Source organism: Hordeum vulgare, chromosome 6H (assembly GCF_904849725.1).
Source record: "Hordeum vulgare subsp. vulgare chromosome 6H, MorexV3_pseudomolecules_assembly, whole genome shotgun sequence".
NCBI classification, from domain to species: domain Eukaryota; kingdom Viridiplantae; phylum Streptophyta; class Magnoliopsida; order Poales; family Poaceae; genus Hordeum; species Hordeum vulgare.
Genome location: NC_058523.1, coordinates 209,826,888 through 209,898,976, shown reverse-complemented (window position 1 = coordinate 209,898,976; position 72,089 = coordinate 209,826,888).

Sequence of the window (72,089 nt, the reverse complement as noted above, 5' to 3'; positions counted from 1 at the left end):
CACTTGTGCTTCATAATAGCACCATGTTCTTCATGATTGAGAGTCTCTTGTTTTGTCACCACTATATACTAGTGGGAATCTTCATTATATAACCTGGCTTGTATATTCCAATGATGGGCTTCCTCAAAATTGCCCTAGGTCTTCGTGAGCAAGCAAGTTGGATGCACACCCACTAGTTTTACTTTTGAGCTTTCACATACTTATAGCTCTAAGTGCATCCATTGCATGGTAATCCCTACTCTTTCACATTGATATCCATTGATGGGCATCTCCATAGCCCTTTGATACGCCGAGTGAATGTGACCATCTCCTCCTTTTTGCCTCACAACCTCCACCACACTCTATTCCACCTATAGTGCTATATCCATGGCTCACGTTCATGTATTGCGTGAGAGTTGAAAAAGGTTTGAGAAAGTAAGAGTGCGAAAACAATTACTTGGCCAATACCGGGGTGGTGCATGATTTAAATTCGTTGTGTGGGGATGATGGAGCATAGCCAGACTATATGATTTTGTAGGGATAACTTTCCTTGGCCTTGTTATTTCGAAAGTTCATGATTACCTTGCTAGTTTGCTTGAAGTATTATTGTTTTCACGTCAATAGAAAACTATTGTTTTGAATCTTACGGATCTGAACATTCATGTCACATGAAAGAAGTTACAAAGGACAATTATGCTAGGTAGCATTCCACATCAAAAATTCAGTCTTTATCACTTCCCTACTCAAGGACGAGGAGGAGTTAAGCTTGGGGATGCTTGATACGTCACCAACGTATCTATAATTTTTGATGGTTCCATGCTATTATCTTGTCAAACATTGGATGTTTTGTATGCCTTTTATATCTTTTTGGGACTAACTTATTAACTTAGTGCCAAGTGCCAGTCCGTGTTTTTTCCGTGTTTTTGACCCTTTTCAGAGGAGAATATTAAACGGAGTCCAAACGGAATAAAACCTCTGAAAAGATTTTTCCGGAACAGAAGATACGCAGGAAGCCTGAGAACCAAGGCAGAGGGCACCAGGGGAGGCCACAAGCCCCCTAGCCGCAGCCTGGGGGGGGGGGGGGGGGCGCCTAGCAGGCTTGTGGGCCCCCTGTGGCTCCTCTGCCCTACTTCTTCCGCCTATAAATCCTCAAAAAATCCAAAACCACGGGAGAGAGCTACAAAAATACTTTCCGCCGCCGCAAGCTTCTCTCTCCGCAAGATCCCATCCGGGGCACGTTCTGGTGCCCTGCCGGAGGGGCGGTTCGGACACGGAGTGCTTCTTCATCAACACCATTGCCTCTCCGATGATGCGTGAGTAGTTCACCATAGACCTTCGGGTACATAGCTAGTAGATAGATGGCTTATTCTATCTCTTGGATCTTCAATACAAAGTTCTCCATGATCTTCATGGAGATCTATCTGATGTAATCTTCTTTTGCGGTGTGTTTGTCGAGATCCGATGAATTGTGGATTTATGATCAGATTATCTATGAATCTTATTTGAGTTTGTTCTGATCTCTTATATGCATGATTTCATATCCTTGTAATTCTCTTCGAGTTGTGGGTTTTGTTTGGCCAACTTGATCTATGATTCTTGCAATGATAGAAGTGCTTGGTTTTGGGTTCATACCGTGCGGTGATCTCACCCAGTGACAGAAGGGGTAGCGAGGCACGCATCGTCTTGTTGCCATCAAGGGTAAAAAAATGGGGGTTATATCTATTGCATGAATTTATCCCTCTACATCATGTCATCTTGCTTAAGGCGTTAGTCTGTTTGTCATGAACTCAATACACTAGATGCATGCTGGATAGCGGTCGATGTGTGGAGTAATAGTAGTAGATGTATAAAGTATCGGTCTACTTGTCTTGGACGTGATGCCTATATGTATGATCATTGCCTTAGATATCGTAATGACTTTGTGCGGTTCTATCAATTGCTCGACAGTAATTCGTTCGCCCACCGTAATATTTGCTATCATGAGAGAAGCCTCTAGTGAACACTGTGGCCCCCGGGTCTACTTCACATCATATTTTCAGCCCTGCACTTTTACTTGTTGCACTTTCCGCCTTTAGATCTCACCTTGCAATCAATCGTGAAGGGATTGACAACCCCTTTGTAGCGTAGGGTGCAAGTTTGCTGTTTTTGCGCAGGTACAGTGGAGATTTGGCTTGATACTCCTACTAGATTGATACCTTGGTTCTCAAAATGAGGGAAATACTTTCTCCTACTGTGCTTCATCACCGTTTCCTCTTCAAGGGAAAAACCAACGCAAGCTCAAGAGGTAGAAGCGCCTGTGTTTTATAACCCAAACGACATTGTGTTGAAGTAGAATGGTCCGTAGGGTGTCATAAAGCCGGTTGCGACATGATCAGATTCCTTCATTCTGATCTGACGGTATCCGGAGTAGGCATCGAGGAAACAGAAGGGGTTGTCTCCGTCTATCGCATCGATAATTTGGTCTATCTGAGGTAACGAGAAAGGATCCTTAGTGCAGGCTTTGTTTAAGTCCTTGAAATCGACACATAGCCGCCAAGATTGGTCCTTCTTTGGTACCATGACCAGGTTTGCCAACCAGTCGGGAGGTTTAATGTCTCTGATGAACCCGGCTTCCAGGAGCTTGGCTAGTTCTTCACCCAGAGCTTGACACTTTGGTTCGAAAAATTGATGCAGGGCCCGCTTGAAAGGCTTGAAGCCTTCAATTTATGTTTAGGTTGTGTTTCGCCAGCCCCCGAGGGATTCCTGGCATATCTGAGGGGTGCCTGGTAAATATGTCCCAATTTTCGCGCAAAAAGGCACGTAGTGCTTCGTGGATTGCGGGCTCCAGTTGTGCTCTGGTGGACGCTATCTTATTAGGGTCCGTTGGGTGTACCTAGAACTTGACGATCTTGTCCACAAATTTGAAGGATGTGGACTTGGGATGCTTGCCGAGGATCACGTCGTCTTTGTCCACTATGGCATGTAGTGCCGTGAGTTCCTCTGCGGCGAGGGTCTCGGCTAGTACCTCCAAGGCTAGGGATGCCGTTTTGTTTTCACCTCGGCGGGCTCTGTTGGGGCCACTGATCAGTGTGATCACGTCGTTTGGCCCTAGGATTTTGAGCTTCATGTACCATAGTGCGGTATGGCTTGGAATCTTGTGAAGGCTTCACGTCCCAACAGGGCATGGTAACCACTCTGAAGTGGGACGATTGGAAGAGGAGCTCTTCGGATCGGCAGTTCTCATGTGTACCAAATACTACGTCGAACGTGACCCGTCAGTGCAGCGGGCTTCTCTCCCGGGGACAATACCCGGAAGGTTGTTGTGCTTAGCTTGATTTGAGAGTGGTCGAACTGCATTTTTCAAGTGTGTCATCATAGATGAGGTTGAGGTCGCTGCCCCCGTCAATTAGCACCTTGCTGAGTCTAAAGCCATCGACTATGGGGTTTAGGACTAAGGCGGTAGGGGTCCGACCTATGCTAGCCATCGACTCGTCGCCCTATGGGTGTGTTCGACCATGGATTTGCCGCCATGACATGGTGGGTTTGATGGAGCTCCGAAAAGGCTCTCTTTCTCTGATTCTTTGAGGTAAATGTCTTGTAGATCGTTAAGATTTCTGTGCAGTTATCTAGCAGCACTATTGACCGGACCTCTGCGGGTGTTGCCTTGAGGATGCACTCCTCGCTTTTTGTGACCTGCCTGACGACCCAACATGCTCGAAGGCTATGGGTGGAGCTTGATTCAGGTGGGGCAGAGTTTATGGGGCATGGCTTGTCCAGCAGTACGTCGAGGACTGACCTGGTCCTTGTCCGTGTTCTCTTTGTTGAGTGTCCGGACATGACTCGCCCCGTGAGTGGGGGTGTGCGTTTTGTCCGGATTTATTTGGTTTGTTCCATAAGGCTGGTGAAAGAATCGATATGGTTGACTAGAGGAGGGGGGGGTGAATAGGCAACTACCAATTTTTAGCTTGTCTTAACAAATTAGTGTTAGCAACAAAAGGTTCTCTATGTGAACAACCAGGTGAGCAACCTATATGATGCTAACCACAAGTATAACAAGTGCAAGCAAGGAATACACCACAACAATAACAAGTACAAAGTAAAGGTAAGAGATAACCGCAAGTGGAACCGGTGGAGACGAGGATATGTTATCGAAGTTCCTTCCCTTTGACACGAAGTACGTCTCCGTTGGAGCGGTGTGGAGGCACAATAATGCTCCCCAAGAAGCCACTAGGGCCACCGTAATCTCCTCATGCCCTCACACAATGCGAGATGCCGTGATTCCACTATTGGTGCCCTTGAAGGCGGCGACCGGACCTTTACAAACAAGGTTGGGGCTATCTTCACACAAAGCTTGGAGGCTCCCAACAAGACCACGAAGCTTCACCACAATGGAATGTGGCTCCGAGGTTACCTCAACTGTCTAGGGTTCTCAAACACCCAAGAGTAACAAGATCAACATGGGATTAGTGGGGGGAATCAAATATCTCTTGGTGGAAGTGTAGATCAAGGCCCTCTCAAACAATCCCTAGGAAGTCAACAAGTTTGATTGGCTAGGGAGAGAGATCGAGCAAGAATAAGCTTTTGGAGAAACAATGGAGCTTGGGGAGGGGAGAGGTAAGCTTATCACGGAAGAAGACACCTATATATAGTAGGGGGGGGGGTACAATCCAACCATTACCCCCCACACACACCAATTGCAATAGCCAAGCGGTACTACTGCTCTAGGAGCGGTACTACCGCCATGCACCTCACCAACCACGGTAGTAAGAAAATACTACCATGCCTACTACCGTGGGGGACAAAAGGATGTGCAAAAAGTCTAACGGAGCGGTAGTAAAAAACTACTACCACCAAGGGTGGTAGCACCGCTCATGGAGCGGTAGTAAAAAATTACTACCGCCCCTAGAGCGGTACTACCGTTGTGTCAGCGGTACTACCGCTGGCCCTTTTGCATATGCATAAAATACAAGGTTGGAGCTCCATTGTAGCAAGGGAAAGGTGGTGCACTATAAATGTGTACGTGATGATTCCACCCAAACATGTCCGACGCGGACCCCCTCTTAATAGTACGGCTTCCCTATGACTCAAATCCAACAAAGAGAAATGTAAAAAGCAACCGTCTTCGAGAGACTCCGAGGGGCATCGAATCGTCTGGTGCCTAGACATGGTTTATTTGAAATGCTCAATGCACACGATTAGTCCACACATACATTGTCATCAATCACTAAAACCACTTAGGGAGAAATATGCCCTAACAATCTCCACCTTTTTGGTGGATTGATGACAATACATGATTTGCACAAAATGGATATAGAGAAAGCATATGCAAACCCAAAATCTACAAACTAGAGACATGCTCCCCCTGGATGTGTGCATACATACACACAACCAAAGAAAAGCACCCCCTATATTTTATAGACGAGGCAATCCTTGCAACAATATAGAATAAACATTATGCATGGAAGCAAGGCATGGCATGTGAGCATGAAGATAAGGGCACAAGATAATAAGATTCACAAGCTACTAATAAACTAGATAATAATGAGACAATGAAGATAGAGAAGAGATATCATATGTCTCACACCATACGATAAAGTATGACGTCTCATAGTCTCACTCACAAAGCAAAGACAACCAGCGAAGCAACTAAACTTCAACAAATAAAGCAACAACGAAAATGAGGAAACTCACAAATCCTACACTCTCTCTCCCTTTGGCATCGGGACACCAAAAAGGCAGAAAGGATACCTATGACACAGGTGGTAGCTCGAACTGGGTAGAACTCAGCCATCAGACTCCTGAACATACTCCTCATGTGTCTCATCTTTGGTCTCCTCATCAGAGTCCTTGTCAGACACATCCCACTGCAGATTGTTCTTTTGCATCCACTCAGCCTCAGGGGCGATGTCTTGCTCATACCCACTGGAGATGTGCACGTCGAGCTTCCTCATAATCAGCTTGTCATGCCGACGGCTCTCCTTCTGAGCGACATGCGCCCTGTACTGCCCCTTCGCATGCATGCAGAATAAGGTCTTCATCGTGTCTGTGAGCTTCTTGGCCCACGATGGCTCAACAGAGGAAGGCACACGTGACTCTGGAACAACCTCATCCTCAGCAGCAGCCTCATCCTCATCAGAATCCGTGGTGGCAGCAGCACGCATAGTTGTGGTGTTGTCCCATTTGTCCTTCTGTATTAGCTTGATTAGCTCATGGAGAATCCACATAGGAGCATGCAACTCAATAGGTGGAAAGGCATTAGCCCACTTCGTCTTGATTAGGTAAAACAGATAAGGGCCGTAGATTGGAACCTTATGGATGAAGACCGGTGAGTGAAGCTCGCTCCACATGACGTGAGAGACATCCAGAGGTCCAGAGGAGCGAGTCCGCCCCTTCTTAGACATGATAAGCATATCTACCAGGTATGAGTGGACCTGGTCCTTGTTGCCAACTCGTGGAAATAGTGTGTTGCAAAATATGCGGTGCATGACATCCAGTTAAGGGTTCATAACATGGGAGACCTTACCAGTTGGGGATTCTTTCACAATATAGTACGACAACTACTTCTCCTTAGCGAGAGCAATAGACTTGGTGTGTGGGCGCAAGCCAATTGGGTGCTGATACGTCTCCGTCGTATCTATAATTTTTGATTGTTTCATGCCAATATTCTACAACTTTCATATACTTTTGGCAAGTTTTTATACTATTTTTGGGACTAACATATTGATCCAGTGCCAGTGCCAGTTCCTGTTTGTTGCATGTTTTTTGTTTCACAGAATATCCATACCAAACGAAGTCTAAACGCAATAAAAGTTTACGGGGATTTTTTCTGGAATATTTATGATTTTTGGGAAGAAGAATCAACACGAGACGGTGCACGGAGTGCCCACAAGCCCACCAGCCGTGGCCAGGGGGTGGGCCCGCGGCTGGCAGGCTTGTGGCCACTCCTTAAGGCGGTTGGTGCCCTTCTTTCTCCGCAAGAAAGATAATATCCGGAAGAAAATCGTGTTAACATTTCAGCCCAATCAGAGTTACAAATCTCTAGGAATTTAAGAAACGATGAAATGCAGAATCTGGGAGCGCAGAAACAGAAGGACACAGAGAGAGAGATCCAATCTCGGAGGGGCTCTCGACCCTCCGCCGCCATGGAGACCATGGACCAGAGGGGAAACCCTTCTCCCATCTAGGGAGGAGGTCAAGGAAGAAGAAGAAGAAGTAGGGGGGCTCTCTCCCCCTCTCTCCCGGCGGCGTCGGAACGCCGCCCGGGACATCATCGTGTGACAACGATCTACACCAACACCTCCGTCATCTTCACCAACATCTCCATCATATTCCCCCATCTATATTCAGCGGTTCACTCTCCCGCAATCCGCTGTACCCTCTACTTGAACATGGTGCTTTATGCTACATATTATTATCCAATGATGTGTTGCTATCCTATGATGTCTGAGTAGATTATCGTTGTCCTATCGGTGATTGATGAATTGCTAGGATTGGTTTAATTTGCTTGTGGTTATGTTGCTGTCCTTTGGTGCCCATCATATGATCGCGCACGTGGATCACACCATAGGGTTAGTTGTATGTTGATAGGACTATGTATTGGCAGGCTAGAGTGATGGCAGGCTAGAGTGACAGAAGCTTCAAACCTAGCATAGAAATTGATGCATATGGGATTGAAGGGGGACCAATATATCTTATTGCTATGGTTGGGTTTTACCTTAATGAACGTTAGTAGTTGCGGACGCTTGCTAATAGTTCCAATCATAAGTGCATAGAATTCCAAGTAAGGGATGCCATGCTAGCAGAGGCCTCTCCCACATGATACTTTCTATCGATCTAGTAACGTAGTCAATTGCTTAGGGACAATTCCGCAACTCCTACCACCACTTTTCCACACTTGTTAGACACTCGTAGTTGTTTCCTTATCTAAGCAGCCCCTAGTTTTATTTACGTTCTCTTTACTTTCTTGCAAGCCTATCCTATCACTCCTACAAAGTACTTGTAGTTTCATACTTGTTCTAGGTAAAGCGAACGTAAAGTGTGCGTAGAGTCGTATCGGTGGTCGATAGAACTTGAGGGAATATTTGTCCTACCTTTAGCTCCTCGTTGGGTTCGACACTATTACTTATCGAGAAAGGCTACAATTGATCCTCTATACTTGTGGGTTATAAGGTGCTCAAGCCCTTCATCCTGAACATGCAGAAGGTCCATGAACTCCTTCCACGTAGCAGACAATATCTCCCCATTTGTCATCCAGGTCATCGTGCGGTCGTCATTAGGGTGAAAGTTTATAGTAGCAAAGAAATGGGCCACTACCTCAGGATCAAAATCATGATGAAAAGTGTTGAGCTCCTCAATCTGAAGCTATTCCACCATGGCCAGAGCATCACCAAAATATGCAGGGTCTTTCTTTAGATGGCTCATATCAATCCACTGCACAGGAACATACATATTCTTCTTCATTTTGATGACGTCTTCATAAATAAGAAATTGATCCTTAGTCCAGAACATATCACCTTTGGGGAACTGAACGCTATTGCTGACATAGGGGTTGACCCTTCGGCAAAGCTGAAACACTGCAAGCAGCATGGCATCCCAATCAACACTGTTCTTGTTCTTCTGAGCAGTCTTCTTAAAATTGCGCTTTGGAGCTTGAGAACTCTCGGGGACATCGGCAGAGCGAGGTCGCTTGGAACAGGCATCTCGAGGTGGGTTAGAGCGCCTGGAGCCACCACCCATGACACGCAAAAGCAAACACAACGCAAAGACACAAGAAGTCAAGGCAAAGATCAACACGCACGAGAAAATTCCAGATAAAAGATAGCTGGAAGGGTAAGACAAGAGTGCTTAGGGGACGGCGGTAGTACCGATATATGAGCGGTAGTAAAAATTTACTATCGCTCTGACAACGGTAGTACCGCTCCAGGAGGAGCAGTAGTACTGCACGGGGGATAGAGTACCAGATCTGACCATGGAACTATCAGATCCGATACTACCGGAGACCCCAAACACACATATGTCACCCTACACATGAAAGATCTACTAACCAAGAACTCCCCAATCCTCCTAGCATGAGGATATGGTGCCATGATATAAAGAACGAACACAAATGACCCTAACCCTAGACTCAACAAAAATGAGGCAAAAACAAAGGGAACGAGGGGCAGTACCGAGGTCCATGGCACGAGGGAGAGGATCCCACCAAACGGAATCGGAGAAGGGTGGCCGGAGAAGGAGATCCGACGAGTCCCTTGGGCAGCAGCTTTTCAGAGTAGAGAGAGGAAAAGAAGAGGGACACGAGATGAATGGGTAGGGGGACAAAAGAATTGCCCCTGCCCTAAAATAACCCCCCGCGGTCCTGGCGGCGCTGTAGTACCATAGTCATCACGGTAGTACCGCTTGCTCAGCGGTAGTACCGCTGGCTCAGCGGTAGTACCACTCGCCCATCGGCAGTAAAAATTTACTACCGTGCTAGGGGCGGTAGTACCGTGCCCCTGTTGACAAAAAAAGACTCGAACTTTGCTCTACTCTCCTCGACAATAAAGAGACTTTGAACTTTGCCAGTGACCAAGGAAAAACACAGAAAACCCAAAAGAAGTTAAGAAGAGACACGTATGCACTGGAACATAGAACCGAATCTTCTGACGAAGAGAGGGCAGTGGCCGAAGCCACCAATGTTTGAGACAAATGGTATGACACCGCGAAGAATTATCTTTGGGTTCATGACCACAACTGGTCTTTGAAGCACAAGTGCCATCAACAATGGCTAATGTGAAAGACTTGATAAATTTATGCATAATGGGGGAAGGGGAAGTTCATTGAGAGAACAACACTCCCCCTACGTCCATGCCTACACCTAGAGCCAAATATAATGATGAGTGAGGTGTGGTGTGCCTAGTTTCGATCTACATTACTTGAATCAAGGATATTTAGCTCATGGCTTAACTCGCGAAACCTTGCTTCATCTAGAGGTTTGGTGAAAATATCTACAAGTTGCTCTTGAAAGTTGATGAAGAGGACGTCAATATCTCCTTGCTTGATATGATCTCGAATAAAATGATGACATATATCAATATGCTTGTTCTTGCTATGTTGCACCGGATTAAGAGATATCTTGATGGCACTCTCATTGTCACACAGAAGAGGCACTTTGTCACAAGTAACACCGCAATCCTTTAAAGTTTGCCTCATCCATAATAATTGAGCACAACAACTTGCAGAAGCTACATACTCAGCCTTGGTGGAAGAAAGTGACACACAATTTTGCTTCTTCGAGGACCAACTTACCAAAGAACGACCAAGAAGCTAGCATCCTCCAGAGGTTGACTTCCTTCCGACACAGTCTCTAGCCCAGTCGGAGTCAGAGTAACCTACTAAAGTAAAGCTTGCTCCTTTGGGGTACCATAAGCCAAAGTTTGGGGTATGAGCCAAATATCGAAAGATTCATTTGACTGCCGCATAGTGGTTTTCCTTTGGTGCGGATTGAAACCGTGCACAAATTCCCACACTTAGCATGATATCGGGTCTAGATGCACAAAGGTAAAGCAAGGATCCAATCATGGAGCGATATACCTTTTGATCCATGACTTTACCATTGGGATCACTGTCGAGCTTGCATTTGGTTGGCATGGGAAATTTGACCGGCTTGACGTCCTCGAGCTCGAACCTCTTGGGCATGTCTTGAGTGTACTTGGCTTGTTTGATGAAGGTTCCTTCTCTTCCTTGTTTGGTTTCAAACCCGAGAAAGAACTTCAACTCTCCCATCATCGAGATCTCAAACTTCTCGGTCATTAGTGCAGCAAACTCTTCATTGAAAGATTCGTTAGGAGAATCAAAAATAATATCATCAACATATAGTTGGCATATGAACTAATCCCCTTTGACCTTCTTGGTAAAAAGAGTGGGATCAATTTTCCCAATCTCAAACCCATGATATTGCAACAACTCAGTAAGGTACTCATACCACACACGTGGGGCTTGTTTAAGACCGTAGAGTGCCTTCTTGAGTTTGTATACACGAGTGGGGAACTTGGGATCCTCGAATCCCCCAGGTTGTTTAACATATACCAACACATGTAATGGACCATTAAGAAAAGCACTCTTCACATCCATCAGTTGCAATTTAAAGTCATGATGAGAAGCAAAAGCAAGTAACATGCGAATAGATCCAAGACGAGTGATAGGAGCAAAGGTTTCACCGTAGTAGATACCTCGACTTGGGAGTAGCCTTGCGCCACCACTCTTACCTTATTTCGAATGACAACACCATTTGCATCCTGCTTGTTCTTGAAGATCCATTTGGTTCCAATGACATTATGTTCCTCCGTTGGACTTGGCACTAATTCCCAAACTTGATTGCGCTCGAAGTTGTTAAGTTCATCATGCATAGATTCAAGCCAATCCTCATCATCGAGCACATCATGTACCTTTTGCGGTTCAATACACGAAACAAACGCGTGATGCATACAAAAGTTTGATAATTGTTGACGAGTGGTTACCCCTTTATTGAAGCTACCAAGCACATTCTTGAAGATATGTTGTCGAACTTGGAGCCTGTTGGCTATCCTGGTAGCACGACGCTTCAAGACTTCCCTACTTGATAATTTAGGGGTTTCTTCTTGAACACTTTGAGCACCGTCTTGAGCTTGCTCACTAGATTGCCCTTGATCTTGTGGTTGCACTTCATCTTGAACAGGCTCGAAATCTGGAGCATGATCTTGGACATCATTTGGTGCGACACCATCTTCATGAGGTTGATCTTGTCCTTGATCAGGTTCGTCGGGTTGAGGGCCTTCACTTTGTTCTTCGGAAGCGTGTGGGTCTAGCGAGGGTGATGGCTCCACTTGAGTAGAGCATTGTCCTTCTCCTTCGGCCACAAGGGGTTCCTCAATGGGGAGTATTTGATCAATCCCCATTCTTCTTATGGTTTGAGGACGAATTTCATCATCTACGTCACAAAGACCACTTTGCTCCACTTGGGAGGCATTATTTTCATCAAACTCCATGTTACACGTCTCCTCAATGAGTCTGGTGGACTTGTTGAGAAGACGGTAAGCATGAGAGTTTGTAGCATAACCAATAAATATGCCCTCTTGAGCTCTAGCTTCAAATTTAGACAAACGAACACTTTTCTTAAGTATGAAACACTTACAACCAAACACCCGGAAGTACTTGAGATTGGGCTTGTTCCTGGTAAGAATCTCATACGGAGTCTTGTTCAAGCCTTTGCAGAGGTAGAGCCGATTGGATGCATGATATGCGGTGCTAATGGCTTCAACCCAAAAGTTGTACGGAGATTTGAATTCCGCCATCATGGTTCTTGCCGCATCCATCAATATCCGTTTCTTCCTTTCTGCCATAGGGTGCTAAATATTGATGCTTGATCCCCTCGTCACTAAGGAACTCATTTAAGTTGTAGTTCTTAAACTCAGTGCCGTTGTCACTTCTAATCATCAATATCTTTGCTTCATGTTGAAGTTGAGCTTCATTAGCAAAGTCGATGACAGTTTGTTGAGTCTCACTCTTCCTCTTGAAGAAATATACCCAAGTGTATCTTGAGTAGTCATCCACAATCACCAAGCAATACCTTCTTCCCCCAAGACTATAAAAAGAAGGAGGACCAAAGAGATCCATGTGAAGGAGCTCCAAAGGCCTTTTAGAGTAGATGATAGTTGTGGGACCGTGAGCTGTTTCATGAAGCTTTCCTTCAATACAACCACTGCAAGCACGGTCTCTGGCAAAACTCACATTTGTTAGTCCACGAACATGGTCCCCTTTGAGGAGACTTTGCAAAGATCTCATATTGACATGAGCTAGCCGGTGATGCCATAGCCAACCCACATCAACTTTAGCCATTAGACAAGTCGCGATCTTAGTAGGTCGCTCCGAAAAGTTAACTACATAGAGACCGTTCTCGAAATGTCAAACAAAAGCTACTTTAAGAGTCTTGCTCCACAAAAGGGTCACGGTGTCAAGATTAAAGAATGTGGCAAAGCCCATAATTGCAAGCTGATGAACGAAAAGGAAATTTTATGCAAGGGACTCAACAAGCATGACCGTCTCTATAAATAAATCTTGAGAGATGACCACCTTAAGAAATCCCATTAACTTAGATGTTGAAGCATCAACAAATTGTACATGGGTGGGCATAGATGGTATTAGATGCACATCCACCACCAAGTCCTTGCTCCCGGTCATATGATTTGTTGCTCCACTATCAAGCAACCATGACACTCCACCGGAAGCAAACTCCTACAAGAGATCAATGCTTGGATTTAGGTACCCATTTTGGATGGGTCCTTTGATGTTAGAAACAAGTGTCTTAGGAAACCAAATAGCCCACCCAATGTACTCATAATAGGAACCAACAAATTTGGCATAAACATGCCCATCACTAGCACGACATAAAACATAAGAGGGGTTAAAATGCCGACAGTTTTGGTGCAGGTGGTTTTGCCCTTCTTGGTATTGTCACCCCCTTCCTTGTTCTTCATCTTCTTATGAGTACTCTCACCCTCTTTGACAAAGATGTCCTTGAGAGAGGAAGATAGCTTGGTCTTGTTTTTCTTTTTCTTCTTAGACTTGGGGTGCAAACACAAGTCCTTTATTTCCTGCAACTTCCTGTTGATTACTCAAAAGATCATTTAGATTCTTCTCACCTTGGATGCACGTCACAAGGCCCTTTTCAAGTTGTTCTTTCAACTTGTCATTCTCCTCGACAAGATGCACATGCTCACAACAAGGGTTAGTAGCACAAGCATTATCAATTAAAACAAAAGGAGGACAAGTAGAAATCTCCTTGGTTAGTTTTACTTGGAGTTGATCATGAGACTCCTTAAGAGAGAAATGAACACTTTTCAAGACCTTGTGGGCCTTGTCAAGTATGTCGAATTCTTCCTTGAGTCTATGATGGCCAACCCCAAGTGCAACCTTCTCATATTTAAGCACATGAGTAAGAACACTAGCATGGTAAAGATCTTTTTGTACTTTAGCATGATCAATGTTGTGTGACTCCTCAAGAGCCAAACAAAGACCACACACTTCTTTTATAGTAATGGATAATTCTGCGATCTAATTGGCGTAGTCACGACTATATTCTCGCAACTTGGAGATAGTATCCTCATGATTCTCAATGAGATCATTGGCTTCACCAAGTTGTTCCAAAAGAGCAACAAAGTGTGTTTTGGTTTCAACTTTGATCTTACACACGAATTAATCAAACTCATTTCCATCAAGTTCCACTACCTCGCTATTATCAAAATAGTCTAACAAAGAAGGAGAGGTAGTGAGAGTGGTCTTGATGCTGGGGGTTACCTTATAGATACCTTTGTCCATGAGGCACTTGGCGATACGGTTCTCATTGGTGGCGCCGAAGAGAGATACCTTGGGGGAGGAAGTGGCAATGGCCACGGTAGCTGTTGCCATCCCCTCACGGCCTGTATCGTCTTCATCATCATCGAAGGTGTACTCTTCATGGGACACCAAGCCCCTTGGATGAGTCTTCTTGGTGAAGGTGTTCTTGCTAGGGAAATACTTGGGCCTGTCCTTGCGAATGAGCTTGCCCCCGTTGTCTTCCCTCTTCTCATAAGGACAATTTGCCACAAAGTGACTCACATTGTTGCAGCTGTAGCATGTCCGTACTCGTTGCTTGTTCTTGGACCCACTTGAGTTGTGCTTGTCAAAGTTGGGCCTTGGGTTTCTCTTGTTTCCCCAAAACTGCCTTGAAGCAAGAGCCATGTGCTCATGATAAGTGTATTTTGTGTCTTCGGGGCAGCCATCTTCTTCCTCTTCTTCTTCATCAACAATGGACTTGATTCTTACGGCAAGATTGGGTGATGCTGTCTCTGACCGGATGATACGTCTCAAACGTATCTATAATTTTTGATGGTTTCATGCTGTTATCTTGTCATCTTTGGATGTTTTATGTACCTTTTATATCTTTTTTGGGACTAACTTATTAATTCAGTGCCAAGTGTGAGTTCCTGTTTTTTTCTGTGTTTTTGGCTCTTTTCAGATCTGATTTTGGAACGGAGTCCAAACGGAATAAAATCCCCGAAATGATTTTTTCCCGAACGGAAGAAGATCAGGGGGCCTATGGGCCAAGCCAGGAGGGCTCCAAGGAGCCCACAAGCCCCCACTCCGCCACTAGGGGGGAGGTGGCAGTGGGCAGGCTTGTGGCCTCCCTGGCGCCCCCTGACCTAGATCTTGCGCCTATATATTCCCTAAAAATCAGAAAAAATCAAGGGAGCCTCGAAAATACTTTTCCGCCGCCGCAAGCTTCCGTTTCCGCGAGATCTCATCTGGAGACCCTTCCCGGTGCCCTGCCGGAGGGGACTTTGGAGTTGGAGGGCTTCTTCTTCATCATCATCGCCCCTCCAATGACTCGTGAGTAGTTCACTTCAGACCTACGTGTCCATAGTTAGTAGCTAGATGTCTTCTTCTCTCTCTTGGATCTTCAATACAAAGTTCTCCATGATCTTCATGGAGATCTATCCGATGTAATCTTCTTTGACGGTGTGTTTGTCGAGATCCGATGAATTGTGGATTTGTGATCACATTATCTATGATATATATTTGAGTCTTTGTTGATTTCTTATATGCATGATTTGATATCCTTGTAAGTCTCTCCGAGTCTTGGGTTTTGTTTGGCCAACTAGATCTATGATTCTTGCAATGGGATAAGTGCTTGGTTTTGGGTTCTTACCATGTGGTGACCTTTCCCAGTGATAGTAGGGGCAGCAAGGCAAACATTGAGTAGTTTCCATCAAGGGTAACAAGGTGGGCTCTGTCGTTGATATGAGATTGTCCATCTACATCATGTCATCTTGCTTAAGGCGTTACTCTGTTTTCTTTTGGACTTAATACACTAGACGCATGCTGGATAGCGGTCGGCGTGTGGAGTAATAGTAGTAGATGCAGAAAGTATTGGTCTACTTGTTTTGGACGTGATGCCTATAGATATAATCATTGCCATAGATGACGTCACAACTTTGCGCGGTTCTATCAATTGCTCGACAGTGATTTGTTCACCCACCGTCTACTTGCTTTCTTGAGAGAAGCCACTAGTAAACACTACGGTCCCCGGGTCTATTCACATCTATCGTTTACACCTCCGCTTTTACTTTGCTTTGTTACTTTGTTGCTCCCAGTTCTCACTTTGCGAACAATCTATAAGGGATTGACAACCCCTTCATAGCGTTGGGAGCAGGTTCTTTGTGTTTGTGCACGCACTTGTGATACTCCTTCACTGGATCGATACCTTGGTTCTCAAAACTGAGGGAAATACTTACCACCGCTGCGCTACATCACCCTTTCCGCTTCGAGGGAACACCAACGCAAGGCTCCAAGGCCACGGGGAAATCCTTTGCATATTTTCCTAGGAAGTCCCTAAAGGCGTAGCCGTAGCAGAAGGATTCATGGTGCCATTGCTGAGGAGAATCAAGACAAGAACAGTCTCCTGTCAGCACGTGTTTCTGGCGCCGTTGGAAGGTCTTTTGTTGCAGTAGCACCGGACACGAGCAATAGCATTGTCGGCGGTCTTGTTCATAATATCCATAGCAATGAACTCATCTAACACTTTGCCTGAGGTCGAGGAGTGGAAATCTGGTCTTTGCCGAATGATGGAAGACGTGGCTTTGTTGAAAGGCATGATGGCCTTGAGAAACTTGCGCTTGATCCAAGTGTCATCCGTATCTTTGCTCCCATGGTCTTGGAGAGGAACAACAAGGGCAGCCACCCTTCGATAGAGATCACGGGGGTCTTCATCTTCTAGCATCACAAACTCATCGGCCTAATCAAGGACCACTTCAAAGTTAGACCGTTGAATGCTGGAGCTCCCCTTGTACAACACCATGATCTGCTCCCAACAATCCTTTGCACGAGTGAAGGGGCGCAGGTGTGGGAGATCTTCTCGAGGAACCGCGGATTGAAGGATGAACAACGCGGAATGATTGTATTGGTTATCTGCCTCTTCTCTTGGAGTAAGGTTCCTTGGATCATGAGGGTAATAGCCTTGTTCGATGATTCCCCAAAGATTTGTTGAGATATGATTCAAATGAGACTTGATGGAAAAAACCCAATTAGCGAAATCACCTTTAACAAGTTTAGGAGGAGGACCTAGGTTATTAATATGCGGTGTAGGGACCGATCCTCCATAGACCGGGGAGGGGGAATCTTTGCAAAAGTCCGTGTCCCGTTCTTGTCATGAGGGGAGGAAGTTCAAGTACCTTTAGCCCCTTCCTTGTTGGAATTGGCCTCCGACTCCGATGAGGTAGGTTTAACCACAAGCAATGGGTGGGGATAATTCTTCATCCCCTCAAGTAATTCTTTAAGCATGAATTTGACTTCGGTCATCATGGACGTCTTGAGTGAAGCCATGGCCCCATTCAAGTCGTCCCGTGTGAGTGAAACTAACTCCACGGCCTCGGACCCTTCGGGCCGAACCTCACCATCGTCAACCATACTCTTCGGGCGGTGAAACCCTTAATAAAGAGACGTGGCTCTGATACCAATTGAAAGGATCGATATGGTTGACTAAAGGGGGGTGGCGTGAATAGGCAATTACAAATTTTTAGCTTGCCTTCACAAATTAGTGTTAACAACAAAAGGTTCTCTATGTGAACAACGAGGTGAGCAACCTATATGATGCTAACCACAAGGATAACAAGTGCAAGCAAGGAATACACCACAACAATAAAAATTACAAAGTAAAGGTAAGAGATAACCGCAAGTGGAACCGGTGGAGACGAGGATGTGTTACCAAAGTTCCTTCCCTTTGACATGAAGTACGTCTTCGTTGGAGCGGTGTGGAGGCACAATGCTCCCCAAGAAGCAACTAGGGCCACCGTATTCTCCTCACGCCCTCACACAATGCGAGATGCGGTGATTCCACTATTGGTGCCCTTGAAGGTGGCGACCGGACCTTTACAAACAAGGTTGTGCTATCTCCACACAAAGCTTGGAGGCTCCCAAGAAGACCACGAAGCTTCAACACAATGGAATGTGGCTCTGAGGTGACCTGAACCGTCTAGGGTGCTCAAACACCCAAGAGTAACAAGATTCGTAAGGGAATAGTCGGGGGAATTAAATATCTCTAGGTGGAAGTGTAGATCAAGGCCCTCTCAAGCAATCCCTAGGAAATCAACAAGTTTGATTGGCTAGGGAGAGAGATCGGGCAAGAATAAGCTTTTGGAGCAACAATGGAGTTTGGGGAGGTGAGAGGTAAGCTTCTCAGGGAAGAAGACACCTATATATATAGTGGGGGGCTACAATACAACCGTTACCCCCCACCAACTGCAATAACCAAGAGTTACTACCGCTCTAGGAGCGGTATGATAACCCACAAGTATAGGGGATCGCAACAGTTTTCAAGGGTAGAGTATTCAACCCAAATTTATTGATTCGACAAAAGGGGAGCCAAAGAATACTCTCGAGTATTAGCAGTTGAGTTGTCAATTCAACCACACGTGAAAGACTTAGTATCTGGAGCAAAGTTTTAGTAGCAAAGTAGTATGATAGTAATGGTAGCGGCGATAACAGTAGCAGTAGTAATTTGTATAACAAGTGTGACAACCGTAGTGGTAAAGTAACTTAGCAAGGACCAGTATAGGAAAAGCTCGTAGGCATTGGATCGGTGATGGATAATTATGTCGGATGATTCATCATGTAACAGTTATAACATAGGGTGATATGTAACTAGCTCCAGTTCGTCAATGTAATGTAGGCATGTATTCCGTATTTAGTCATACGTGCTTATGGAAAAGAACTTGCAAGACATCTTTTGTCCTACCCTCCCGTGGTAGCGGGGTCCTAATGGAACTAAGGGATATTAAGGTCTCCTTTTAATAGAGAACCGGAACAAAGCATTAGCACATGGTGAATACATGGGATCCTCATACTATGGTCATCTCCGGGAGTGGTTCCGGCTATTGTCACTCCGGGGTTGCCGGGTCATAACACATAGTAGGTGACTACAACTTGCAAGATAGGATCAAGAACACACATATATTGATGAAAACATAATAGGTTCAGATCTGAAATCATGGCACTCGGGCCCTAGTGACAAGCATTAAGCATAGCAAAGTAGTAGCAACATCAATCTTAGAACATAGTGGATACTAGGGATCAAACCCCATCAAAACTAACTCGATTACATGATAGATCTCATCCAACCCATCACCATTCAGCAAGCCTATGATAAGATTACTCACGAACGACGGAGAGAATCATGGAATTGGCAATGGAGGATGGTTGATGATGACGACAGCGTCGATTTCCCCTCTCCGGAGCCCAGAACGGACTCCAGATCTGCCCTCCCGAGGAAGAACAGGCGGTGGCGGCGGCTCCATATCGTGAAACGCGATGAAACCTTCTCTCCCATTTTTTTTGGGCGAGAGAGGTTATATTGAGTTGGAGATGAAGTCGGAGGAGCCACATGGGCCCCACGAGCCTGCTAGGCTTGCCCTAGGGGGGCAGGCGTCTGCAGGGCTCGTGGCCCACTCGCAGCGTATCTTTAGTTGATTCTTTCTCTGATATTTTTTATATATTCCATAAAAAATCCTCGTAAGTTTCCAGGTCATTCCGAGAACTTTTATTTGCGCACCAAAACAACACCATGGCAGTTCTGCTGAAAACAACGTCAGTCCGGGTTAGTTTCATTCAAATCATGCAAATTAGAGTCCAAAACAAGGGCAAACGAGTTTGGAAAAGTAGATACGTTGGAAAAATATCAACTCCCCCAAGCTTAAAGCCTTGCTTGTCCTCAAGCAATTCAGTTGATAAACTGAAAGAGACAAAAGAAAAACTTTTACGAACTCTGTTTGATCTTGTTGTTGTAATTATGTCTAACTCATATTCAGATTTTCAGCAAGATCATAAGCTAACCACATAAGCAATGGCATTTAGGTCTCATGGTATACTCATATCAATGGCGTAATTCACTAGCGAGCAGTAATAATAAGTTTCAAACATCAACACTTCAATCAAAATAATCATGATACAATATGAACAAATGGTATCTCGCTAGCCCTTTCTGAGACCGCAAAACGTAATAGGAGAGCACCTTCAAAGACAAAAGGATGACTGGAAATTGTAATTCATGGCAAAGAAGATCCAGTCATAGTCATACTCAATATGAATTAATAGCAAAGCATATAAACGACGGAGGTGCTCTCTAACTTGTGCTTTTTAATAAGAAGAGGATTACTAAACATAAACGTAAATAGATAGGCCCTTCACAGAGTGAAGCATTAATTTGCAGAGGTGCCAGAGCTCAAGCTTTTTAAAACAGAGATAAATAATTTTGGGTGGCATGCTTTCATTGTCAACGCGATGACCAAGAGTTTTCACCATCTTCCATGCTACACATATTATAGGCGGTTCCCAAACAGAATAGTAAAGTTTTGACTCCCCCACCACCGATCAATCACACTCCACGACTAGCCGAATCCTTGGGTGCCGTCCATACCAACAACAATCCAGGGGGAGTTTTGTTTGTAATTATATTTTTGATTTGATTTGAGCATGGAACTGGGCATTTCGATTACTGGCCCCTTTCTCGTGAGTGATAATGAATAAACACGTATCGAGGATAACACGCCTAGCATGGAAGATACTGAGCGCCCCTTGTCACCACATGAGCGGTTCGGGCATACAAAACATATTATTATTTGAAGATTTAGAGAGTGGCACATGCAAATTTACTTGGAACGGCAGGTAGATATTACATATAGGTAGGTATGGTGGACTCATATGGAACAACTTTGGGTTTATGGAAGTGGATGCACAAGCAGTATTCCCGCTTAGTACAAGTGAAGGCTAGCAAAAGACCGGGAAGCGACCAACTAGAGAGCAACAACAGTCATCAATATGCATTGAAATTAACCAATCTTGAGTGCAAGCATGAGTAGGATATAAATCACCATAAACATGAATATCGTAGAGGCTATGTTGATTTTGTTTCAACTACATGCGTGAACATGTGCCAAGTCAAGCCACTTGAATCATTCAAAGGAGGATACCATCCTATCATACTATATCATAATCATCTTGAAATTCATGTTGGCATCCAAGACAAACCATTATAAGCTCCTAGCTAATTAAGCATGGCATCAGAAACTATGATCTATAAGTTTTCATTGCAAACATGTTTCTCTCATAACAATGCTGAATTAGGAACAATGAGCTAGTCATATTTACAAAAACAAAATAGGTCAAGTTCATACCAGCTTTTCCAGGCTGAGTCACTACATCATATATCGTCATTATTGCCTTTAACTTGCACGACCGAATGATGTGAATAATAATAAGAGTGTTCGTGCATTGGACTAAGCTGGAATCTGCAAGAAAATTCAAAGGAGAAAACAAAGTAATATGGCTCTTTGACAGATAAACAATAATGCATATGAGAGCCACTAATCATTTCAATCATGGTCTTCTACCTCGACCCAAAGAAAGAGAAAACTATTTACACGGGAAAGCTCCCAACAAGCAAGAAATATTTTTGGGTTTTCTTTTTAATTACCACTAAGCATGCTGGAAAGTAAACTTACAACTAATATTTTTTCTCATTTTTAAACAAACACACGAGAAGAATGCAAGAAAAACAAATAAACTAGCATGGATGATACAATGGAAGAGTGTGAACACCGACTATCAAAGTGAATGTGAGCATGAATATAAAGTCGGTGAGAGACACGTACTCCCCCAAGCTTGTGCTTTTAGCCTAAGTAGGTCTAGTTCCATGACTGGTCAGGGCGATATCCAAAATCATAATGGGGGTTGTACCAGGACGCGACAGCTACCGCCTGAATAGCTGCCTCACGGAGGCGAGCAGCCTTCACCTCCCTCTCATACTCCTCTGCCTCTCCTCTGGTTATGTAATATCTCCGTTTTCCCTGAAAGTCAAAGAAGGCAGGAGCAGGAAGGGTAATATGGACAACACACTGTCGGTTAAATATTAACCGGTATAGGAGGGATTCATTATCCCTCTCAAGGAAGTGATAACGTATCATAGCGGCGCGATCAAGGAAAGCTGTGTGGAGCGGGGGATCTCCTATGTGGATGGGTATTCCAAGAGAATTTGCTATGCAAGTGGCATATATCCCACCAAAGAAATCCCCTTCATTAGCATTATTATTTAGCCTCCTAGCAATTATAGCTCCCACATTGAAACTTCTATCACCCTTTACTGCGCTCTTAAGAATACTAAGGTCACGTGCGCACAGGTGACTATGGTTATGCTTGCCGTTAATGCATCTACCTATGAAGAGGGCAAAATAATGTAAGGCAGTGAATGCTCCCCATGGCAGCCTGCATAATATCTCTAGTTTCTCCAACAGTTATACTAGAAATAAAATCTCTAACCGAAGACTTAGGATGGTCATTGGGACTACCCCAATCCCGTATCTTGCATATTCTATTAAAATCCTCTAGATCCATAGTATACGATTTGTCATAAAGATCAAACAGTATGGATGTGTCACGTCCAACTGAAAATTTGAATCTACGAACAAAAGAGGCAGTGAGTGTAGTATACTGTTCACATTTATTGGAGATGAATTCTTCGTGCCCGGCGTTGCAAACAAATGTATCAAACTCGTCCTTGAAACCTGCATCAATCATGAATTCATCGGAAGGTCATTCACATGGTTGCACCGGTGCGTTCCTCGGCTGATAAGGATCGGGCTCCCGAATCGCGAGACGGGGACCCCTTCTGTTTGAGGAACGACCATGATAGTTCTTCCTGGACATCTTCCTTTTTCTGAAATAATTCTGAAATTTTTAGTGACTCAAAATAAAAGTGAACAAAGTTTAACATAACTCATAGCAACTACTCCTATAAGTGCCTAGAGGCCATATCATGCATCAAAACTACTTGGGACCAACTAAAATTAACATGCAAAGCTCAAGAATAGGGTCACCAAGGCAGCAATAATATGCAATGAATAAAGCACTAGAATAAAAAATAATTGGACCAGTGGAGGGGTCACATACCAAGGAACAATTCCCCAAAACAGTTTGGTGAATGGGGCTTTGCACAAGGAGATTGAAAAATGCACCAAAATGAGCAAGAACACGGGTTTGAGCTGTGGAATGATTTTTTTCTGGAGGTAGACGAAGGAGATGGGTGCTGGAATAAGTGGAGGGGGGCCACGTGGGACCCGCGAGACTGCCAGGCGCGCCCAGGGGGTGGGCGTGCCTCCTAGGCTCGTGGCCCACTGGTGCATCCCCCCTGACTAGTTATCTATCTCAGAAATTCTTAAATAATCTAGAGAAAATCATACTTGAATTTCAGGGCATTTAGAGAACTTTTATTTTCAGGTCATTTTTTATTGAACGGATAATGCAGAAAACAGGAAAATAATGCTATATTTATTATTTTTCTACTAAATAACATAAAGTTAAAGTTGGGAACAAAAGGTTGTGACTTCTAGATTCATCCATCTCATGGTCATCAAAAGAAATCCGTCAATGAGGTTGATCAAGTCTCCTTGACAAACTTTTTTTCGAATAACATAAAACCGAAGAATTTTCGAATAATCACTAGGTTACCTCAACGGGGGTGTGCATATCCCCAATAACAAGTATATCATATTTCATCTTGACAGTAGGTATAGGGAATTCAAAGCTTCCAATAATAATCGATGAAGATTTTTCAATAGCATTAATGCAATGAACTCGATATTGTTTCTTCGGATAGTGCACCGTGTGCTCATTACCATTAACATGGAAAGTGACATTGCCTTTGTTGCAATCACTAAGAGCCCCTGAAGTGTTTAAAAAGGGTCTTCCAAGGATGACCGCCATGGCATCATCCTCGGGAATATCAAGAATAACAAAGTCCATTAAGATCGTAACGTTCACAACCACAACAGGCACATCCTCGCAAATGCCGATAGGTAAAGCAGTTGATTTGTCGGCCATTTGCAAAGAAATTTCAGTAGGTGTCAACTTATCCAATTCAAGTCTATTATATAAAGAGAGAGGCATAACACTAACACCGGCTCCAAGATCACATAAAGTAGTTCTAACATAATTTCCTTTAAAGGAGCAAGGTATAGTGGGCACTCCAGGATCACCTAGTTACTTAGGAGTTCCACCCTTAAAAGTGTAATTAGCAAGCATGGTGGAAATCGCAACATCAGGTATCTTTCTTTTATTAGTCACAATATCTTTCATGTACTTAGCATAAGGAGACATTTTAAGCATATCAGTCAAATGCATTTGCAAAAAGATAGGTCTAATCATTTCAACAAAGCGCTCAAAATCCCCATCATCCTTTTTCTTGAATGGTTTGGGAGGAAAGGGCATGGGTTTCTGAACCCATGGTTCTCTTTCTTTATCATGCTTCCTAGCAATAAAATCATTCTTATCATATCTCTTGTTCTTAGGTTGTGGGTTATCAAGATCAACAGCAGGTTCAATTACTAGGTTGAGCATCAACATGAACACCATTATCAATATTATCACTAGGCTCATGTTCATCACCAGATTGTGTTTCGGCATCAGAAATAGAAACATCATTTGGATTCTCAGGTGTAATAGCAACAGGTTTACTAGCATGCAAGTTCCTATCATCTTTCTTTTTCTTCCTATTACCAAGATGACTAGGTGCATCAGTATTAACTCCTTGAGAATCTTGTTCAATTCTCTTAGGATGGCCCTTAGGATACAAAGGTTCCCGAGTCATTGTACCACCTCTAGTAACAACTCTACCAGAATTATCATTCAATTCATTAAGAAAGTCATTTTGAGCCTGAAGTACTTGTTCTACTTGAGTAGTGATCATAGAAGCATGTTTACCAATAAGCTTAAGATCATTAACATTTGTATCCACACAAGCACTTATATGATTAATCATACGAGCATTTTGTTTTAGTTGTCTGCTAATATAATCATTAAAACTTTGTTGTTTGGCAACAAAGTTATCAAATTCATCTAAGCATAAGCTAGCAGGTTTATCATAAGGAATATCACTCTCATTGAATCTACGAAGAGAATTTACCTCTACTACCTATGTCGGGTTATCAAGACCATGTATTTCTTCAATAGGTGGTAGATTCTTAACATCTTCAGATTTAATACCTTTCTCTTACATAGGTTTCTTGGCTTGTTCCATATCTTTAGGACTGAGGAATAGAATACCTCTTTTCTTCGGAGTTGGCTTCGGAGGTGGTTCGGTAATAGTCCAAGCATTATCATTGCCCAAGATATTATTCAATAGAATTTCAGCTTGTTCCACAGTTTGTTCCCTGAAAACACAACCAACACAACTATCTAGGTGGTCCCTAGAAGCATCGGTTAGTCCATTATAAAAGATATCAAGTATTTCATTTTTCTTAAGAGGGTGATCAGGCAAAGCATTAAGTAACTGGACAAGCCTCCCCCAAGCTTGTGGGAGACTCTCTTCTTCAATTTGCACGAAGTTATATATATCCTGCAAGGCAGCTTGTTTCTTATGGGCAGGAAAATATTTCTCAGAGAAGTAGTATATCATATCCTGTGGACTACGCACACAACCAGGAGCAAGAGAAGTAAACCAAGTTTTAGAATCACCCTTTAGTGAGAAAGTAAACAACTTAAGGATATAGTAATAGCGAAGTTTTTCCTCATTAGTGAATAGGGTGGCTATATCATTCAGTTTAGTAAGATGTGCTACAACAGTTTCAGATTCATAACCATGAAAAGGATCAGATTCAACCAAAGTGATTAACTCAGGATCGACAGAGAATTCATAATCCTTATCAGTAACAAAGATGGGTGAAGTAGCAAACTTAGGATCATATTTCATTCTAGCATTCTGAGATTTTTCTTTCCACTTGCGTAATAAATTCTCAAGATCATAGCTATCCTTACAAGCAAGAAATTCTTCAGCTACCTCTCCCTCCATAACATAACCCATAGGTATATTAGGCAATTCATATCTAGGAGAGCTAGGTCTATCAGGTGTCACAACAGGTTCAACTTCAATAATTTCATCAGTTTCAGAAGTATCATCAGATTCAGCAGTAACTCTAGCAATTTGTGCATCAAGAAATTCACCCAGTGGCATATCATTATCAAGAAAAGCATCATCATAAGCATCATGGATAGCAGAAGTAGCATCATCAAGCACATGCGACATATCAAAATTACTAGTAGGTGGTGGTGTCGCAAATTTACTCATAACAAAAGGTGAATCAAGTGCAGAGCTAGATGGTATTTCCTTACATGTCCTCATTGTTGAGGGCAAGACTTTAGTTTTTGTATCTCTCGGATTACTCATAGTGATCAACAGATATAAATCCCAAGTGACTCAGAGAATAGAGCTATGCTCCCCGGCAACGGCGCCAGAAAAAGGTCTTGATAACCCACAAGTATAGGGGATCACAACAGTTTTTGAGGGTAGAGTATTCAACCCGAATTTATTGATTCGACACAAGGGGAGCCAAAGAATACTCTCGAGTATTAGCAGTTGAGTTTTCAATTCAACCACACCTGAAAGACTTAGTATCTGCAACAAAGTTTTAGTAGCAAAGTAGTATGATAGTAACAGTAGCGGCGGTAACCGTAGCAGTACTAATTTGTATAGCAAGTGTGACATCAGTAGCGGTAAAGTAACTTAGCAAGGACCAGTATAGGAAAAGCTCGTAGGCATGGGCTCGGTGATAGATAATTATGTCGGATGGCATTCATCATGTAACAGTTATAACATAGGGTGATATGTAACTAGCTCCAGTTCGTCAATGTAATGTAGGCATGTATTCCGTATTTAGTCATACATGCTTATGGAAAAGAACTTGCAAGACATCTTTTGTCCTACCCTCCCGTGGCAGCGGGGTCCTAATGGAAACTAAGGGATATTAAGGTCTCCTTTTAATAGAGAACCGGAACAAAGCATTAGCACATGGTGAATACATGGGATCCTCATACTATGGTCATCTCTGGGAGTGGTTCCGGCTATTGTCACTCTGGGGTTGCCGGGTCATAACACATAGTAGGTGACTACAACTTGCAAGATAGGATCAAGAACACACATATATTGATGAAAACATAATAGGTTCAGATCTGAAATCATGGCACTCGGGCCCTAGTGACAAGCATTAAGCATAGCAAAGTAGTAGCAACATCAATCTTAGAACATAGTGGATACTAGGGATCAAACCCCATCAAAACTAACTCGATTACATGATAGATCTTATCGAACCCATCACCGTCCAGCAAGACTATGATAAGATTACTCACGAACGATGAAGAGAATCATGGAATTGGCGATGGAGGATGGTTGATGATGACGACGTCGTCGATTTCCCCTCTCCGGAGCCTAGAACGGACTCTAGATCTGCCCTCCCGAGGAAGAACAGGCGGTGGCGGCGGCTCCATATCGTGAAACGCGATGAAACCTTCTCTCCCATTTTTTTGGGCGAGAGAGGTTATATAGAGTTGGAGATGAAGTCGGAGGAGCCACGTGGGCCTCACGAGCCTGCTAGGCACTCCCTAGGGGGGGCGCCTGCAGGGCTCGTGGCCCACTGGCAGCGTATCTTTAGTTGATTCTTTCTCTGATATTTTTTATATATTCCATAAAAAATCCTCGTAAGTTTCTAGGTCATTCGGAGAACTTTTATTTGTGCACAAAAACAACACCATGGCAGTTCTGCTGAAAACAACGTCAGTCCGGGTTAGTTTCATTCAAATCATGCAAATTAGAGTGCAAAACAAGGGCAACAGAGTTTGGTAAAGTAGATACGTTCAAGACGTATCACGGTACTACCGCCCTTCATCTCACCAACCACGGTAGTAAGAAAATACTACTGTGGGGAGAAAAGGATGCGCAAAAAGTCCGACGGATCGGGAGTAAAAAACTACTACCGCCCCGAGGGCGGTTCTACCGCTAATGGAGCGGTAGTAAAAAAATCCTACCGCCCCTAGAGCGGTACTACCGCTGGCCCTTTTGCATATGCATAAAAGACAAGGTTGGAGGTCCATTGTAGCAAGGGAAAAGTGATGCACTATAAATGTGTACGTGATGATTCCATCCAAACCTTTTCGACGCGGACCCACTCTTAATAGTACGGCTTTCCTATGACTCAAATCCACCGAAAAGAAACATAGAAAGCATCTGTCTTCGACAGACTCCGAGGGGCATCGAATTGTCTTGTGCCTAGACATGAATTATCTGAAATGCTCAATGCACACGATTAGTCCGCATAAGCATTGTCATCAATCACTAAAACCACTTAGGGATAAATATGCCCTAAGTGCTTTCCATGGTGTAGTATTTAAGTACTAAGCTTCATAGCTCGGCGAGGGTTTGAATCCGGCAATGAGAGAGGGCATTGAGGATGCCCTCATCGCGGCAATGATGCCGGAAGGCTCTAATAAGCTCCTATTCGTCGCTGCCCTTAGTCCTGTTGTTGAGGAGGAATCTAGCCCAGAAGTTGTGTAATGATTCCCCTGGCCACCGAGTGACTTCATGTGGGACTAATAAACTGAACTCTTTCGCTTATGCTCGAGTTGGGTGGTGGGTGGGAAAAGATTTTGAGTTCCTGTGAGTTGTAGGTTGGAGATCCTGGTGGCCGCGTCCCCCGCTGGGTCGCGCACCGGATCAGCCACTCGCCCCGAAGCATTGCCGGGGCGAGATAGATACCCCGGATTATCAAGATAGTCTGGATGATCAGTGACCGAAACATATGCCATCTTTAATTCCAGTGGCCGGTGCAGGGAGTCCTTAACCGTGCACTCAACAATGTTGATCAGATGCGTGATTGGAGGGACGTGAATTTCCCTATCGTCGGGTCTGAGCCCATTCTTATTGTAGATCATAGCCGGATTGTTTATCATACTCATGGCGAGGATCTGGTCGAGTAGTTCGTGTAGGACCGCAGTTTCGGCGGAGTTCATACTGCCTGTGAGTTCGGGGTTGGCCCGTCTCACAGGTGCTCCGGCGGCGCCCTAGGTCACCTCGGAGGTTTAATCAGTTGAGGTGAGTTCGGGTGTGTTGAACACGTCAGGCTCTAAGGCCGGACTTGGGGTGAAGGTCGTCCCAGTGGCGAGATTCGCGATTTCCGAAGCCAAAGCATCGGGACCTGCGAGTTCCTATAAAGGAGCTAAAAGACTTGTTAACACAAGGTCTCCCAGGGGGTTAGTGGTGAACTCTAGGCTCCCGAACCTGACTTCCTGACTGGGGGTAAAGTTCTCGACCTGGCCAAGGTGGCTGGATGGATTGGCGTGCAGAACAATGCTTCCAAATGCTAAGATCTATGTGGGGACGAAAACATCCTTGTTGAGGATCTCCTCGCTAATGACTAAGCATGCCATAGATCCTTCCGGAGATCTAATCAATGGAGCTATCAATGAAAGCACCAATGTCGGTGTTGAAACTCATAGATCTCTGGTAGGGGGTCCCGAACTGTGGACCTTGGATCGATGGGTTGTAGGAGAAAGGGTAGACAATATTTACTAAAATAAAAACAAGTAAATGGCATCAAGGAGTTGAAGGTTTTGTAAATATGTTATGAATAGACCCCGGGGCCATAGTTTTCCCTAATGACATCTCTCATGGAAAATAGCATATGGCGGGTACACAATTATCGTTGGGCAATTGATAGAAAAGCAGATAGTTATGCGATTTTCACGAAATGATCATGTGTATATAGCCATCACATCCATAAAAAATAGGCCGACTCCAGCCTGCACCTATTACTATTACTCCACTCATTGACCACTATCTAGCATGGATCTAGAGTATTAAGTAAAACAGAGTAATGCTTGGAGAAAGATGACATGTTGTAGACAAAGTAAACTCAAGCAATATTGAATAAACCCCATTGTTTTATCCTTGGTAGTAGCAACACAAAGACACATCTTGTCCCCTTTCTCACACATCACCGTGAGGGCGGCAAGGTTGATGAAGAGGCCCTCCATGATCGATCCCCTTCTGGTAGGGTGCCAGAATGGATCTCCAGATGGCCTCCCGTTGGAACATAGACTTGCGGCACCATAAGAAGTGTTTGGGGACTGCCTTTAGGGTTTTGGAATAGATGATAATTTATAGGTCAGAGAATGGAGTGAGCAGGTCCACGAGGGAGGAACAAGCAATCAGGGCGCCCCTAGGGTGCGCCCTGTTTGCTTGTGGGCATTCATGTGGCATCCAACCTACTTCTAATATTCCTCGGACTTCTTTTGGTCCAGAAAAAATCACAGAAAACATTTCAGGTCAATTGGACTTCGTTTGGTATTGAAAACCTAAAAAGTGAAAAACATGCAAAAAATAGCAAATGGCACATAGCACTGGGTCAATAGGTTAGTGCTAAAAAATAATATAAATTGGTAAATAAATACCCCCAAAGTATCCTAAAATGATAATATATTAGCATGGAATCATAAAAAATTATAGATACGTTGGAGACATATCAAACATCCGCAAGCTTAATTCCTGGTCGTCCTCGAGTAGGTAAATGAACAAGACAATTTTTTTGATGTGACATGCTATCTATGATGTAATCTGATGCATGTATGCTCATTGAGAAATGATGAGTTAATAAACATTGACATAACAATACTTATAGGTATAAGTAGCAAAATAATTAATTTTTCGAAGTATACGATCCTCAAAGAATGTTTTACCCCTATCCATCTTATTATATTATCAAGGCATGGCTCCATATTCACCACATTAATACAAGTTTTAAGTGCCACAGTGTCCAAGTCAGGCAATTGGATCATACATTTTCAATATGCATCAACTTTTTATTCTTCACGCAATATATGAGCGTGAACCATTGGACATAGCATAAAGGTGGAATAGCATAGTGTGGTAGGTTTCAAATGGGTGAAAAGTGGAGAAGATAGTATCACATCAACTAGGCATAGCAACGGGATACAGAGATGCACATCGTTAGATATTGATGCAAGGAGTAGGGATTGCCATGCAAATGATGCACTAGAGTGTAACGCCCCGGACACACCCGCCGACGGTCCTCGAGTAGTTAAATGAACAAAACAAATTTTTTGATGTGACATGCTATCTATGATGTAATCTTATGGATGTACGCTCATTGAGAAATGATGAGTTAATAAACATTAACATAACAATACTTATAGGTATAAGTAGCAAAATAATTAATCTTTTGAAGTACACGATCCTCAAAGAATGTTTTACCCCTATCCATCTCATTATATTATCAAGGCATGGCTCCATATTCACCACATTAATACAAGTTTTAAGTGCCACAGTGTGCAAGTCAGGCAATTGGATCATACTTTTTCAATATGCATCAACTTTTTATTCTTCACGCAATATATGAGCGTGAACCATTGGACATAGCATAAAGGCGGAATAGCATACTGTGGTAGGTTTCAAATCGGTGAAAAGTGGAGAAGATAGTATCACATCAACTAGGCATAGCAACGGGATACAAAGATGCGCATCGATAGATATTGATACAAGGAGTAGGGATTGCCATGCAAATGATGCACTAGAGTGTAACGCCTCGGACAAACCCGCCGACGGTAATGGGCTCCCGGAAAAGAAGGAATTCCTTATTGATATGAGTAGTCTATCATCCCTAATAAGCCAGGCTATCACACACACCACCACTCAGAGGAATCGACGTCCTCGTCGGGCCACAAGAGCGTTCCCTCTTGGTAGAAACGTGTGTGCATACACCACCACTCAGAGGAACCGACATCCTCGTCGGGCCACAGGAGCGTTCCCTCTTGGCACAAACGTGTGTGCATCCAGTCCAGTACATGTACCATGCCGTGTGCCACGACGGGTCACAAACGTCATGAACAACATGACCGCACACCTGTCCGCAAACATCTGTGTTTGACCCGTTGACGGTCGTTACTCCTGACGGGATCTAGACTGGCCCTACATATCAATACTAGTCTTTTTTACGCACTTTGTCCTCACTCATGCGCACCCTGGATCAACTTCCTGGTCGGTCACCCATCCTAGAAATACTCCAAGCCAAGCACGCTTAACCTAGGAGTTCTGTTCAAATGGGCTCCCAGAAAAGAAGGAATTCCTTATTGATATGAGTAGTGTATCATCCCTAATAAGCCAGGCTATCACATAGAGCTATAAGTGTATGAAAGCTCCAGTGAAGCTAAGTGGGGTGTGCATCCAACTTGCTTGCTCATGAAGACCACGGACATTTGAGAAATCCCACTATAGGAATATAGAAGCCAAGTTTATGAAGAAGTGATTCCCACTAGCATATGAATGATTTAATACGAGACTCTCTATATGAAGAACAAGGTGCCACTTTGAGGCACAAGTGTGGTAAAGAATAGTAGCAAAGTCCATTCTCTCTTTTTCTCTCATTCATTTTTTCATTTTTTTACTATTATGGTGTGCTCATTTGGCCTCCCACATCTTTATTTCCTCACTTGGACAATGCTCTAATAATGATCATCATCACACTTTTTTTACTTACAATTCATTGACAGCTCGATATGATGAACTATAAAGCGACATGACTCCAATATGAATACCTCTGGCAGTGTACCAGGATGTGAAATGATCTAGTGTGACATGTATTCAACATATGATGATGGTGTATTTTCCACAAAAATATATAATGAACGGTGGCTTTGCCAAAAATACTATGTCAGCTCTATATGATCATGCAAAGCAATATGAGGATGAACGAACTACTCATGTGAAGTGACGATGGCATTTGCATGGAAATATATCTCGGAATGGCTATGGAATTGCCATGATAGGTAGGTATGGTGGCTGTTTTGAGGAGGATATAAAAGATTTATGTGCAATAGAGCATTTCATGTCACGGGGTTTCGATGCACCAATGGAAGTTGCATCGATCCTCGAGGTGAGAATGGGCTATGCACGGTACGAGAGAGGCTAGAAAATATGAGAAGGCGGGGTTGCGTATGTCCATGATTTCACATTATTCATGAAGAACTCATATACTTATTGCAAAGTTCATTAGTTTTATCACAAATCAAAGCACTACTCGCATGCCCCGAGGGAGAGGGTTGGTAGGAATTAACCATTGCGCGATTCCGACTCAAAACAACACTAGGATTTCAACGAGGAATAGAAATGCTCACACATCATCACCATGCCATTTTAACTTTTTAGATGAATCAGAATTTTACCATCTCTTAATACCGACACCTCTATCAATTAATAACAATTCATTCACATCTTCTTCATATTACCACATCAATATCATTAACCCACAACTTCTCTATATGTGCTACAAGATGGTTTTAATTATCACTCTTGGAACACCCATTATTTTTGATCTAGACTTATGACCCATGCAAATTACCCTCACTATTTGTTTTACTCTCAAACAAATATAAGTCAAGAATGAGAGAAAATTATTTCTATAAAATCTACACGCCACTACGCTCAACAAGATATACATGAAGTACTAGAGCAACTACTAAGCTCAAAAGATATAAGTGAAGTACATAGAGTATTCTAACAAATTATCATGATCTGGTGTCACTATAAAATAGGTGTGTCCAGGAAACAATGATTGTGTCAAACTAAAAGTAAAATCAAATAAAAACAAACTACGCTCCAAATAAAACTCATAACATGTGATGAATAGAAATGTACCTCCAAGTGACATACCGATGGATTGAGACGTAAGACGAGATGCCTTTCGAGGCATCCCCAAGCTTAGACATTTGAGTATTCCTAGAATATTAGCTTGGGGTGCCTTGGGAATCCCCAAGCTTAGGCTTTTGCTTCTCCTCAATCCTTAGTCCATCGAGATAATACCCAAAACTTGAAAACTTCAATCACATAAAACTCAGCAAAACTTCTTGAGATCCATTAGTATAAGCAACATATAAAATACTTTCAGGTACTGCTATGAGTTGATTCTTATTTTATTTTAGCATAATTTTGTGTATTATAGCTTCACCATGGCTTATACCCCCCGATACAATCCATAGCATCATCAAAATAAGCAAACTATGCAAGCAAAAACATAATATGACAAAAACAGAACAATCTGTAGTAATCTGTAATGAACCTATACTTCCTTAACTCCAAAAATTCTGAAAAATTAGGACGTCCTGAAGAATTTGTTCCTAAATACTGTGTAAAAATTCAGCTTAAAAATATGTCCACTAAAATGAGAGGAATTCTGAACTGGACGTCAAAGTTTCTGTTTTCGCATCGTATCAATTCTATTCATCATGCAAATCATTCGAAAGGCTTTACTTGGCACAAACACTAACTAAAACATAAAAACACAATCATTATAGTAGAAATAATCATGTTATCTCAAACAAATAGAAAGTAAAGGACAAAAAAAGATAGCTATTGGGGTGCCTCCCAACAAGCGCTATTGTTTTACGCCCCTAGCTAGGCATGTTCCATAGTTTCAAGTGTTGTCATATTTGACACTCCACCCGTAAGTAGATATCATGATTGATTCATAAGGTGGTCTAATTATCTTTGTGGTAAAGTGTTTCATTCCTTTCTTTAATGGGAATTGGAACTTTATGTTTCCCTCTTTCATGTCAATAATTGCACCCATAGTTCGAAGGAAGGGTCTTCCAAGTATAATTGGACAAGTAGGATCGCAATCAATATCAAGCACAATGAAATCTATGGGCACATGATTTTTATTAGAAAATATCAGCACATCATTAATTCTACACAAGGGTTTCCTAATGTAGAATCTGAAAGATGCAAGTTTAGGAAAGAGTCTTCAATGTTAGTGAGACCAAGCACATCCCATAATGATTTAGGTATAGTTGAAGCACTAGCACCAAGGTCACACAAAGCATTGGGTTAATACTTATTTATCTTAATTTTTATACTAAGTTCCCACTCATCATGAATATTTCTAGGAATAGAAACTTCAAGCTCAAGTTTCTCATCATAAGCTTTTACCATAGCTTCTACTATATGTCGAGTAAAAGATTTATTTTGTTCATAAGCAGTGGCTGAGCTAATAATGGATTGCAGAAAGGAAATAAATTCTATTTAAGACCAATTATCATAATGAAAGTCCTTGTAATCCAACATAGTGGGCACATCACTAGTTAAAGTTTTGACCTCTCCAAACCCACCTTTTCAGTTTTAGCATTAAAATCATCACCTTCCAAGCAAAAGGGATGCTCCTTCACTAGAGTTGACTCATCTAGAGTCCCTTTATCATTAATATTCAGATAAGTAAACAAATATTCAATAGGATAAGTCTCAATCATTTTGAGATCTTCATCATGATTCCGGTAAAAATCTGGTGGAAGAGCTATTCTAGGAATTCTCGCTTAGGTTTCAACTTAGCGGTCCTCTCCTTACTATCATTAATAGAAACTCATATAGATTTAATAGTCTCATTAAAATAACGCTTATGAGGAAAATATATTTTAAGAGTTTCGACATCAAGAGCAATTCTATCCATGTTTTTAGCCAAAGTATCAACAACATGCAATTTCTCTTCTACCATGGTATTGAATTTTTTTTGAGAATTAATTAATTCCTTAATTGTGTTATCAAGATGAGAGGGTATCCTGTTAGAATTTGCAGAAGAATTTCCATAAGAATTACCATAAGAATTGCCATAACCACTAGGAACATTAAACGGATATGGCCTAGCAATGAAATTACCCCTGTAAGCATTGTTGTTGAAATTATTTTGCGAGACAAAGTTCACATCATTAGCGTCATTATTTTTATCAATCAAAGTAGACAATGGCATATCATTGGGATCAACATGCGTATTTTTATTAGCAACCAAATTCATAAGAGCATCCACTTTTTCACTCAAAGAAGCAATTTTCTCAACCAAATTTACCTTCTTACGAGTTGGAGCTCGTTCGGTATGCCAGGATGTTGTCCATAAGTTTGGTGGCCTCTCCTAAGGTCACCTCCATGATGGTACCTGCTACGGCAAAAAAAGTTCTTCCCCGACAACGGCGCCAGAAATCCTTGTGCTACTTCTCAAACAACAACGCCAGAAATTGACACGTTGACGGAGACTGGGCTTGCGTTGGTTTTTTCCCTTGAAGATGAAAGGGTGATGCATCACAGGAGCAGTAAGTATTTCCCTCAGTTTGAGAACCAAGGTATCGATCCAGAAGGAGGGTCTCGTCAAGTCCAGAGTACCTGCGCAAACACAAACAAGCTTGCACCCAACGCTTCAAAGGGGTTGTCAATCCCTTCAAGATTGTTTGCAAAAGTGAGATCTCAAGGAGGAAAATGCAACGAAGTAAAAAGTGTAAGGCTGAAAATATGGCGTGGAGTAGACCCTGGGGGCCATAGTGTTCACTAGAGGCTTCTCTCAAAATAGCAAGTAATACGGTGGGTGACAAATTACTGTCGAGCGATTATCAGAACCGCGCAAAGTCATGATGATATCTAAGGCAATGATCATACATATAGGCATCACGTCCGAGACAAGTAGACCAATACTTTCTGCATCTACTACTATTACTCCACACATCGACCGCTATCCAGCATGCATCTAGTGTATTGAGTTCATGACGAACAGAGTAACGCCTTAAGCAAGATGACATGATGTAGAGGGATAATCTCAAACCAATGATGAAAACCCCATCTTTTTACCCTTGATGGCAACAACACGATACGTGCCTCGCTACCCCATCTGTCACTGGGTGAGGTCACCGCATGGTATGAACCTAAAACCAAGCACTTCTCCCATTGCAAGAATTATAGATCTAGTTGGCCAAACAAAACCCACATCTCGAAGAGAATTACAAGGATATGAAATCATGCATAAGAGAGATGAGAAGAAACTCAAATAAGATTCATAGATAATCTGATCATAAATCCACTATTCATCGGATCTCGACAAACACACCGCAAAAGAAGATTACACCGGATAGATCTCCATGAAGATCATGGAGAACTTTGTATTGAAGATCCAAGAGAGAGAAGAAGCCATCTAGTTACTAGCTATGGACCCGTAGGTCTATGGTGAACTACTTACGCATCATCGGAGAGGTCATGGTGTTGATGAAGAAGCCCTCCGTATCCGAATCCCCCCTCCGGGAGGGCACCAGAACGTGCCCCAGATGGGATCTTGCGGAGACAGAAGCTTGTGGCGGCGGAAAAGTACTTTCGATGATCTCCGGATTTTTTTGGGATCTTTAGGGAATATATAGGCGCAACCCTAGGGCAGAGGGCGCCCAGGTGGCCCACAAGCCTGTGGGTCGCGGCCTCCCCCTGGCCGCGGGGTGGGGGCTTGTGGGGCCCCTGAGGCCCACCTGCCTTGGCTCTCAAGCTTCCCGATCTTCTTTCGTGACGGAAAAAATCTTTTGGGGGATTTTCTTCCGTTTGGAATATGTTTCAAAATCTCCTCTGAAAGGGGTCAAAAACATTGAAAAAACAAGAACCGGCACTTGGCACTGAGTTAATAAGTTAGTCCCAAAAAATATACAAAAGGCATGCAAAACATCCAAAGTTTGACAAGATAATAGCATAAACCATCAAAAATTATAGATACGTTGGAGACGTATCAGTACCACCTGCGGAAGAATCTAGAAGTTTAGTCCAACATAGAAATTTTGGACAATTATCAATAAGTATAAAGCATGCATTGGGTAATTCTTATCATCAACTTCATCCTCTCCCAAGATTGTGCAATATGTTCTTGATCTTGCTGTTTAAAATTCATAATTTGATTTCTAAGGGAGTTGGTTTTAGCAGGAGGAAAATACTTGGCAATAAAAGCATCTTTAGAGTTATCCCATGTTTAAATACTATTACATGGTAAAGATGAAAACAAAGCTGTAGCTTTCTCTCTTAGTGAAAAATGAAACAATTTTATTTTCACAATATCATTATCCAAATCTTTTTTATTTTGCATATCACAAAGTTCAACAAAGGTATTGAGATGTGAAGCGGGATACTCATTAGGATTTTCTCAAAATTGATCTTCATGACGAGATTCAGCAATGCACCATTAATATCAAAGGCATCCACACTAGAGGAGGGTGGTATAGGAGTACTAATAAAATCATTGTTATTATTATTTGAGAAGACACACAACTTAGTAGTATCTTGAGAGATGGTAACCGAGCAATCCAAGTAACAAGTGTGGCAAGTAAACTAGAGAGCAAAGATGCAACCTAGTGACAAGCTAAGCAAGCGAAGGTAAATATTTTTGTATTTTAATTTTTTAATTATACAAACTAAATATACAAGAAAATAAAAGGAGGAAAAAGTGAATGAAAATTTGTGTGGAGTTAATTGGTAGTTGGTGATGATACTCCCCGACAACGACGCCAGAAATCCTTCCCGGTACTTGTGATCTTCATTGGGTTTTCTGTGAAGAGGAACGGGTTATCTTAGCACAATATGGGTAAGTATTTACCTCACTTATGAAACCAATATTTATCGAACCAATTGGAATATCAACCACAACCGTCTTCAGCGGCTGCACACAAAAGAACAAACAACTTGCACCCAACACGGGTAAGAGGGTTGTCAATCCCCTTAGTTTCGTTATTTGCAATCAAGTATGGTGTGTAGATAGTTGTAGATAATTGTAAATTCGAAAATAAAATAAAAACAAGGAAATGTCAGCAAGGTATTGAAGGTTTTGTAAATATGTTGTGAGTAGACTCAGGGGCCATGGTTTTTCCTAATGGCATCTCTCATGGAAAATAGCATACGGTGGATAAACAAATTATTGTTGGGCAATTGATAGAAAAGCAGATAGTTATGCATAATCACGACAATGATCATGTGTATATAGGAATCACGTCCATAAACAAATAGGCTGACTCCTGTCTGCACCTATTACTATTACTCCACTCATCGACCGCTATCCAGCATGCATCTAGAGTATTAAGTAAAACAGAGTAATGCTTGGAGAAAGATGACATGATGTAGACAAAGTAAAATCAAGAAATATGAATAAAGCCCATCATTTTATCCTTAGTAGAAGCAACATAAATACCCATCTTGTCCCCTTCTGTTACTGGAATATAGAAATTCGCCAGGTTGAACCTACTACAACACACCTCACTCACCTAAGAAATATCAATCTATTTGGCCAAACTATTTCAATAGATTAGAGAGAATCACAAAGCTACCATAATAATGCACATAAGAATCATATAATATTTCAGAGAGGGCTCAAATATTTATCATTAATAATGTGAACATAAACCCACAATTCATCAGAATCTAACAAATGACCGCACAAAAGTTAATTACAACGTGTGGCTCAAAGCAAAGATGCGAGGACCATTGTATTTAAGATCAAGAGAGAGATTGCCATCTAGGTATTGGCTATGGACCTGTAAGACTGCGACAAACTACTAAGACACCATCACGAGGGTATCAAGATTGATGAAGAGGCCCTTCGTGATCGTTCCCCCCTCCGACAGGGTGCCGTAATAGAGCTCCAAATGGCCTCCTGTTGAAACAAAGACTTGCGGAAGCGTAAAAAGTATTTCGGGACTGCCTTTAGGGTTTTGGAATAAACTATAATTTATAGGCGAGAGAACAGAGTCGGGAGGGCCATGAGGGAGGCACTGAGGGTGCGCCCTGTTGGCTTGTGCCCCCTCGTGTGGCCTCCAGCCTTCTTCCAATATTCCTCGGTCTTCTTTTGGTCTTGAAAAAAATCACCAAACAGTTTCAAGACAATTGAACTTCGTTTGGTATTGAAAACCTAAAAAGTGAAAAACATGCAGAAAACAACAACTCGCACTAGGCACTGGTTCAATAGGTTAGTTCTCAAAAATAATATAAATTAGTAAATAAATACCCCAAAAGTATTCTAAAATGATAATTTATCAACATGGAGTCATCAAAAAATATAGATACGTTGGAGACGTGTCACAGCCTAGAGTGCGGAGATAGTAGGAAAAGGAATCTGGGTTAGATCGGCAGGATGACCTAAACGCCGTGGAAGAAGAGTGCGATGTAGCGCCGACACACTATACCTTTTATCAATAGCAAGCTCGGCGCTACCAGAGCTGGGAAGTTCGAGAGAAGGCATACAATCGGTCAAACTTGTTCTACGTCTCTCGGAGAAGAAAAAAAATTAAAATTTCACTTTAATGGGAGGGCCCTTTAATAATTGATGAAGTACTTGCACGAGGAGCGTATCACCTCCGCAACCCATGAGATAATCGCATCAAACCGAACCCATGAAATGCAACTCGTCTTCGGTGCTTCTACTGATAGACTGGTGACATCCACTTAACTAGTTTTTCTTACTTTTCCATTTTTAGTTTTCCTTTCCTTTTTCCTCTTTTGGGGTAGAGTAGCATATCCCACATTATGTTTGGCTAAACCGATCCATGTTTAAGTTTTCTCCACCATACATCTTTAAATGTACTGTTCGGTAACACCTAGGGGCTTCTTAATAAAGCCGATCAATATTTTTTTTATGCATCTATATTTTCTCTATCGTGTATGCACCCTTCCTATATTGCTTTCAAGCCATCATATGCATCAATTTTACTTGAGATTTGGCCAAGCTGGGTTACCTTGCTCCTACGCTTGACCTTTATGTTCCCGATTGTTCATCTAGAGGGTAAAGGGAGCACCTCTGTGATTGTTACGACCGGGCAACCCGGGTACGTACCCTAAATGGGTGAAGCCGAAAGCTAGCATTCTTAAGAAAACAATTGGTCGACCATAATGGAAGTGAAAATATTGGTGATCAACACCCAGGGTAATTTTCCTGAAGTAACCATCACCCACATACTGTGGGTATCTGGTTATCATGTCTACGGGTAGCATAGCAACCCGAAGAAAGGAACCCATAGAGGAACTATTTTCTTCAAAAGATGTTTCTTACATTAGATAGTAATATAACATAAATTCCTCGAACACATTTTGTCTCTTTGCACCATATGTACGGACAACCTCATTCTCTGAAGTGATTTCCTTTTAACACATGTTACATATTATGAAACACTCGCCCGACCACTGGTTGGGGAGGTAAAAGCCAATGGCTGGTTAAGACAATGTTTAAAGCATGAATGAAGTAATATATGATGTAAAGTACATAGCTACCTAGAATCAGACATCTGGTTGCTCGTCAATATTAACTATTATGGCATCCAGACTATAGTCTTCTCACAAGATCCATGCGGCAGGCATCACTTGGTCATACACCAAGTGAAGTGGCACCACTTGACCATCCGGCCCTAGCGGTCCAACTCAAGCCAAATGCTCTAGGTCAAATTTCGCGAATCGTGTCTTCACCATTGCCCATGCCTCCCATGCCCCTTATTGACAAGCTGACATCTTCCATAGCAAAAAACAGTGTTGAGCTCCTTTACATCGACCGGCTAGTTTGGCCATCCCTTCCAGAGGCTTCTCGGTCGGCTATAGCGCATTAACCATACTCTTCATTGCCTTCCAGCCTCACTCATGCATGATGGATAGTTCCTTCAGAAGGTTCCCTCCAAACGAGCTAGCCTCTTCTTCGGGGCACCTGGTTAGGAGAGCTAACAAGAGACATGGCATGTTTGTTAGATTGGCATAATATATATATATATATATATATATATATATATATATATGATGGAAGTACAAGCTAAAATTCACTTACCAAATATGCTACCTTTCAATCTCTGGCTTTCCTCATGGGCATGTGCCACTTGGGTTTTTAACCTCTCAATTTCTTCGGCCTGTCGCTGGTTTTCTGTTTGGGGTTTGTTATTCTCATCAAGACTCTGAAATAATACCCGAAGGCTGGCCTCGTGCTGCGATTGGGGCATATCTTTGTGATTCTCTGGCTGCATCCAGATATTTTTGCAACTAGCCTATAGACTCGGTTGCTATAAGGCAAACTTTCATTAGAAAAAGGGTGCCTTACTCAATTATGCATTATTAAAACTTGCTACTCATCGTGCGCCTCCCTGGTGAATTTTTTCACATCTTCTAGTTCGGCTTTGACAGCCTAGAACTGTGTTTGGTTTAGCTCAAGGTCCTTGGAAAATTTCTTGTTTTGATCCTTCGAGGCCGACACCACATCATGACATGAATATTTGGACACTTAACTCGTCCGTCCCGACCGAATTAAGGCTCAAGGGCTACTGAGTTAGGATTTGTGTTTGGTTGTCAAAATTAATTAATTACTTGTAGGCTGGACGACATAAGGTTTGCAACTCCTTCAAGCCCTGCTCGGGTGCCTCTGAGATATGCGTCCACCGAATTAAGAGCATTAAACTCATGTTTGGAAAATGCAGGATGATGTAATGACTCCTTCTGCCGTCGGTGATTCATCACACTCTCGACTTTGGAATTGGTACCAAGACTTCCTCGGGATCCTTTAGAAGTTGGTCCGTGGTGGGGAACTCCATATTAACCCCGACTAGAGCCAAATGTCTCTATTCAGAATTAACACCCGGTGCCCTATCAATGTCATCGAACGAAGGTGTCTGTGCCTGACTCCTACAGATCTTGGCAAAAATTAGGAATGCTCACAAAGTAGCTGTCGTGGTTTTGTCATGGCATATGTCCTCGTGCAAGGACTTAGGTGTGGAGCCATCGCAACTATGTGGCGGCTTGAGAGGGGTTGTTCGGAATTGAGATACACGAGTTTACCCACGTTCGGCCCCTCCGATGGAGGTAAAGCCTATGCCGTGCTTGTGTTTCATTGATGAAGATGATGATCTCGATTACAAGGGTGCAGAATTGCTACCTCTAATCCCGAGGGTGTCTAATCTTTCTATCTCTAATGACTTGAACTTGTCATGGATTAACCTAACTTGTCCCTCTTGGGGCGCCTTACCCCTCCTTATATAGGTGGAAGGGGTAGATTTACATTTAGAGTCCTACTAGGAGTAGGACTACGACTAGTCTCTCTTGAATCCCAATCTGGGTCTTGTTTCCTTTGTGAGGGAGTCTTTCCTCTTCTTTGGGCCTTCTGTGTGAACCGACCCTCCCATGAGCCGCCTTCTGGGCTGTTGGGTCTTTCTCGTTTGTCTGAGTCGCCTGTCTGGTCATGTATGAGCCGCCCGCCAGGTCACTAATGAATCGCTAGTGCCAAGTCCCAGCCGGGTCATACTTCAAGCCGGGTTACACCGCGGGGTACATCCCCTACATTAGACCCAGGTTAGCTTGAATTTATTCCTAGTAAGCTCCTGAAATAAGAATAACAAATATGTTAAGGGACCAGCTTGCCCCACTGTCCGGCTTGATTTAATGAAGTGGCTCCTTGAAAATCCTGGTTTCTTCGAGCCATCTTCACAATCATCTTGCAGGTACGTGTCCTTTGCAATAAAATACATATGCCATTGAGTCGGCCTCCAATGGTTTGGCTTGATGTAAATTTTGGGTATAAGAAATCCACACAATGTTGAACCGGCTTCTCTTGCTTCGGCTAAATAAATTTATTGGGATGAAAAATCCATCTCATGGTGAGCCGGTCTTTCAATGCTTCAACTAGATAAAAATATGTTGAGCCGGTCTCCCAATGTTTTAGCTCCATGAAAAAATGAGGCGAGTCTCGCTCACAATTAACGTCTTGAAAGTGCTCTTTAATTTTTTTGATATATCCATATTACCTGTAGCCCCCAAGCTCCAAGTTTATCAGTTCGTGATGACTTGGAGATTTGCAATACTATCTTGACTACGTAGCCCCCAAGTGTCGGGTTGTCTTGCCTGCAGCAGCCTGGGACTTGTAACTGTCTTATTCTTTATAAAGCTTCAACTCTTGTAGCCCCCAAGGATTGGTTCATCATTGTGTGATGGGTCGGGTCTTCAATTTGGACCTTATGATGCGTGAAAAAAGTGAGTGGTGTAGCCCCCGTGTGTTGGGTTGTCTTGCGTGCAGCAACTCGGGACTTCTAGAAGTTTTGATCTAAATAGTGTAGCCCTCAAGTGCCGGGTCGATTGCTTGCGGCGACTCGGGACTTCCACGTTCTTATCCTTCAAAAATAAAACATCATATGATGTAGCCCCCAAGGACCGGGTCATTATGCAATAATAAGCAAGGACTTTGTAAATATGATTATATAAACTTGAGCAGCAATGTGTAGCCCCCAAGGACCGGGTCATTATAAAAATGATGAGCCGGTTCTTCCTTGGATCCATACTTGAATAAAGAGTGATCTGTAGCCCCCCAGGGATGGTTTATCTCCTTGAAATAGACGGGTCTATTGATGATGTGATGATCTGAAAGAGCAGTTTGCATTAGCCCCCAAGTGTCATGGTGCATGCTTGCAGCGACATGGGACTTTCATACTTTGATGTAATCTTGAGTTGAATAATGTAGCCCCAAGTGTCGGGTCGTATGCCTCCAACGACTTGGGACTATTCCTTCCATTATAGAATAAAATCATATCCACTTTGTGAACTGAAGATGCCTTTGTTATGAAAGAAATCGTTGAGCGTGGTTGCAATGTACCCCAATAAATATATGTTTGAGAAATCCATAAGTGTTGTAGTTTACTACAAGCACAAGTTGAAAAAAATCCAAGAGTTGGTCAGTGAGATGACCCGACATTATATGTGATAGGGCGGCTCTTCAATAATAATCAATTCTTCCGAGCTGGCTTAAAAAATTCCAGTCATTTAACACTAGTTATGATAAACCATGATGGAGATCCAACCACATTGACTATCAAAGATCTAATTGCTCCTATAGAAGTTTATGCTTTGACATGGTTTGAAGACCGCCATGATATGTATGTATGATGCGTGATGCAGTGCAAGATGATGCATGTATATGATAAAACAGTGTCAGTTTTCTGAGAAAAGATAACACCATATAAGGCATCAAATTATTTTTAATAGGCTGGCTCAGTGAGTCACGACAGGTAGACGGGATTGCAAGGCTCTAGTCATACCCGGAGATAGGTTTGTGCAATAACCTTTATAATTTAGACTAGCGGATCAGGCTCAAGTGACGCTTCAATGAAGCAGGTTCCATGAACCCATGGTTTGTCTATTTTCCATATGCCGGCTCTCACACGACACCTCAATGTTTTAACATTGACAAGTCAGGGTCCACATTGGATTGACTCGCCATGAGTACACGGGGCCAATAGGGGGAGTCACAAAGGCATATAGTCTAGTATAACCATTATAAAGCAGTATTTTTTCGCAAGCCAAGAGGGTAAGAAAGCTGAACTAAATGAATTGGAAGCCCCCAGGTGACCTATGATCAGGTAAAAGCCAAGCATAGGATTGCAGAAGACAATGCTATTACTGCTAAACAACCTGGGCACTAATAGCCCCCGGGTAAGCCGACTTGATTCGCCAGAACAGAAATTGGCGCCTATGTTTGAACCATGCATCATGGCTACTGGTCCTCTTTGGCTTATCAGCATCCATGTTTGGACGATCGCAACATGGCAGTTCATCCTCTTTGATACTAATAGCGTCCATGTTTGAATGACCTCCTCGGCGGCGGCTCATCCTCTTGCGCGGCTTTTAAATCACCCGCCAATGAGGCAGGGCACCCATGTTTGAACGGTTGCATCAAGGAGGCTCATCCCCTTGGGCGACTTAAATCTTTTCGCCAATGAGGCAGCAGCCCCCGGGACCGGCTGAACTTTACTATAATGACCCGGGGTTCTTAAATTATTCAGCCCGGCTGAATCTGTCGAGCCATGTCTGTGTAGCCCCCGAGTCTTAAGTTGACTCAAGGAAGCGGCTTGAGAGTCTCCATACTTGATAGCGACATAAGTCGGCGTAAGGTTGACGGTTGGATGATCGACTCTTGGCCCATGCTTCATTCTCAGATAGCTCGGTTCTCCTGGCTCATCGAGGGCCATTTTTGTTTTCCTTGTCGCTTGATTTGAATTGTCAGCTCAATGATGGCCGCCTCAATTTGTAGCTTCACCAGGGATGTTTCCTTGACAAACTCTACTGTTACTTTTGATATGCTAAAGTAAATAGGATTAGCCAATTGTCTATCCATTGAGGAAACCACCGCGAATGGGAGCTGGTCCGTGTTTTGATGATGTTGTGTAAGACATGAATGCCATTTTTCCTTTGCTCCAATGTTGTTGGGGGAGACGGGCCTCAGAGGCGGCCGCATGCCTCTGTTGGGCGGCTTGTATAGGTGAGTACTACACCGATATGTTGATGGAGAACATACCATGGAGACGGCGGCTTGCACGTGTTTTTTGGGCAACTCGTACATGCGAGCACTACACCGGTATGCTAATGTGGACTGGACTGCAGGGGCGGCGACTTGCGCACATCTGTTGGGCGGCTCGCATAAGCAAGCACTGCACCGGCGACTTGATGTAGATGGGACAATGGAGGTGACTGCTTGCGCACGTCTGTTGGGCGGCTCGTATAGGCGAGCATTGCACCGGCGGGTTGAGTTAAATGCGAGAGTTTTCTCGCGATTTGGCACGGACTCGAGAATCAGCCGCGGCGTTGTAAGCCGCCTTGATCGTGCAGACATGAGAGCTGGCCGCGTCGTTGTAGGCCGTCTTGGTCGCGTGAACGTGAGATTTGGCCACATCGTTGTAAGTCTGCGCTGATGGCGAGTTGATCATTGCATTGTAAGCCAATGCGCGAGTCCTTTTGTCGGGACCCCGATCCTAAGCCATAGAAATCCAGCTTGTAACACATCGCATCTCTTTGTGGTCTCACGCATGGTTAACTCCACGGCTGCAGCCTTACCTTAGCCGGGACCGTTTGCGTCTTTTGACTCACGTATGCGATCGTGTCGCTAGCATTCCAATGTCAAAGAACCCGGACCGACATGTCTAGTCATAAACCAAAGTGGCAGTTCCGCACAAGGACAGACATACATGACCCAACAAAGCAGGTGTCGGTCATCAACGAACGTAGACGAGTCGTAGCAAGCTACAAGGACTCCATTACGTCGCGTGACATTTCCCCAAAGGGGACAGACACAGCAGCTAAGAAGGACACATGCCGGTCAACCAATGCGTCCGGAGCAGTAGCGAACTACCAAGGCTCGTTGGATCACAAAGGGGCATTTCCTTGTAAGGAGTGCTACTAAAGTTCACGACTAGGTATTCGAACCCCATACATATCAAGTAGGACACACGTACGCATGGCATACCGATATGTATAGATACATCGATGGCATCACAACATAACCATAAGCATACAAGCTTTATTTAAGAGGCTCGGAAGAGCCACATACATATTATTACACATTAAGGGTCTCACGACCCATAATAGCAATCATACAATACAAGCCAGAGGAAGAATTATAAGCTGTCTGGGTACAGACAGAGCAGCTAGGAGGCACATGGCCTGACTATACTACAGAGTCGGCGTAGGGCCAGATCGTAGCTGGGACACCAGCTACTCGTCGTCGTCGATGTCTACGAAGAACCCTTCATTAGGGTCATTAGCAACGTCTGCAACATGATTAAGCAAACATGAGTACGAAGGTACTCAGCAAGACTTTAGGATGGCTAACTACTCATGCAAGGTATCAAGAAGGTATTGTGGGGTTTCATGCGGGAAGCCAACATTTGACTCGTGGCTAGACAAGTTGCTTTTTGAAATTAGTTTTGACAACTTGATTTCTCGCACACGAGTCCACTAACACCACAACAATACACTATCGTGGAATCATTCCGTCTCCATACGGAAATGCCGTCCACGACACTCACGCTTATCTTGACAATTTTATGAGTAGCCATTGAAATTATCTATGAACAACATATGTCTCCAAGTAGTCCATATCCGTGGACGCGGCTATTCGAATAGATCATAACCCTGCAGGGGTGTACTTCGTCACACACGCTCCCGCCACTTATCGCCATGTGCACGTCATGCACCTCGGCAACCTTCAAGCGGAAGCCCAGCGAGGGAGTCGGCCACGACCGTTAACCACGCTAGTACCTAGTCCAGGTTTATCGCCTATCTGAGAGTAACCCGTACGGAAGTCCGGCCGAGGTTTCCGCCACGCCCTCAAACGATGTGCGCAGGGTTCCCAAGCCCACCATCCGGGTGCCACTTGGTACACCGTGCCACTGCCTACCGCATCACGGTCCACCTCTCAGGTCAGCACCATGCACGGCCTCGAGCATTACTATAAACACCAGAAACTACTTGCAACTCCTGGACCGAGTACTACGCGATTAACAGGCCGAGCGGGGTCATATTTCAGGGCCCAGCATGTGGTAGTATCTAGTCTTGGATTACATATACGGAACTCAGGTCCTAAGGACGGTTCCAATGAAACAACCCGCCATGTACTCCTACACAGCCTTTCACCGGTACCTTTACCAAATCAAGTTCAACACACGACCTTTGCTCACCGAACACATTCCACATTTCTGTTCATCTCCCAGATGACAGACCATACACAACTCTAAGCATAGCATGCATAGAAGGATAAGGCACATCATAGTTCAAGCAACTACCAGGTATGCTAGGTTGCAAGGTTCGGTTATTTACTGTGACAAGGTTAAGTCATGCAAAGGAAGTGGGTCCAACTATCGTGGCAAAAGCAGTTGAAGCATTTGATCCTAATGCATTAAATAGGTGCAGGAGCAAGAACATAGGTATTATCGGGATGATCAAAAGGGGTGCTTGTCTTGTTGCTCAGAGGAGGAACGATATCCGTCGGACGGATATTCGGTGGAATCCGGGGGTGCGGAGCCTACCGAAATGAACGGCAACATTCAATAACAAACATATGCAATCAAAATGATGCATGAGCATGGCATGAGAATGCAAAGTGATAAGTTATTATAATCAAGATGTTTTGGGTTTAGAGTTGATCTGAATCACATTCGAATAGCAATTCAAACGGGTATTCCCGGATACCGGTTTAATTGATTCGACCTGATGCTCAGATCAACCTAATGTTAACATGCATGGAATGTCATGTTATGGTACTGATTTACATCTAGGGCAGTGTGTGATCATTGCATTTATAATGAAATTTGGATTTTTTTGCAAATTCCATTTATAAAGTGATTAAAAGAATTGAATTATTCCTTATTTCACAATTTAGGGTTCTGTAACTTTTTCAAACATAGCTGAAAATAGCATAATCAGAATCTTTGAATTTTGCTGATACTTTTTCATATATAAATTATTTTCATTGGAGTTACAGATTAATTTCTATGATTTTTGCAATTTTTAGCAATTTCCTGAATTATTTTTATACTGGAAATTCCATTTATTGCATCAGGCTGACGTCAGCAGGTCAGCCGACCTGTGCAGGTCAAACCTGACAGGGGGGCCCCACTGGTCAGCCTCTCTGGGCTAATCCCGCGCTGACCAGCCCCTAATTGGGGTTTGACCAGGCGTGGGGCCCTCTGGCAGCGACTCAGGGAGGGCGATTAGGCCCTAATGGCCGGCCACGTCGACGGCCACCGGAGGGTGGTCGCCGGCGACCAAACCCGCGGCGGAGGGCTCGCCGGAGGCGACCTAGACGGCGCTGCACAGCACCAAATCGCACGCGGATGGCAGCTACAGCTAGCTCGCGAAGCGGCCGATCTGGCAGGACCAACTGGGGAGGCTAGGGTCGCCGGAAGAGGCGTCGGCGACGAGCTGGAGCGGCGGCCGAAGCTCGGGCGTCGTCGGGGGGCTTGAAACAGAGGGTTCCACGCTTAGATCTTAGCGGCTACGGCATCTACGCGTCGTCCTGGAGCTCCTGGTGCTCACGGGAGGACGAGCTGGACATCGGAGGCTACCGGCGACGAGCGGCAGCGGCGGTGCTTGTCGGGCTCCGGTGGAACTAGGGCTAGAGGAGGGGATCGACGGGGAAAGCTTAGGAAAAATCACCGCATGCTCACAGGGAGTGCAGAGAAGAGCTCAGACGGCTTGGGGAAGGCCTGGGGGCGACGAATCGACGGGAGATGTCCGGCGGCCGGAGGAAGAAGACGACAGCGTTGCGGGCGTTGCAGGGCTCGAGGGGACTTCGGCTTCTGCAGAGATGACCAGGGCGATGAGGCGGAGCTAATGGCGTGCTCGTGGAGGAGATCCTATGGCCAGGGGCACGGCCAGCTCGAGCTCGAGCTCGGCTCTAATGGCGGCAGCAGGGAGGGGGAGGAGATCCGGGCGGAGGGGAAGAACCGAGGCGGGGAATGGATAGGGAAGGCTCTGGGGAGCTTATCCCCGCCGTCGCCAGCGCGAACCGGCGGCCAGGCAGGCAAGCAGGTGCGTGGCCGCGCCGGAGGAGGCGGCGGCCACCTCCTGCTGCCTACTGGCGCGGGGAAGGGGACGAGCGGCGAGATGGGCTGGGCCTGGCGTGGGCGTCAGGTAAGATTTTCTCTATTTTCTCCTTTTCTGTTTTTCTGTTTTGCTATTTGTTGCTTTGCTATTTATTTCAGCTCCAAAACAAAAAGTAAAAACTAATTTTGACCTCCTGAAATATTTGTTATAATATCCCCACTCATTTCCAAGACTTTCAACATTTTTGGAAAATTATAGCTTCTGTTTTCAAATTTTTAAATTTGAAACCAGTGGCTTTTGCATTTATTTAAAATGCTTAAAGTGTCAAGAAAATAGTTTCCTCCAATGCTCATTTGCTTTCATGATTTATCAGAAAGTTTGAACATTTCTTGAGGCCATTTTGGGTTCATTGATTTTGAACTAGTTGAATTTTCCTTTAATTGAAATGGTGGCTAGGGTTTAGAGTTTTTCCTTTGCCACTTTGTTGTTTTTGTTGGAACTTCTTGGATGCAAAAGCAAAGAAGACATGAGCACAATGCTATCTAGCTTAAGGTTTAGGGATGTGACACCTTTGAGCAATGCAACTTGGATGAACACCGATGCATAAAAATGATGGTATATGCTCCATCTACGAGATATAATGCGATCTTCGTAATGAATAATTGTCCTGTGTAAAAATATTACAAGAAACAAGACAGAGTAATTGTCCTCGAAGAATTTTAATACATACTGATAAATAGATAGCGATAATAGCACCTGATTTGTTTTGTTGGACCAATGCAGACATTGGCGACGTATAATGTTGGACATAGTTGGGTGGAAAAAAACTACCCCTTGTCTGATTTACAGGGCTCAAATCTCCCTTTGTAATTTTAACCCCCTCCGACCAAATTGCATGGACCAAGACATGATCTTGTATGTGTGCATGTAGAGTACTCCCGCATAAGTACTATGCTCTCTCTATGTGACCATTCCCTTGACTTTTTAGGGCTGCAAGAGACCATGAAGAAAGAATTTTCTCCCAAATGTCTTAAGAGGCCGGACCCCTTTGACCTGTTTAATTGGGAATGGATTCCCTCTAGAGGTAGATCCGGGGGAATCTTATGTGGAGCTAGACGTGACGTTCTTGATATCATATCTTGCACTAAAGGCAGATATGTCTTGCAGCTTGTCTTAGATGATAAAAGAAGTAAGACTCTTTGGGGTTTGCTGGTGGTGTATGGTTCTGCTCATGAGGAAACAAAAGAAGATTTCCTTGTGGAGCTTGTGTCTATGTGTGGTAATATGAAAGTACCATACATAGTAGGGGGTGATTTTAACATCATGAGACACTCCGGGGAGAAGAATAAGAACTTATGTAATCACAAATCCACTGACATGTTCAACTTGGCCATCAATAACTTGGGGTTGAGAGAGATCCACATTAGCGGGGGTAAATATACTTGGACCAATAATCAAGCTCATCCTACTCTAGAGAAACTTGACCGTATCCTGATGTCTGAGGCATGGGAAGATTTATTTCCCCTTGTCTCGGTCAGGAAACTGGTCCGTGAAATTGTTGATCACAGTCCCCTGCTGCTAAATTCGGGTGTGGAAGGGAGGGATACACCTAAACCTCTTGAGTTTCGCTTTGATCTATCCTGGATCAAAGATGATAATTTCCTACCCAGTGTCAACAATATTTGGGCCAGGGCGGTGCAATCTGCTGATCCTATAGACATCCTAAACATTAAGTTGAAAAGGATTAAATCCTACTTCAAGGGATGGGGCTCGGATAAATTTGGTCGTGATAAAAAACAAAAGAGGAGCTCAGTAATGAGTTGGCTCGTTTGGAAGAGTTAGAGGAAGAGGGACCTCTCTCAACTGAGTTGTATAACAAGAAGGTGGATGTCGATTTTGAGCTACATCAGCTGTTGGTGAATGAAGAAATTTTCTCGTTGCAACAATCGCATGAGAGATGGCTGCTGAAAGGAGATATAAATACTAGTTACTACCATAAGATTGCTAACGGCCGTAAGAGGAAAAACACAATTCATTCCCTCAAGATGGGGGAAGAGGTGATTGAGGGGAATGAAAAGCTTATTGCTCATGCCACAAATTTCTATAAGGAACTCTTTGGCCCCGCTCCTGGCAATATTTTTCACTTAGATCCTGATACTTGGTCGCAGGAAGAAAAGTTGAGTGAGGATGATAATGCAATTCTATGTCGTGAGTTTACACAGTCAGAGGTTAAAAGCGCTCTGTTTGATATGGCCCCAAATAGAGCTCCTGGTCCAGATAATATACCTGCTGAATTCTATCAGGTCTGTTGGGATATTGTCAAAATGGACATTATGTCTTTGTTTCATCATTTCCATAAAGGGACGCTTGATGTTAAGAAGCTCAACTATGGAGTGATTTCTGTGTTGCCTAAAGTCTTAGGGTCTGATAGAATCCAACAATTTAGGCCCATCTGCTTGCTTAGATGCCCATACAAGCGTATTACTAAAGTTTTCGACACGCGTGCAGCTGGTGTGGCTGATACCGTGATCAGTTTGACACAGAATGCATTTATTAAAAGGAGAAATATTATGGATGGGATTTTAGCCTTGCATGAGATTCTTAATCATACTCATGTTAATAAAAAAGTTGGCATTGAGTTGAAGCACGATTTTGAGAAAGCCTATGACAAGGTCAATTGGGACTTCCTTTTGGAATGTCATAAGATGAGAGGTTTTAGAGAAACATGGTGTGGCTGTATTAAAAAGAACCTGTATGATGGTACAATCAGTATTAAGCTCAATAACTGTGTGGGCCCATACTTTCAGAGTGCCAAGGGGGTGAGGCAGGGTGACCCCCATTCCCCGTTCCTTTTCAATTTGGCTGTAGAGTGCCTTTCGAAAATGATTAAGAATGCCCAAAGGAACAAACTTATTGTTGGGCTTGCTACAGATCTCATTCCTGATGGAATTGTTGTGCTGCAGTATGTTGATGATACAATCATTTGCATAGAGCATGATGTGGAGAAAGCAGTTAACCTGAAGTTGCTCTTATATATCTTTGAGATGATGTCGGGCCTTAAGGTCAACTAACAAAAAAGTGAAATTTTTACTATTGGAGGGGATGATAGCATGGTGAAAACTTATGGTGATCTGTTTAACTATGATATTGGCAAGTTCCCAATTCAGTATCTTGGTATGTGATACATCTCCAACGTATCTATAATTTTTTATGGTTCCATGCTATTATCTTGTCAAACTTTGGATGTTTTGTATGCATTTTATATCTTTTTTGGGACTAACTTATTAACTTAGTGCCAAGTGCCAGTTCCTGTTTTTTCCCGTGTTTTTGACCTTTTTCAGAGGAGAATATTAAACGGAGTCCAAACGGAATAAAACCTCCAAAAAGATTTTTCCGGAACAGAAGATACGCACGGAGCTTGAGAACCAAGGAAATGGGCACCAGGGGAGGCCACAAGCCCCCTAGCCGCGGCCTGGGGGGGGGGCGCCTAGCAGGCTTGTGGGCCCCCTGTGGCTCCTCTGCCCAACTTCTTCCGCCTATAAATCCCCTAAAAATCTGCAACCACGGGAGGGAGCCACGAAAATAATTTTCCGCCGCTGCAAGCTTCTGTCTCCGCAAGATCCCATCTCGGGCACGTTCTGGTGCCCTGCCGGAGGGGGATTCGGACACGAAGGGCTTCTTCATCAACACCATTGCCTCTCCGATGATGCGTGAGTAGTTCACCATAGACCTTCGGGTCCATAGCTAGTAGCTAGATGGCTTCTTCTCTCTCTTGGATCTTCAATACAAAGTTCTCCATGATCTTCATGGAGATCTATCCGATGTAATCTTCTTTTGCGGTGTGTTTGTCGAGATGCGATGGATTGTGGATTTATGAGCAGATTATCTAGGAATCTTAGTTGAGTTTCTTCTGATCTCTTATATGCATGATTTCATATCCTTGTAATTCTCTTCGAGTTGTGGGTTTCGTTTGGCCAACTTGATCTATAATTCTTGCAATGGGAGAAATGCTTGGTTTTGGGTTCATACCGTGCGGTGACCTCACCCAGTGACAGAAGGGGTAGCGAGGCACACATCATGTTGTTGCCATTAAGGGTAAAAAGATGGGGTTTATATCTATCGCATGAATATATCCCTCTACATCATGTCATCTTGCTTAAGGCGTTACTCTGTTTGTTATGAACTCAATACACTAGATGCATGCTTGATAGTGGTCGATGTGTGGAGTAATAGTAGTAGATGCAAAAAGTATCGGTCTACTTGTCTCGGACGTGATGCCTATATGTATGATCATTGCCTTAGATATCGTCATGACTTTGCGCGGTTCTATCAATTGCTCGACAGTAATTCACTCACCCACCGTAATATTTGCTATCATGAGAGAAGCCTCTAGTGAACACTATGGCCCCCGGGTCTACTTCACATCATATTTTCAGCCCTACACTTTTCATCTGTTGCACTTTCCGCCTTCAGATCTCACCTTGCAATCAATCGTTAAGGGATTGACAACCCCTTTGTAGCGTTGGGTGCAAGTATGCTGTTTTTGCGCAGGTACTTTGGAGACTTGGCTTGATACTCCTACTCGATTGATACCTTGGTTCTCAAACTGACAGAAATACTTACTGCTACTATGTTGCATCACCCTTTCCTCTTCAAGGGAAAAACCAACGCAAGCTCAAGAGGTAGCAAGAAGAATTTCTGGCGCCGTTGCCGGGGAGGATCAAGTCAAGAATAGTCTCCCATCAACGTGCCAATTTCTGGCACCATTGCCGGGGAGGATCAAGTCAAGAATAGTCTCCCATCAATGTGCCAATTTCTGGCGCCGTTGCCGGGGAGCATCAAGTCAAGAATAGTCTTCCTCCAATGTGTCAATTTCTGGCACCGGGGACTGTTCTAAGTGAAGCTTATCCAAGTAACTGTCGCAAACTCATCTCTTGCATTTACTTTTTTTCCTCTCGTTTTCCTCTCCCCCACTTTTGAAAAAACAAAAATTTACAATTTGTTTTGCCTTTTTCATTTGCCTTTCATTTGCTTGTGTGCTATGTGCCTTCAATATGCTTGCATCTTCGCTTGCTGAAAATCTAGTGATATGGATCCTCAGCCACTTGCTAATCTTTTCAAGAGGTCCAAATATGTTGAACCATTTGCTAGTGAGTTGAGTGCACTTGACTTTCTCTATGCAGTTTTTCTTGAGATGCATGAATCTGAAAATCGCGATGAAGAAATTTATGAAGTGATTCACGAGGACTCCTTGAATGAAAATCATGATTGCAATGGTTTCACTATAAATCCTATTAGTGTCAATCATGCTAAAAATATGCAAAACCCTAAGCTTGGGGATGCTAGTTTTGCTATGTCCACTACTTGTTGCAGTGATCATGATTGGGGTGACAATTTTTCTTAAGATCTTGAAAATTTGTTTAAGCCTCATGATGATTATGATATTTGCAATAATATTGAAAGTGGGGTTGGAGTAGTCATAACTTTAGTTGATGATAATCCCACTATTTTTGAAGAGCGTCAACTTTGCATGCATGTGGATCATGAAAAGAATATCCTATGTGATAGCTATATTGTTGAATTTGATTATGATCCCACATCCAATTATTATGAGACAGGAAGATATTGTGGTAGAAACTTTCATGTTACTAAATTACCTCTCGTTTTGTTGAGATTGATATTGTCGCTTTCTTCTTCCTTGCATATGGTAGTTATTGCTTGTCTTGTTAACTTGTTTCCCTATAAAATGCCTATGCATAGGAATTATATTAGACTTGAATGTGATTTTCACATGCTTTATGTTGCTCTCGTTGTGCTTCAATTCTTGTCTTTTGTGTGAGCATCATTGAATTATCAATACCTAGCTAAGGGCGTTAAACAATAGCGCTTGTTGGGAGGCAACCTAATGAATTTATCTTTGCTTTTTTTTCCTTTCTGTTTTGTTGTGTCTACACCATCATAATTCTGTTATGATTGTGTTTTTGTGTTTCTTTTTGTGTTTGATCCAAGTAAGACCTTTATGACTAGTTTTGGTGATGGTTGTTTGATCATGCTGGAAAAAGACAGAAACTTTTCGCTCACAAAATTATTTTTCATTTTTATCCAGAAAGAGATTTGAGTTGATTATTTTTGCTTCTGGTTTATATGCCAATTTCCCAAATTTTCGTAATTTTTTATAATTTTTGAGATACCATAAGTATACGAAGTATACAGATTGCTACGGACCGGTCTGTTTTTGATAGATTCTGTTTTTGTTGTGTTGATTGCTTATTTTGATGAAACTATGGATAGTATCGGGAGGGGGGTACTAGCCATGGAAAAGTGAGAGTACAGTAATCTAACACCAATATAAACATAAATCAAGTTTGCTACATTACCTAAAGAGGTGGTAGTTTGTTTTCTTGTGCTAATAATATCACGAGTTTCTGCTTAAGTTATGTGTTGTGAAGTTTTCAAGTTTTGGGTGATGTTCTCATGGACAATGGGATAAAGAGTGGAAAGAGCTCAAGCTTGGGGATTCCCAAGGCATCCCAAGCCAAATTCAAGGACACCAAAAAGCCTAAGCTTGGGGATGCCCCGGGAAGGCATCCCCTCTTTCGTCTTCAATCCATCGGTAACATCACTTGGAGCTATATTTTTATTCACCACATGATATGTGTTTTGCTTGGAGCGTCGTGTGTTATAGGAGTCTTTTCTTTTTGTTGTGTCACAATCATCCTTGCTGCACACCTTTTGAGAGAGACATGCACTCATCGTGAATTTGCAAGAATACTCATTGAGCTTCGCTTATATCTTTTGAGTTAGGCAATTTAGCTCACATGTGCTTCACTTATATCTTTTGAGCTAGATAACTTTGCTCTAAGTGCTTCACTTAGATCTTTTAGAGCACGATGGTGTCATATTTTGGAGAAATAAGAACTCTCGATCTTCACTTATATGTTTTTGAGAGTGCTCTCTTTGAGTAGCTGGGTAATTGGTTTGTGCTATGAAAGTAGTCCTAAAGATGATAGGCATCCAAGGAGGATACAATAACACTTCCATATTCTTGTGCATTGATTAGAAAGAGAAGTTTCATTCCTCTCAATTATTTTTGAGACATGGATTTGGTAATATTAAGAGTCATGTTAGTAGGGTGTTGTGAATCTAGAAATACTTGTGTTGAAGTTAGTGATTCCCATAACATGCACGCATGGTGAACCTCTATGTTAGGAAGTCGGAGCATAATTGATTTATTGATTGTCATCCTTTGTGTTGCGGTCGGGATCGCGCGATGGTTAAGACCTACCAACCCTTCCCCTAGGAGTATGCGTTTAGCACTTTGTTTCGATTACTAATAAAAACTTTCGCAATAAGTATGTGAGTTCTTCATGACTAATGTGAGTCCATGGTATAGATGCACTTTCACCTTCCACCATTGATAGCCTCTCTAGTGCTGCGCAACTTTCGCCGGTACACAAAACCACCATAGACTTTCCTCAAAACAGCCACCATACCTACCTATCATGACCTTTTCCTAGCCATTCCGAGATATATAGCCATGCAACTCCCACTATTCTGTCTTATGGCATGTGCCGTCACTCTCATATTGCCATTGCATGATCGTAAGATAGCTAGCGAGTCATACGCTAAGCTAGATCGTTGCACATCTCGGTACACTGCCGGAGGCATTTTCTATAGAGTCATCATTGTCCTAAGCATTGAGCTGTGAGTAAATAAAAGTGTGATGATCATCATTTTTAGAGCATTCTCCCATGTGAGGAAAAAAGGAAGGCCAAAGATGCCCACAAAAAAATGGAAAGAGGCCAAAGAGCCCAAACAAAAATATGAGAGAAAAGGAGAGAAGGGACAATGCTACTATCTTTTTCCACACTTGTGTTTCACAATAGCACCATGTTCTTCATGATCGAGAGTCTCTTGTTTTGTCACCACCATATACTAGTGGGGATCTTCATTATATAACTTGGCTTGTATATTCCAATGATGGGCTTCCTAAAAATTGCCCTAGGTCTTCGTGAGCAAGCAAGTTGGATGCACACCCACTAGTTCTCCTTTTGAGCTTTCACACACTTATAGCTCTAAGTGCATCCATTGCATTGTAATCCCTACTCTTTCACATTGATATCTATTGATGAGCATCTCCATAGCCCTTCGATACACCGAGTCAATGTGATCATCTCCTCCTTTTTGCCTCACAACCTCCACCACACTCTATTCCACCTATAGTGCTATATCCATGGCTCACGCTAATGTATTGCGTGAGAGTTGAAAAAGGTTTGAGAAAGTAAGAGTGCGAAAACAATTACTTGGCCAATACCAGGGTTGTGCATGATTTAAGTTCGTTGTGTGGGGATGATGGAGCGTAGCCAGACTATATGATTTTGTAGGGATAACTTTCTTTGGCCTTGTTGTTTTGAAAGTTCATGATTACCTTGCTAGTTTGCTTGAAGTATTATTGTTTTCATGTCAATAGGAAACTATTGTTTTGAATCTTATGGATCTGAATATTCATGTCACATGAAAGAAGTTACAAAGGACAAATATGCTAGGTAGCATTCCACATCAAAAATTCAGTCTTTATCACTTCCCCACTCGAGGACGAGCAGGAGTTAAGATTGGGGATGCTTGATACATCTGCAATGTATCTACAATTTTTGATGGTTCCATGCTATTATCTTGTCAAACTTTGGATGTTTTGTATGCATTTTATATCTTTTTTGGGACTAACTTATTAACTCAGTGCCAAGTGCCAGTTCCTGTTTTTTCCATGTTTTTGACCTTTTTCAGAGGAGAATATTAAACGGAGTCCAAACGGAATAAAACCTCCGAAAAGATTTTTTCCGGAACAGAAGATACACAGGGAGGTTGAGAACCAAGGCAAAGGGCACCAAGGGAGGCCAGAAGCCTCCTAGCCGCGGCGTGGAGGGGGGTGGGGGGTGCCTAGCAGGCTTGTGGGCCCCCTGTGGCTCCTTTGCCCTACTTCTTCCGCCTATTAATCCACGAAAAATCTGAAACCACGCGAGAGAGCCATGAAAATACTTTTCCGCCGCCGCAAGGTTCTGTCTCCGCAAGATCCCGTCTAGGGCACGTTCTGGTGCCCTGTCGGAGGGGGGATTCGGACACGAAGGGCTTCTTCATCAACACCATTGCCTCTCCGATGATGCGTGAGTAGTTCACCATAGACCCGCGGGTCCATAGCTAGTAGCTAGATGGCTTCTTCTCTCTCTTGGATCTTCAATACAAAGTTCTCCATGATCTTCATGGAGATCTATCCGATGTAATGTTCTTTTGCGGTGTGTTTCTCGAGATCCGATGAATTGTGGATTTATGATCAGATTATCTATGAATCTTATTTGAGTTTCTTCTGATCTCTTATAAGCATGATTTCATATCCTTGTAGTTCTCTTTGAGTTGTGGGTTTCGTTTGGCCAACTTGATCTATAATTCTTGCAATGGGAGAAGTGCTTGGTTTTGGGTTCATACCGTGCGGTGACCTCACCCAGTGACAGAAGGGGTAGCAAGGCACGCATCATATTGTTGCCATCGAGGGTAAAAAGATGGGGTTTATATCTATTGCATGAATTTATCCCTCTACATCATGTCATCTTGCTTAAGGCGTTACTATGTTTGTTATGAACTCAATACACTAGATGCATGCTGGATAGCGGCCGATGTGTGGAGTAATAGGAGTAGATGCAGAAAGTACCGGTCTACTTGTCTCGGACGTGATGCCTATATGTATGATCATTGCCTTAGATATTGTCATGACTTTGCGCGGTTCTATCAATTGCTCGACAGTAATTCGTTCACCCAGCGTAATTTTTGCTATCATGAGAGAAGCCTCTAGTGAACACTATGGCCCCCGGGTCTACTTCACATCATATTTTCAGCCCTACACTTTTACTTTGTTGCACTTTCCGCCTTCAGATCTCACCTTGCAATCAATCGTGAAGGGATCGACAACCCCTTTGTAGCTTTGGGTGCAAGTTTGCTGTTTTTGCGCAGGTACTTTGGAGACTTGGCTTGATACTCCTACTGGATTGATACCTTGGTTCTCAAACTGAGGGAAATTCTTACTCCTACTGTGCTGCATCACCCTTTCCTCTTCAAGGGAAAAACCAACGCAAGCTCAAGAGGTAGCAACATGCCTGTTAGCTATACTACGTTGAAGAACTCTGACTGGGAATTCATAGTGGAGAGGTATATGAAGTGGTTTGAGGCCTGGATCAACCACGCTGCTTCCATGGGAGGCAGACTAACACTTGTGGATTCTGTTATCACACATATTTCCGTTTACCACATGTCTATGTGGCTCATGAATAAAACATTCATAGAAAAGTTGGATAAGCATAGACGTAGATTTTTCTCGCAAGGGAACAATAAAAAGAAGAGATTCCATCTAGTAAAATGGAACGAGGTGCGTATAACTAAACAAAAAGGGGGCTGGGGGTTAAGGACCTTCAAAAACAAAATATTAGCTTGATGGTTAAGTGGTGGTGAAAGTTGGAGACACAGAAGGGGGTCTGGCAAGATATTATCAAAGCTAGATATCTCAAAAATAAATCTGTGGCTACTTTTAAGGCCATATTATCTGACTCACCATGCTAGAAAGCTATCCTTAAAGTCAAGGATTACTATTTTGCGGGGAGGAAAATTAAAACCGAGTCCAGAAATATTGCCAGTATATGGAAGGATTAGATTAATGGGCTTCACCCGTTCAAAGATCAATTTCCTTTGCTGTTTGATATCTGTAATGAACCTGATTGCACGGTGGAGAAGATGCGCCTGTTAGAGGATTACTCCTTCTTTAGAAGGAGGTTAAACCCGGAGCTTAGAGCTCAATGGAGAGAGATGCATAATACTATTTCTAGTATTGTGCTCACCCGTGAAAGTGATAATGTCGGGGATCGTAGTAATTTCAAAAAAATTCCTATGCCATGCAAGGATCTATCTATGGAGAAACCAACAACGAGAGAGGTTGTAGAGCATCTTCATACCTTTGAAGATCGCTAAGCGGAAGCATTACTATGAATGTGGTTGATGGAGTCGTACTCGCAGCGATTCAGATCACGGTGGATTCTGATCTATGTGACGAACTACGACACATCCGCGTTCAACACTCGTACAACCCGGTGACATCTCCCACGCCTTGATCCAACAAGGAGGAGGGAGAGGTTGAAGGAGAGCTCCGGTAGCACGACGACATGGTGGCGGTGGAGCTACGAGGTTCTCCGGCAAAGCTTCGCCAAGCTATGCGGAGGGCGAGGAGAGAGAGGTGTAGGGCTGCGCCGGGAGAGGAAGAAATTGTGTCTCCAAAAGCCCGGGGAGAGGGAGGAGGTGCCCACCCTTAGGGTCCCCACCCCTAAGGGGTGCGGCAGCCCCATCTAGGGCAGAGGGCAGCGGCGAGGGCAGGGAGAGGAGGGGTGGCGCACCCATATGGGCCTTGGGCCCCTCCTGCGCCTAGGGTTTGCCCCCCTCCACCTCTCCTTGCGCCTTGGTCCTAGGTGGGAGGTGCACCAGCCCACTCTGGGCTGGTTCCCTTCCACCTTTTGGTCCATGCTAGCCTTTGGGGCTGGTGGCCCCTCTCGGTGGACCCCGAAACCCTTCCGATGGTTCCGATACGTTACTGGTGACGCCCGAAACATTTCCGGTGTCCAAAACCTCACTTCCTATATATAAATCTTTACCTCTGGACCATTCCGGAGCTCCTAGTGACGTTCGGGATCTCATCCAGGACTCCGAACAACCTTCGGTAACCACATACACTATTTGCCTATAACCCTGTCGTCATCGAACCTTAAGTGTGTAGACCCTACGGGTTCGGGAGACATGCAGACATGACCGGGACATCTCTCTGGCCAATAACCAACAGTGGGGGTCTGGATACCCATGTTGGTTCCCACATGTTCCAAGATGATCTCATCGGCTGAACCACGATGTCAAGGATTCAATCAATCCCGTATGCAATTCCCTTTGTCTATCGGTATGATACTTGCCCGAGATTCGATCGTCGGTATCCTTATACCTTGTTCAATCTCGTTACCAGCAAGTCTCTTTACTTGTTCTGTAACACATCATCCCGTGGCTAACCCCTTAGTCACACTGAGCTCAATATGATGATGGATTACCGAGTGGCCCCAGAGATACCTCTCTATCACACGGAGTGACAAATCCCGGTCTCGATTCGTACAACTCAAGAAACACTTTCACAGATACCCGTAGTGCACCTTTATAATCACACAGTTACATTTGTGACGTTTGATACACCCAAAGCACTCCTACGGTATCCGGGAGTTGCACAATCTCACGGTCCAAGGAAATGATACTTGACATTAGAAAAGCTTTAGCAGACGAACACCACGATCTAGTGCTATGCTTAGGATTGGGTCTTGTCCATCACATCATTCTCCAATGATGTGATCCTATTATCAATGACATCCAGTGTCCATGATCAAGAAACCATGATTTGATCAACGAGCTAGCCAACTAGAGGCTCACTAGGGACACATTGTGATCTATATATTCACACATGTAGTACGGTTTCTGGTTAATACAATTATAGCATGAATAATAGACAATTAACATGAACTGCAAATATAATAATAACAACTTTATTATTGCCTCTAGGGCATATTTCCAACAGTCTCCCACTTGCACTAGAGTCAATAATTTAGTTACATTGTGATGAATCGAACACCCATAGAGTTCTGGTGCTGATCATGCTTTGCCCGCGGAAGAGCTTTATTCAACGGGTCTGCGACATTCAGATCCGTATGTACTTTACAAATATATATATCTCCATCATGGATGTATACACGAATGGAGTTGAAGTGGCGCTTGATGTGCTTGGTCTTCTTGTGAAACCTGGGTTCCTTTGCAATAGCAATAGCTCCAGTGTTGTCAGAGAATAGAGTCATCGGGCCCGACGCACTTGGAATCACTCCTAGGTCAGTGATGAACTCCTTCATCCAGACTCCTTCCCGTGCTGTTTCCGAAGCAGCTATGTACTCCGCTTCACATGTAGATGCCGCCACAACGCTTTGCTTGCAATTGCACCAGCTAACCGCCCCATTATTCAAAATGTACACATATCCGGTTTGTGACTTGGAGTCATCCGGATCTGTGTCGAAGCTAGCATCGACGTAACCCTTTACGACGAGCTCTTCAGCACCTCCATAGACGAGAAACATATCTTTAGTCCTTTTTAGGTACTTTAGGATATTCTTGACCGCTGTCCAGTGAGCCACTCCTGGGTCACTCTGGTACCTCCCTACCAAACTTATGGCAAGGTTCACATCAGGTCTGGTACACACCATGGCATACATGATAGAGCCTATGGCTGAAGCATAGGTGACGACACTCATCTTTTCTCTATCTTCCGCCGTGGTCGTCCGTTGAGTCGCACTCAACCTCACACCTTGCAATACAGGAAAGAACCCCTTCTTAGCCTTCTCCATATTGAACTTCTTCAATATCTTGTCAAGGTATGTGCTTTGTGAAAGACCTATGAGGCGTTTCGATCTATCTCTATAGATCTTGATGCCTAATATGTAAGCACCTTCTCCAAGGTCCTTCATTAAGAAACTCTTATTCAAATAGGCCTTGCTGCTTTCCAATAGTTCTATATCATTTCCCATCAACAATATGTCATCCACATATAATATGAGAAATGCTATAGACCTCCCACTCACTTTCTTGTAAATACAGACTTCTCCATAAGTCTGTATAAAACCAAACACTTTTATCACCTCATCAAAGTGTATGTTCCAACTCCGAGATGCTTGCACCAACCCATAGATGGAGCACGGGAGCTTGCATACCTTATTAGCACTGCTAGGATCGACAAAACCTTCCGGCTGTATCATAAACAATTATTCTTTAAGAAAATCTTTCAGGAATGCTGTTTTGACATCCATTTGCTAGATTTCACAATCATAAAATGCGGCAATTGCTAACATGATTCGGACCAACTTCAACATCGCTACAGGTGAGAAGGTCTCATCATAGTCAATCCCTTGAACTTGTCGATAAGACTTAGCGACAAGTCGGGCCTTATAGATGGTCACATTACCATCCACACCAGTCTTCTTCTTGAAGATCCATTTATTTTCTATGGGTCACTGATCATCGGGCAAGTCCACCAAAGTCCATACTTTGTTCTCATACATGGATCCTATCTCAAATTTCATGGCCTCAAGCCATTTGTTGGAATCCGGGATCGTCATTGCTTCTTCGTAGTTCGAAGGTTCACTGTTGTCTAACAACATGATTTCCATGACACGGTTTCTGTCGTGGTTTTGTCATGGCAGATGTCCTCGTGAAAGGACTTAAGGATGGAGCCATCGCACCTTGGTGGCGACTCAAAGGGGGTGAGCGAAAGCAAGACTCAGATTTACCCAGGTTCGACCCCTCGTGTGGAGGTAAAAGCCTACGTCCTGCTTTGTGTAGATTGATGATGGTTTCGATTACAAGGAGGGAGTAACTCGCCTGACCTAGCTCTCGATGATTTCCAACTTGACCCTATCTTCCCCAGGGACTCGCCTTTATATACACGTCGAGGCCCTAGGATTTACAAGAGTCCTGACTATGCTACATATCGTATCTTTCCCTATCTCTAAGTCGTCGTGCTTTCCAAGACTGGAAACCTCCTTGGCAGCGCATCCTCCTCACAGCTCCTGAACCGCCATCCGGCTCCTGGGCCCCGTGGGCCAAGGCTTGTATCTTCCAAAACATGACCCGCCCCTTTAGTGAGCCGACCCGACTAGGCAGGTTACACCGTAGGTAATATCCCCAACATTAGGCCCCAGATTGTCTTGAATTTATTCACGTCAATAAACTTCCACTCATTTTGGGGCAACTCGTATCACTCCTATCTTTTGATGAATGACAAGCCGCCATCCATCATGACTTGTTTGAGCCGCCAAGCAGTGTTCGATGACATCACCTTATCCCTTTAATTTCGGGACTTAATGACGCAACCAGCCAACGGATCTTTCGCACTGCCATTTATTTATCCCGAAAATCCACGCATCATCATTGCAAATTTTCAGTTTGTCGCCTCTATTCCCACGCCTGCTGGCTCGATTCCAGCTCCGGTCCTTTAAATAACCGCGGGGGGTGGGGGGGGGGTGGGGGAGTGGGGGCACCATCACCTACCCCCACTTCGGCTTCCTCATCGTCCTTCGTTTTCCTCGCGCCAGCGCCTCGGCCTTCTCGCCATTTCCTGAAGCTCCGTCGCCAGCCGCTGCAACCCGGGCGTCTCCGGGCCAATCGAAGGCGCGAAGCTTTCCGCATCCATCTCCGGCGTCGTCCTCCTCTCTCAGGTAAACATCTTTCTCCATTAGGGTTAGACTGAGGACCCCATGTTCTTCTAGATTAGTTCCGTAATACAACAAACACCCCTCTTTACTCTGGATCCGCTTAATATGTTTGCAGTAGGTCCTTTGTAATAGCAAACCGCGGTAGTTTCATCGCATCTCTCAGCCATTTGAGGTTTTACTTCGTAGATCCAGATGACATCCCTGCCGCATTCTTGTGTTCATAGCCTTTGAATTTTCGCCTAGTATTATCTTTTTAATTCGATTCACCCGTAGATCCGTAATTCACTGCTCACTTTTAGAAACATGTTTATCCTTCTCCTCGGAATATCCCTAAGGAAAAAACACTTTGAGAGTCGCCGCTCACCTTCTTCCACCACGGCGAGTTAGAACATCACCATAGCTACGCCTTTTGTCGATCGAGGGGCGATTCATAACACCTTCGTGGACATACCATAAATCGCTCAGCTGACGAGTTAGAATACCCTCATATCCAGGTTTTTAGTCATCTAATGACGAGTCATAAGGTCTTTACAGACACATCGTAGATCTCCAACTGGCGAGTTACCACATTTCATGGTCCTCATTGAGCCGCCTTGTTTCCTCTTTTTGTAGTCATGGTCAACATCTCGAAATGCGATTGGCTACCAACCAAGATCGATGACGCTCTTATTGAGAAATTTTTCAAGTCGGGTCATCTCGACAGTAAGGAAGTTATTGGTTGGCGAACCGCCCCAGGCGAGCTGATCCCCAACCCTGCCGAAGGGGAAATAGTTATTTTCACTGATCATCTTGAACGAGGCTTTAAACCGCCCAGGTCAAAGTTTTTCAGAGACACTCTGCATTTCCTCAACGTTCATCCTCAGGACCTGGGACCCAACTCCATCAATAATCTCTGCCAGTTTCAAGTATTTTGCGAGGTATACCTGCAAAGAGAGCCCACAGTTCCATTAGTTTGGAACTTCTTCAATCTGAATCGCCAGACCGAGTTTTCCAACGGGCCCAATTTGGAACTCGAAGGAGTCAACATCCAGTGGCGCCGCGAACGTGGGTTTCCACCTGTCCTTCTGCCCAGCCATCCCTAAGGCTGGGCCGAGTCTTGGTTTTACTGTCGTGACACTTCTCCTCCTAGTGAGAACCCACTTCCGGGTTATAGAGAAAATCGCCTGCCCATGGACTTCAAGCTGCCCGTGAAGCTTACAGAAGAAGAAGAATCGGCATTCAGCCCTATCTTCTCCGAGTTGCGGTCTTCGACCAATAACGGGCTCACCGGGGTTGACCTATTCCGTTGCTGGGTGGAATGGAACATTCTTCCTTCGAGTCACCGGAATGGTCTGATGTGCGAATACGATGGTAGCGTGAACCATCCGCAATGCTTCCATCATAAAAAACTCTAAGAGAAGGACATTGTTGGGATAATCAAGAAGTTAACCGACGAGTCTTTGCAAGACTGTGCCAAGATCGGGCCCAAGGCCTTGTGTCGCTCCAACCCGGCTCCACCGGTAACAATCTAAGTCGTCTCCCTGTACCTTTTAAATATACGTGCCAATGCTCCGGGTTTGAAATTTTATTCTATCCACCAGAAAGGTGATGCCTTTTGGCGAAGGGTGCCAAAGGTGAGTGCCCAAAAAACCACTAAGCCGCCACCGAAGAAGAAGAAGAAAACAAGCAAGGGCAAAGCCGCCGTCAAGGATTCATCCGTCGTCGACGAGTCATAAGCCGACGAAGAACAATTAGAGGTAAAAAACTTCCCCTTTACTTATCATCATTATGTTTAGACTCATGCTTATACCCTCTACCTTTACGCATAGGGCGATGACTATGAGAGCCAAGATGACGCGGTTGAGGTAATTTCTATTTCTTCCGACTCAACTTCCTCTTCACCTAGGCTAGCCAAGAGGATTTGTGGGAAAGTTTCCATGTCTCACCCAAATGCTTATATGGACCCTGATTTCCTTTTGAAGAAGGCAAAATATACTCCCAAATGTAAAACCCGGAGCCGCTCTAGCAACTTAGTTTTCGGGTTGCCTGAAAAGACAACCGGTCGGAAGCGCACGAGCGAGGTATGCTCTTATTAAACACACTCTCTTCCTTGTAGAAAATTCGATTTACAACTCCTTCACTCCTTAAATTTTTATTCTTTCAGGTTTCTCCTCCTTCATCTAGCGACTCAGTGATGTCAGCTCTTCCGCCAAAGATTTGTGTACATGGGTGAGTTCTTTTATTAACCCTTTCTCTTCCCAATAATGATATTTTCTCTAACTTTGATATCTTCATCTTAGAGTAGAAGCAAAGAAGAGAAAAACTAGCAACTTGTCTTCCGCTCCTAAGACGACTGAGGTGTTAGGCACGAGAACCTCTGCCCCGGAGCTTGACGAGGACCAATTGGCGGCTCATGATGTTCCTGCGGATGACATCCATGACGTCCGAGACGACTCTCCAGGCTCCTTAAAGGAAAACACTGACAATGTTAAGCCGCCGAGCTCTCCCATGGCGACTGAGGATCCAGATACCGTCATTATCACCGGTACTGGCTACTCCAAACCTACATCGGCGGTGTTATCTAAACACACCTCAAAGGAAAACCATCCTTCCGCAGAACAAGATGTCAGTAAGTTGAATCTTCCCCATTATGTGAACTCGAATTTGACCAACTCTGCTCCGGCTTTGCAAGTCGCATGGAGACGAGTTATGAAATGAATAAAAGCTTGATCCACATGATGAGAGTAAAACATGAGGTACGTCCTTTATTATTCTTTCCGCTCATTAGCCTTCCAGTAGACTAGTCTTTCCTGATGACATAATTTTTGTTGCAATAACTTGTAGACCCATATCTGTCCATAGCCCCCAAGGGCCGGGTCATCTTTTGAAAGATGAGCCGGGTCTTGTTGTTAGATTAAAACTTCAACTTGTAGCCCCCAAGGGCCGGGTCATCTTTTGAAAGATGAGACGGGTCTTGTATTTAGAGAAAAATCTTCAACCTGTAGCCCCCAAGGGCCGGGTCATCTTTTCAAAGATGAGTCGGGTCTTGTATTTAGAGAAAAACTTCAACCTGTAGCCCCCAAGGGCCGGGTCATCTTTTGAAAGATGAGCCGGGTCTTGTATTTAGAGAAAAATCTTCAACCTGTAGCCCCCAAGGGCCAGGTCATCTTTTGAAAGATGAGCCAGGTCTTTGTATTTAGAGAAAATCTTCAACCTGTAGCCCCCAAGGGCCGGGTCATCTTTTGAAAGATGAACCAGGTCTCGTATTTAGTGGAAAATCTTCAACCTGTAGCCCCCAAGGGCCGGGTCATCTTTTGAAAGATGAGCCGGGTCTTGTAGTGTATGTTGTATGACCTCTAAAAAGAGTCATACATTAGCCCCCAAGTATCAGGAATATTGCTTGCCATAGTTTTGAGACTTGTCTCCCCAAATTTTGTTTTGCAGGAATCTATGACTCAGGCCGAGTCATCCCTAGCTGATTTAAGGAAAAATCGAACCAAACAACAGAATGCTCGGTCTGAGTCTCAGAAGAAGTATCAGGTGGTCCTGGCTGAAACAGAAAAAATGAAGGCTGATCACCAGAAGCTTGAAAAGAAAGCCAAAGCTGACCAAGCCGCCATCCTAAATTGGGCTGAGCAACCCGAGGAGAAACTAGAAGCCGCCCAGCAAGAGCTATTCGGCTTGAAAAAACACATCTCCAACATTACTCAAGCCATGTTTGGTAAGGATCAATTCCCTTCATCGAAAAATCAATCTAGTTTTCCAATACTAACAAACACGGATTTATCCTTTTGTAGGTCCCCGAGCCGCCAATTTCCAAGACGACTGCATGTTGAAACTAAAGGCGATGTATACTTTCACCGAGCAATTGTATACGGGGAGCATGATGACGATAAAAGAAGTGATGGGCAACAAAGAGCCAGTTAAGTCCATCAAGAGCTTGCTTGGCTACTTGTCTACGTTGCCTCCTCAAGTGGAGGAGCTGAAGAGATCAGCCGCCCGGAAGGGAGCCCTGAATACCCTAAGCCGGTGCCTGTCCTATGCTCCCAAGCTGAAGCCAGAGGAGGTAACTGCTGGCTATCCTGAACTGAAAGACGACGTGTCGGAGTTCACCGAAGAAGACTACCATCGAGTAATCAAAGAGTCTTGCTCTGCAGCGACTCAACTAGCAGCCGGCTTGGATTTAAACAAATACCAAGCTGCTTATGATGATAGTAACAAAAAGCTGACTCCTACGTCGTATGAAATTACCAGCCTGACTCCTCGCCGACCCAAGAATCCCTTCGACTTTGAAGCAGATCTATCTGTCTTTCTTAACGATGAAGATGAGTTCGTAGCCTTGTCCAAGTGTAACTGGAAGCTGGGCGACTTACAAATTGAAGGTGGAGAAAGCTCGAGGCAAGGCGACCTGAAGGCAGCTTGAGTCTTCTCATGATGTAATCATTGCTTGAAAAAAACATTCTGATCTCTTTTTGATCGGGAGATGACGCCTGACTTGGCCGTATGAGCCATTTAATGGATTGTTAGATTGTAGGAAAACAGCCTTCCGCCCATGACTCCGCTTGACATTTCTGAATTGTCATCCTTTTAGCATATCATGAATCGCCTTTTACAATCCTTCTTCTTGATAAGCGAGGAAGTGTCATAGTTTGACATAAAAATCTGCAACCTGTGTGCCAGGAAAAAACACCACAAGCTGACTCATTGAGTTATGATAGAAGATAAACCAGCCCCTTGGGTCATGGAAAATAATAGATAAAGAACCGGCCCATTGAGTTACGGCGAGTTATGAACAAAGGTCGGCTCAATGAGTCGCGACGAGTTATACAAGGGTGTTATGAAACCTTGTGGCCGTGCCACCAAGATAATCATAAAATTCGTCAGCTCAATAAGCTGCGACAGGATAAGACGAGTTTGCAAAACTCTAGTATTACCCCAAGAAGGCTTTTGCAACAGCCCATATTGTTTAGACCGGCTGATCAGGCGCGAGTCAAGCTTCAGTGAAGCAAGTTTAGTGAACCAATGGTTTCTCTATTTTCCATGTGTGGCTCTGGCCGGTACCTTTTATGTTTTAACCAAGGAGAGTTCAGGGTCCAAATAACGGATTGACTCGCCCAGAGTACATAGATCCATGTGGCGATTTGTCCAACACATAGTCCAGTATAACCATTTGTAATGCGGTAATTTTTCGCTAGCCAAGAGGGTATTCAGGCTAAACTCAGTGAGTGGAAGCCCCCAAGTGACGTGTGATTAGGGAAAAGTTGAACATAGGATTGCAGAAGCGTGTACGCTCTTACTGCAAAACGACTTGGGAACTAGTAGCCCCAAAGTAAGCCGACTTAATTATCAAAATCATATAAGGCGCCCATGTTTGAACCGTGCAATGTGGCGACTGGTCCTCTTAGGCTTATCAGTACCCAGTTTTGAAATAAGTGTAGCATGGCAACTTATGCTCTTTGGTACTGATAGCGTCCATGCTTGGACGACTTTAAGGAACAATAAAGACTCATGCTTTCAAGAAGCTGAAACGACGAAGGACCCCGAAGTTCGTGGGTGCCGGCTTTATTGCTTTATAAATAAAGTATTTACAAGTTTTGAAATTGAAGAAAAAGGAGCTCATGGCTCTAGTTATAATAAGGCCGCCAGTGGGCAATATTTGAGGGGCGAGTTGTCTCAACCTCTGTAGTTGGCCGATCTGGGCGAAGATCCACCAAGTAGTACGAGCCGTTCCGAAGATTCTTGCTGATGACAAACGGTCCTTCCCATGGAGGTGATAACTTATGCATACCAGTGTGATCCTGAATCAACCGGAGCACTAAGTCGCCCTCTTGAAATGTCCGGCTCTTGACACGGCGGCTATCGTAGCGCCGCAAGTCCTGTTGATAGATCGCCGATCGCGAGGCAGCCAAGTCTCGCTCTTCCTCCAAAGCGTCCAATGAATCTTTTCATGCCAACTCGTTGTCCTGTTCCACATAAGCGGCGACTCGCGGTGAATCGTGTCTGATGTCACTTGGCAACACCACTTTTGCCCCATAGACCAGAAAGAAAGGAGTAAAACCTGTGGAGCGGTTGGGGGTGGTCCTAATGCTCCATAATACTGAAGGCAACTCTTCCATCCAACATCCAGGAGTAGGCTCCAAAGGTACCATAAGCCGGGGCTTGATTCCTTGCAATATTTCCTCATTCGCCCTTTCTGCCTGCCCATTAGATTGGGGATGTGCGACTGCAGAAACGTCAAGACGGATATGCTTTCGACCGCAAAATTCTTGCATTGCACCCTTCGATACATTAGTACCATTATCATAATGATACTATGAGGGTATCCAAACCGGAAAATCAACTTTTTCAAAAATTTGACAGCCGTATCTACATCACATCTACTAACAGGTTCTGCTTCAACCCACTTGGTGAACTTGTCAACCGCCACCAATAGGTGAGTCTTTTTATTGGATGACATCTTGAAAGGACCAACCATGTCTAGCCCCCAGACTGCAAGTGGCCAAGTGATTGGAATCATCCGTAACTCCTGAGCCGACACGTGCATCTGGCGTCCAAATTTCTGGCAACCATTACATCAGCGAACTATCTCTTCCGCGTCTGCATGAGCCGTCAACCAATAAATCCCATGCCTAAAGGCTTTAGGGACCAAGGAGCGTGACCCGGCATGATGGCCATAGTCGCCCGCATGAATTTCATTAAGGATCATACATCCTTCTTCGGAAGAAACACACCTTTGGAATACCCCTGAAGTGCTTCGCTTATGCAACTCTCCGTTGTGTATGACCATGGATTTGCAC